The sequence below is a fragment of the Schistocerca gregaria genome, chromosome 7, assembly GCF_023897955.1.
Source record: "Schistocerca gregaria isolate iqSchGreg1 chromosome 7, iqSchGreg1.2, whole genome shotgun sequence".
Lineage (NCBI taxonomy): Eukaryota > Metazoa > Arthropoda > Insecta > Orthoptera > Acrididae > Schistocerca > Schistocerca gregaria.
In genome coordinates, this window is record NC_064926.1 from 505,964,500 (window position 1) to 506,036,588 (window position 72,089).

The window sequence follows — 72,089 nt, forward strand, 5'->3', positions numbered from 1 at the left end:
TCGCTCGGTGATATGAATGTCAAAAGTTACTTTTTATGAGAAAGATTATTATTAACAGATTTTTTAAAACATTTACATGGGACTTGATGTAACAATACTACGTATGCGCGAGGGTGCTTTTACCTTATCCTACAACGCTCAGGTTCTGCCATCGCTGCACACGACCGGCTCAGCCAACACGATACACCAGACACGACTGCTCGCTAGCACCAACTTACTCCTACTAACGCACAGTTCTTACTGCAGTCAATACTACTCTTTGGTCTCAGATTCTCTTCTAGCATACATATCGCAGGCAGCGCGTGAGCAATGCATCGAAATTACATCAGCTCGAATGCGCTAGCAACAAATCCTTTAATTATGGACCTCTTACAAGTTACCTCTGAGGTTGGATATGGCAAGTTGATGTTAGTCAAGAGTGTCTTTAAGCTGAGAAAGACGTCGTTATCTGAGTTTGAACGAGGTCGTGTTATAGGACTGCGAGAAGCTAAATGTTCCTTCATTTATAGTGCAGAAGACTTGACAGTATGTAGCAGTGTACGTGACTGCTGGCGCTAGTGGTCACGGTAATGTACAGTCGCAAAAGACACGGCTCCGTACTGTCACTTGGCACTACCGAGAGGGCGTACGGCTCTGGCGCATCGCACTGCATCTGCAGCGCCAATGTGAGCAGCAGTTGGCACCACAGTGGCACAACGAATTATTACAAATCGATTACTTCAACTACAGGTCCGAGAGGGGCGCTCTGTGGCGTGCGTTAGTATACCAACCAAACCAGTGCCAATTGCGACTTCAGTGGTGTCAAGCAAGAGCTCACTGGAGGGCAGGGTGGTGGTCTGATGTGTTTTCTGATGAAAGCTGTTTCTGCCTCGGTGCCGGTGGCGTCCGTTTTCTGGCTAGAAGGAGGTCACTTGGGGGGCTGCAACCAATGCGTCTGCTTACCACGCACGTTGGACGTAAATAGGGAGTTATAGTTTGAGGTGCTATTTCATATGACAGCAGTAGCACTCTCGTTATTATTCGATGTCCCTGACTGCAAAACTGTACCTCAATTGCTGATTCGAACTATCGTGCTGCCGATCATAAACAGCATTCAAAAAAAAGTGTGTGAAACCCTATGAGAATTAACTGCTAAGGTCATCAGTCCCTAAGCGTGAAACATCCCCTTAGAAAAACTTATACACGACTGTGCTTAAACTGACACACAATATTTTTAGCGCAACGCAGTCTGACTTACAAAAATCCCTACGAAAGAATGGCCCTGACTAACATTAACCTATACGTTTCACAAATCACTTACCTCACAAAAATCTTCGTTACTCAAGCTACTGCAATACAGCGAGCGCCACTACTACCAGCTAAATAAAAAATTCAAACTACAGAAGACACTAACTACTGATAGGCATAGATAGCAAATGAAAGATTTTAATACAGAACAAACAATGTATTTACCCTAATAGTCAAAATATATATAGCAGTTCATGACATCCAGTCTTACAAATTTCAAAACTCCGCTATCTCTCTCCCCACGTCCACCACTGCTGGCGGCTCACCTCCAACTGCACAACGCTACGCGCTGTTAGCATCCAGCTGCCGCTGCCCAACACTATAATGGCAGACAACAATGCAAACCAGCCACAGACAGCACACGGCACAACCAGTGATTTTCATACAGAGCGCTACGTGGCGTTACCAATAAAAAAACCTAAACAGCCTACTTACAAGTGTACACACTACTTACCCTAAATTATCCTATGGACAAACACACACACACACATGCCCGAGGGAGGACTCGAACCTTAACCGGGAGTAGTTGCACAGTCCATGACTGTAGCGCCTTAGATCGCTCAGCTAATCCCGCGCGGCATACAGCATTCCAGGAGTTGTTTCCAAGAGGATAACGGCCGCCCACATACTGCTGTTGCAATCCAATGTGCTCTACTAAGTGTCTACACGTTGTCTTGGCCTGCTCTATTACCATCTCTGTCGCCGTTGGAGCACATGTGGGACATCATTGGTTGACAACTCCAGCGTCATCCACAAACAGCATTAATCGCTCCTGTGTTGACCGATCGACTGCAACAGCCGTGGAACTTCACGCCACAAACTGACATCCTGCATCTGTACAACACAATGCAAGCACGTTTCCACTCTCTTATTCAACAGTCTGGCGGTTACACCTGTTTTTATTGCAACACCGTACCACATTCTCAGTGCTTTATCTTCTGCTTACCTTAACGTGCGATCTTGTTATGTTAAACACGAAAATACCTCACTTAGACAAATGTGTTCGAGAAATTTGACTACTTTAGGTTAATTATATATATCCATATCAAAAAAGTTTTGCATCGCCGTGATTCCTAGAACTGCTGAAGATAGACGTTGACTGTGGATACTGTATCACAGACACAGTCCCTTTGACTGTTCAGATACGTCACTAAAACCGGCCAAAGATGTAAACAACCATGCGTGAGCAGCGCCAACTAGACTGAGGGGGTCCGACAGCCGATCAGTTCCAGTCATTCCACTAGGAAGGTGGTACACGGCTCGTTTTCTCTGTATTTCAACCTGGCCTACACGTTCAATATTGCGGTTCGATCGAGTCCGCATTTTTACTTTGTGCCAGGAAGGGATCTCAACAAGGGAAGTGTCCAGGCGTCTCGGAGTGAACCAAAGTGATGTTGTTTCGACATGGAGGAGATACAGGGAGACAGGAACTGTCAATGACATGCCTCGCTTAGGTCGCCAAAGGCTACTACTGCAATGAGTGACTGCTACCTACTGATTATGGCTCAGAGAAAAGCTGACACCAACGCCACCGTGTTGAATAATGCTTTTCGTGCAGCCCCAGGACGTCGTGTTACGACTGAAACTGTGCGCAACAAGCTGCATGATACCCAACTTCACTCTCGACGTCCATGGCGAGGTCCATCTTTGCAACCACGAAACCATGCAGCGCGTTACAGATGGACCCAATAACATGTCGAAAGGACCGCTCATCATGTTCTCTTCAGCGATGAGTGTCGCATATTCCTTCAACCAGAGAATCGTCGGAGACGTGTTTGGTGGTAACCCGGACAGACTGAACGCCTTACACACACTCTCCAGTGAATGTAGCAATGTGGAGGTTCCCTGTTGTTTTGGGTTGGCATTATGTGGGGCCGACGTACGCCGCTGGTGGTAACGGCTGTACGATACGTGAGTGCCATCCTCCGACCGATAGTGCAACCATATCGGCAGCATATTGGCGAGGCATTCGTTATTATGGACGACAATTCGCGCCCCCATCGTGCACATCTTGTGAACGACTTCCTTCAGGACAGCGACATCGATCGACTAGAGTGCCCAGCATGTTCTGGAGTCATGAACCCTATCAAACATGCCTGGGATGGATTATAAAGGGCTGTTAATGGAGGACGTGACCCACCAACCACTCTGAGGGATCCATGCCGAATCGCCGTTGAGGAGTGGGATAATCTGGACCAACAGTGCATTGATGAACTTGTAGATAGTATGCCACGACGAATACAGGCGTGCACCAGTGAAAGAGGACGTACTACTGGGTATTAGAGGTGTGTAGAGAAATCTGGACCACTACCTCTGAAGATCTCGCTGTATGGTGGTACAACATGCAATGTGTGGTTTTCATGAGCAATAAAGAGGGCAGAAACAGGGAAAATATAGAACATAAATGTGGCAGCCCACAGCGAAATCATAAACAGACGTTATTGTACAATAATTACACATAAATACTCGTACTAAGTTTTTTATAATAGTTTCTTGGGCAGCACCTGATAAAGCCTACCTGGATAACACTAACGCAGCTCTTATGAGTTCTACTGGACAGCTGTCTCTGGCGACTAATCAATCGTTCCTTAATCAGAATTTATTTTTGTCAGAAAGACAGCTTTCACCATCCGTGATACTCCTTCAATAAAGACTGCTAGTATGATAGTGATTATTTATGTTAGTTTCGTTATATAGTATGTTTTGTCTTAAACTGTCAAGCAAGATATTAAAATTCTGAGATTTACTGCACATGTATTTCTACAAAAAGATACGGCCAAACTCTCAGGTAACATTCCTCACACACAAAGAAAGAAAATATGTTATTTGGACATGTGTCCGGAAACGCTTACTTTCCATGTTAGAGCTCATTTTATTACTTCTCTTCAAATCACATTAATCATGGAATGGAAACACACAGCAACAGAACGTATCAGCGTGACTTCAAACACTTTGCTACAGGAAATGTTCAAAATATCCTCCGTTAGCGAGGATACATTGCATCCACCCTCCGTCGCATGGAACCTTGATGCGCTGATGCAGCCCTGGAGAATGGCGTATTGTATCACAGCCGTCCACAATACGAGCATGAAGAGTCTCTACATTTGGTATCGGAGTTGCGTAGACAAGAGCTTTCAGATGCTCCCATAAATGAAAGTCAAGTGGGTTGAGGTCAGGAGAGCGTGGAGGCCATGGAATTGGTCCGCCTCTACAAATCCATCGACCACCGAATCTGTTGTTGAGAAGCGTACGAACACTTCGACTGAAATGTGCAGGAGCTCCATCGTGCATGAACCACATGCTGTGTCGTACTTGTAAAGGCACACGTTCTAGCAGCACTGGTAGAGTATCCCGTATGAAATCATGATAACGTGCTCCATTGAGCGTAGGTGTTAGAACATGGGGCCCTATCAAGACATCACCAACAATCCCTGTCCAAACGTTCACAGAAAATCTGTGTTGATGACGTGACTGCACAATTGCCTGCGAATCCTCGTCAGCCCACACATGTTGATTGAGAAAATTTACAAATTGATCACGTTGGAATGAAGCCTCATCCGTAAAGAGAACATTTGCACTGAAATGATGATTGACACATTGTTGGATGAACCATTCGCAGAAGTGTACCCGTGGAGGCCAATCAGCTGCTGATAGTGCCTGCACACGCTGTACATGGTACGGAAACAACTGGTTCTCCCGTAGCACTCTCCATACAGTGACGCGGTCAACGTTACGTTGTACAGCAGCAACTTCTCTGACGCTGACATTAGCGTTATCGTCAACTGTACGAAGAATTACCTCGTCCATTTCAAGTGTCCTCGTCGTTCTAGGTCTTCCCCAGTCGCGAGTCATAGGCTGGAATGTTCCATGCTGCCTCAGACGCCGATCAATTGCTTCCAACGTCTTCCTGTCGGGACACCTTCGTTCTGGAAATCTGTCTCGATACAAACGTACCGCACCACGGCTATTGCCGCGTGCTAAACCATACATCAAATGGGCATCTGCCAACTCCGCATTTGTAAACATTGCACTGACTGCAAAACCACGTTCGTGATGAACACTAACCTGTTGATGCTACGTACTGATGTGCTTGATGCTAGTACGGTAGAGCAATGAGTCGGATGTCAACACAACCACCGAAATCAGCATTACGTTCCTTCAATTGAGCCAACTTGGGGTGAATCGAGGAAGTGCAGTGCACACTGACGAAACTAAAATGAGCTCTAACATGGAAATTAAGCGTTTCCGGACACATGTCCACATAACATCTTTTCTTTATTTGTGTGTGAGGAATGTTTCCTGAAAGTTTGGCCCTACCTTTTTGTAACACCCTCTTTAAAGGCTCATTCTTACTGTTCAGCATAATATTTTATATATATAGCTGTCGTTAAAATGGAGTGAATTATTTGCGATGTAGCGTCACAGTGTGGACAGAGCAATTGAGTGTAAAGGGAACTGGTTATACGTGGACCTAGACGACTAACAACTTGTGTGTATCTAAATGAACGTTATAAGAGTAATTAAAAAGAATGTGTTCTCCGTATTATTGTGTGGTTCCTCAAGTGAAGATACCATTGCACCAGTACATACGAGGGAACGCGAAGTGGCTGGTATGAGTGTGCTTGTGTATTTTCTGGTTGTTTAGATAGGTACTAGCTTGAACCTCGTCGCCCATGGCACGAGACCTATCACGCAATGAGCATGCGAAACGAAAAGAAAAATTGTACCCCCACGCAGTTGAAACGTCATTAACGAACTTGCGGTACAGATGAATCTTATCACAACTTCATAGGCATCAGTTTTATGCGCAACCAGGATATGATGTTACGTGGCGTCTTCAGTTTTAACGCAGCATGGTTCAGAATACTCTATGCTCATCCCCTTGATTAATGTAGCCGTACTCTTATGGCTCCTGGTAACTGCAGACCGTGTTCAGTCCGTCAGTGCCTGTCCTGTTTATTGCCTTCTTTTCGCTTGTCTTTTATTACCGTAAGGGGCTGCAGAAGTGAGATCATACGAGCGGGCTGCAAAATATGAGAGTTTTCTTAAAAGAAACGAGTAGGGTCGTAAACTTGTCATGCCAGGACTGAGTTTCAGCCTCAGGTATTGCTCCTAAGTGATATTGAAAGCTTTCCCGTGGGGAAAAACAAAGACAAAAATTTGGTGTGTTTTTTACAATATTTCTGAATTAGTAGGAAATAAGCATCCCAGTTTTCTTGTAATCACAGAAGGTATTTTTACTCGAAATGAAGCTTCTGAAACTCTGTTAAATGCCTATTTTATATCTCGGATGAGAAATGCAAAGACTAATCTTCATTTTGCGGAGTTCTACATTCGTATGTTTCGCCGATGTGATTTCTTCCTGACAAAACATAAGTATGTAACCTCTTTCTTGCGGGCCAATAATAATGTCATTAATTGCACGTAGTCATGTTAATCATTTTTAATTTTTTTTACATTTCTTATCTCCACATTACGAAAATAACTTTATTTATGTTTGAAAATTTTCCAGAAACCGACTGAGAAGAGTTGGAAGCAGATTATTCGATGGTGAAATGACCGAATACTCTTCGTATTGTTGCGTTAAAGCTTCTCTAAGTGAAGCCAGGAACCCCCTGACATTTATATGCCGATCATTCCTTTTATAATGCATAATTTCTTCCTGAAGAATTTTCCTAGATTGATCAGTCATCCTTCATCAGTGATGTCAGCCGACATACTTACTGGCTTGATACAGCTCCCGAAACGATTATTTTAGACAATAGTGAATGCAACGTGATTAAAAATCAAAATATGAGAATTATCGACTTAGGTTTGCACCTCTGTGTCCTCTGAAAGGAATCTTACACCAAGGTCATTCGAACGCTATTCCTCATCATGATTTTTAAATTATATAAACTTCTTTGAAAAGCTATGTAACGTCGCTCATTGAGAAACTTTCATCGGAATATCTCAACACACGAGAACGGCGGAGATGTTTAAGTAACCAACATAGCATTTGTTCAGCCTTTTTTCTCATAACAAACGTACTTTACTATAATTATAAAAATTATTATTCCTACCGTTTACTTGCTTTATGCGCCGAGGATTATAAGTTCACTTACATAGATGTTGGAGCATAGGGAAAATATAATGATTCTTCTATTTTTATGCAATCAAGTTTGCACGAAGTGAATATTTACGAATATCGAAGCAAAGCCTCATATCAAACAAGGGAGTTCCGATGTCGTGTGCCATTGTCAGAGATGAGGTATTTGGTGTATCTGGCAATTTAGTGTGTCCTTATGGAGGAAGAAGTTTAACAAACAATAAATGAACCTTTAATAACCGGCTGTCCTGGACTAGGCTGTTTATAGAATAATGTTTTTTATTCCAGTCTTTGATCACAACATGAATTCTTTAGACGAGGACAAGTTTCAGTCCGTAATGACCATCCTCAGATCTATAATATACAAATATATACACCTAGACAGCAGCAATACATATCACAATATACTATCATACAACCAGGGAGATGTACAGAAAATACGGTAAAACGTACCTTTTTTACATCATGTCCTAAAGTGATAAGGCCATAATGACATGGTCAAAACATACAAAAATAATCAGCATAGCAGCATCATATAGATCTAAAATAATGTGTAGAATAGGCCGCATCGTCCACACAGTCATTATTAAAACTGGCTACTGAAGTACAGTAGCTACCAGAAATGTGTTTGCCTACATCATCCCTAGATGTCGCTACTGTCGGCTTAGATGTAGTCATCATTCACGCAAAAAACATAATGTGATAAAAACACATTACGTAAAACACATGTAGCAAACTTTTAAAATTGATAACTATCATCCATATAAAATTATTAAAAGGAAATATATGAACAGGATAGAACCGATCCTTTTTATGGTGAATTTACGGTCAACAATTAATACACGTATTACGTTCCTGTAGGAACCTATAAATTGCCTATGAAAGATAAAATGTCTATATGACAGCTGAAAAAAGGACAGATCAATTATCAGCGCCCTCTGTTGGGTCGGCCGCCAGAATGTTATTTAGGCGTGCACCGATCTTAAGAACTTACAACATGATGTATCTCCCACAGGAAACTTTTAAACAACATATTAACAATCAATAAATAAAATTATATAGTCTGGTTGTACATTCAATGAATACGTAGGACATAATCAGTTACCGGATGGCTTCAAATGGTTCAAATGGCTCTGAGCACTATGGGGCTTAACATCTATGGTCATCATTCCCCTAGAACTTAGAACTACTTTAACCTAACTAACCTAAGGGCAGCACATAACACCTAGTCATCACGAGGCAGAGAAAAGCCCTGACCCCGCCGGGAATCGAACACGGGAACCCGGGCGTGGGAAGTGAGAACGCTACCGCACGACCACGAGATGCGGACAGTTACCGGATTAGCGTGAAACAATTCATATTGTGATCAAAGACTAGAATAAAAAACATTTGACAGTATTGGGTCACTGTTTATATGCACGACCATGTCGCAGTTGGTGTTTATAGAATACACTCTGGCAAATAAATGGAGAACGGAGAATTTTTCATCTCGTAATGGATGTTCGAAATGAATTTGTAACTGCCGTCGTAAGTGCATGATGTGGTTTACAAAATAAGGTTATAGAAAGAGATGACTGTAACTTATTCTACGTCCCTCCAGAACTGGAAATTCTCCTAAGTCCTACAGGCAGTCTAAAGTTATCATGAAACTCGTTTCAGGATACAAGGAAGGTGTGAGTGCTTCGACAAGTGCACGGACACTGAAGCAAAGCAGCCACCTAAGTTTATCACGAGACACCCCGGTGACAACTAGCAGTGCGGAGTAGAGCCAGCTGGCTGTCGCAGCGGGCTGCAATGCACATTATCCTACTGACCGCCGCGGACTGCGTGCTTGCCTGCTTACGGCCTTATTTCACCAGCGACTCGGCCCCCTTCATTTGCCTCTTGCACCTGCCAATGCGTCTCCCATCCCCACTGCTAACACGGCACAAGAAGTCTACGTAAGCAGCCAACAGTGAGACCACAGCCAACAAAAACTGTCATTCTTCAACACCTTTCTCAGATTGCTAACACCGTCGGAAAGTAGGATTACACGGTTCGTGGCTGCAGTACTACAAAAAGTGTAAACCAAACAAGGACGATTAACATCACCAGACTTTTAATCTGAGGTCCCACGTTTATAGAATGGTGCTGGACGTCCAGAGCCTTCTAAAGTGTTGTAGGGTTAACACTGAGTGAACTTGCTGTTAGAATATGGATCGGGTACTGCGAATGGCTAAAAGCAAGGGAAAACTACAGCCGTAATTTTTCCCGAGGGCATGCAGCTTTACTGTATGGTTAAATGAGTCGAATTAAGTCGCGTGGTGATGAGGGAATTTGATTAGGAAATGAGACACTTAAGTAGTAAAAGAGCTTTTCTATTTGACGAGCAAAATAACTGATGTTGGTCGGAGTAGAGAGGATATAAAATGTAGACTGGCAATGGCAAGGAAAGCGTTTCTGAAGAAGAAAAATTTGTTAACATTGAGTATAGATTTAAGTGTCAGGAAGTCATTTCTGAAAGTATTTGTATGGAGTATAGCCGTGTATGGAAGTGAAACATGGACGATAAATAGTTTGGACAAGAAGAGAATAAAAGCTTTGGAAATGTGGTGCTACAGCAGAATGCTGAAGATTAGGTGGTTAGATCACATAACTAATAAGGAGGTATTGAATAGAATTGGAGAGTAGAGAAATTTGTGGCACAACTTGACTAGAAGAAGGGATGGGTTGGTAGGGCATAATCTGAGGCATCAAGGGATTTAGTATTGGAGGGCGGCGTGGAGGGAGACCAAGAAATGAATACACTAAACAGATTCGGAAGGATACAGGATGCAATAGGTACTGGGAGGTAAAGAAGCCTGCACAGGATAGAGTAGCATGGAGAGCTACATCAGACCAGTCCCTGAACTGAAGACCACAATAAACAACAACAACTAGTTTTGTAGTAAATCTCATTAGAGAAAAGACAATAGAAGAGATGGTGAAAAATATTTTCCAAACAATTATAAAGTGGATCTTAGAAAATGGACTTCCCTAAATTTGGAAAAGAACACACTATATTTAGAGACTGTCCATAGTGATAGGTAATCTCCGAAGAGAGTCGGCATCGTAAGAAGAAGGAGACGTCGTTAATCTTAACCTTATTCGAGTGGTTGCGCTGGAATGCACAGTTTAGAATGTAGTACACATTAATTTGGCGTTTGTTGCATGTCACCTTCATGGTTTTCCTATTTTAACGGTAAGCTGCATTCTTTATACATGCAACACCACAGCAATCAGACAATAAATTATAATTTAATTGTACATGAATAAGTAAATCCAGTAAAGGATCCAGGTGCTGTGCACTTCCTCGAACGACATAATAGGTCCACAGAGCACTGCGAGAATAGGACGTAACATTCGAAAAAAAGGCCTGATGAGGTGCGAAAGAGCAGACGTGCTGTCACGTGAATATTCCCCCACCACAGCGGTTCGTTACCTCTGCCGGTGCCGGCCTATTAATTTTTTAGTCCCTACCTGCGCTCGCTCCGACCGCGCCGGTGAGCTGGCGCTCGGAGGCCCACAAGCTTTGTTCGTGCTGGCGGCCTTCCGCGACAAGCCAGCCGCAATAATTAACCACATTGTGCTGTGAATCCGACGCGATTGTTGTGTCGCTTTAGCGTCGGCAGCGCGCCGATACACCGTGCGCGCCCCCAGTGGCTTGTTCTGCAATTAATGCCGCCTATTGAGACCCCTCCTTCCTAGTATTAACAATCAGGCTATAAGTCACAAGAGCTGCCGCTCCATCGAGTCCTTCGTCCACCTCTCTTCTTTGTTTTTTTCTCTTCCACCTCACCGAACATTGTCCTTTCGGCCGAAGTAACAAGTAATTACCGCAAGTTTGCCTGCTCGGCCGGCGCTGTACCCACGTTCTAGACTGTTTCCTTGCGGAACTAAAGCGGTCTCTCGCTCTTCTGAACAAAAGCGCCGGTGACGAAAGAAACCCGCGCCCGCAATTACGCAGTGCCGCGTTGCAGCGGCGACGGAAGCCATTCGCCGTCGCTCTGTTCGGCTAATAGCGCACCCTGGGAAAAACCTGCGTTAATTAACTGTTGCGGCGAGCATTAGGCACTCGCGGATTCTACGAACGTCGGCCGGCGACCTCTTACTGAGCGAATGGCCGCCCCCGCCGCGGTCACCACAAAGCCGGCGTCCCGGTATAATGTCCACTGATTAAGGACTCTGCCTGTAATACCCGGCGAGCCGAGATCCCGGCAGCACGACCGTGGCTAACGCTGTGTCGTGCACTTCACGGCGCGGACCTCGGCTGTCGACAAAGAGACGTGGTCGGCCGGCTGTCTGCCCCTTATTCACTTAACACGGGGCGGGGAGCGGCTGCGACAAAGACCGCAGCGCCAAAAGGAGTGCCACATCGCCGGAGGTAATCCTCTTCACGCACGGAGGAGTGCGGTATCGTACTTTGAGCAGCTCATGCAATGCAAATCGTTCCCTCTCCCAAATAAAAAAAGAAAAAAATCCTTATTCAGGCGGCATTATCGCGTATTTCGCACTGCAACGCACACCAACTGCTTTTGCTTGCTGTGTTCGACATGACGTTGCGACGCACCTGTTTTCGAGTCATTGACGGGAAAAGAAAATAATTAAGAAAGGGACAGTATGCCAGATTTCCTGGGTGCAACTGATGAGTAGTATAGTTTCAGGTGGCAAGGCAAAGGTTTGAAAATGACTGGGGTCATGTAAATTGGAAAGTGCTGTCCCGGGTATCTTACTTTTCTACTTCTTCTTCTTTCTTGGCTCTACAGATCCTGATGAGCCATGGCCTCTTCTACAATTTCCTTCCATCTCTCTCGGTCCTTTGCCAATACTCTCCAGTTTCTATAGCCTATCTTCCTAAGATCTTCGATTACTCCATGTTCCCATTTGGCTCTTGGTCGACCACGTCCTCACTCCCCTCTTGGCTTTCTTTGTAATCTATCCCCTTTGTCCTTTTGCATGCCAGGTCCATCTTGCTTCACCCGTCTGACTTTACTTTGTAGAAGTTTCGCTACAGTTGTTTTTTACAGAGCGGGCTGTCAACCCTGCGTCCAACCCCTACCAGGGGACGGGTGATTTTTAATCTGGGTTTTCTTCCCTTAACCTTTCGAGACCCAACTCCCAACTGCAAGGCAGCACTTATTGTTTTGTTACTTTTGGTCTGCCCCGGGTATTTTATTTCCCCAGTTTCCACTATATCTGGTGAACATTCCCCAATCCGCCACCTGGGGAGGCGCCCGATGGGAGACTAGCAACTACACGTATGTCAATAATCCGCCACTTAAATGAAATGACCGTATGGCATTATTGACCGGGAAACCTGGCCTGGGGTTGTTCAAATACTAAAATGCTATACACCACAACACTACACAAGAATAAAAAACTAATTTGAGGATTCTTGAGAAGACGTTAAGACTCAAAATATCTTAGAATTGTAACATGGAAAGGGTACCGAAATTTGTAAAGCTTTTTAAGAAGGCGTAAAACAATGTAGGTACTAGACATATGTTAGACATATGTTTTACTTATAAACTTTTTGTAAGAACCATTGTAAAAACTCCAGCAAGGATGAGATGCAACAACCCACAAGTTGCAACGCGAGAAGTATCAAGAAAGAAAAGAACGTAATTAGCAAGACATGATTCCTACAAGGCAGAAGCGTTGAGAGAATGAAAAGGACAGTGAGACCAACAGAAGGCCCATCTTGTAGCTGAAGTGTGCTGTATATCTGCCAAGCGGAACCACAGAGTGCCCTGGAGCCCTGCAGAGACGCGAAGGGTCCAGAACGCCAGAAGGGTCTCCAAGCGCCCCGAGTGGACGCCCGACGAGAAGACCGCTTGAGCAAGCCACCACTGGCAAAAAAAAAAAAAAAAAAAAAAAAAAAAAAAAAAAAAAAAAAAAGTGAAAGTCACACTACTGCTATTAAACAGCACACTGATGCACGAAACTGAAGCAAACTTCCACAAAGTAAAAATGACATGTCCAAACAATTTATCAAACTTTTACTAAGAGGAGAACTTCAAAGAGACTAGTTATCAATAAATATTTCCATATCCTGCCCAGAGAAGAACCAAGAAGCAAGTAAGAAGCAGAGAAAAAGCAAGAAGAAGAGAAGTTGAAGATTCGCAATACTGAGACCAAGAAAGAAGATGGGTGAAGAATAGATGACATACCTTCCCAAATCCCTATCCTATTGTAAACTAGTCGTCTGTGTTTCAGATTTTTACTTCAAGTGGCAAATGTGGACACCATGAGTTTTAATTGACGATCGATGCTAGTATTACGCAAAAAGGGGGTGTAACAGATGAGACTTCTGCAGTTCTGAGTGAAGCTTTATGCGCTGTTATGCGGCATCGCATGCTGTCATTACCAAGTTGGTGTTCATCAGGGGGCGGCGGGCAGCACAGCTCCGCTCACCTTGCCATCTCCGAAGCAACTCTCCTCTGACTTCTCCTTACCACAATTTACCGAAGTTGGTTTAAAAAAACTATCTGGCTGTGCTTTCATCTGACCAATCAGAGTCTCAATGTAAACCTTAAGCTCCGCCTACAAAAATTCTGTCTATCCAATGAGAAACGTTATACTTTTCGTGGTGGGGCAATGTTTTTAAAGTTTGCAACATAACAGAGACACGAAAAAGTCTCACGCTAAAACTTGCAACTGGTGTGGTCCATTTAGCGTTATCGTAAGATCTATACTGTTCTTCTGGAGGGCTGTATCTTTTAACATGGGCTGGGGGGTGGTCCTGACGTAACAGAGACGCGAAAAAGTCTCACGCTAAAACTTGCTGGTGGTGGGGCCCTTTTTGTGTTATTGTAAGATCTATACTGTTCTTCTGGAGGGCTCTAGCTTTTAACATGGGCTGGGGGGTGGACCTAGCGGTTTGCTCGCGACGTGGGTGTCCGTCCCTTGTCGTAGGGCCTTCGGCTCTTGGCTTCTGTTCTCGTTTCTCCCCTTGGAACTGCGTCTGTCTCATGGTGGGGAGGTATGACATGCATTTAGGCATTCTTGTGTTAGTCTGTGGTATTCCATTTCCTCACTCTTTACTCGTGTTACTTTGGTTAATTTAATGTCAAGATTTATTCGGAGCTATGTGACATACTACTGGATTTGCTTATCATGTCAGGATTTTCATGGAAGTTGTTGGATTTGCCTGACACCTTACAGACAGCTTGGTCTGTGGGTCCTTCAGAAGCCGTCGGTAGGGGGCGGAACGCTGTGGGTTCCAAGACCCTAGTGTGGAAGGCCGGTGTTGTCCCGATGGCGACCATCGCGTGGTCATTCAAGGGCTGAGAAGTGATTTCTTGGTTCTGGCCCTGGATTCCGACGAGGAATTACGGCAAGTATGGTGTATGAGGTGAACATAAGAATTCTAAAATGCTGCACATTGGTGAAGTTTATATGAGACTTGTGGGTGGTGTAAGCTTTGCTTCAGTACTGCAGTCTGCAGATAGAGCGCTGCTAGGGAGGAAAGCGTTGATATCGATATTGTCATCTATTTAGCTACTTCAAAGTAAATGTTTGTTTTGCCTCGAAGGTGGATCCAAGCGAATCATTGCTTGTGTTATTAAGAAACCAAAGTCGGTCCCAGCATGTTAAACTCTGTTATCTGCAGTTATAACGAGTAATTGACACGCTGGGGGTTTCCACGAGTGAACTTTGACTGTAGAGCTTTTCAGACGAACGATTATGAATAGTGTTAATTGCAGATCGCTTCTTATGGTATTTTACGGTTCTACTTGACGTGGCGAAATCGCCGATAGTATTTTCATAATTTACCTTAGGACGTCATTCTGTGGTTTGGTGTGGCCCTCCCAAGAATTTAAAGTCCCAAATATTTTCTTACTGCCTTCCTGAGGTTGCATTGCAACGGTTGTTGGTTCGTCTTTTGTCTGCCCCACCGTACTGCTGTTTGGAGCGGTGAGGTATAGTTGAACTGTTCAGTAGTACCGCATCTACTCCCTCGCCCGTTTTAAGATTTGACAGCCACATCCATATCGATGTATAATCCCAGTATATAGTTTGTGTGAGTTGGTTGCACCATGTTAACGTTTTGTACATCGCAGGGATCTTTCTCGTGCCTCATGTGGATTCTGAAGGAGCGCAAAAGCGCATGACCACGACGAAATCAATAGACACGTATATTTTTTTAAGGGATGTAGTCACTGAGATTCAGTGTTCATTTGTGTGTTTTTTATTTATTTTGAAAGGAAAAGATTACATATCTGGCTAATTATAACATCTGTGCTTAATTAATTGTAATAATACGTTGTGTGTTGTGTTCATCACATGTAGGGAGCCTTATGGTGTAAAGTGTTTAAAAGGAATGAAAATATTTCGGAATATGGAGCGCATCGCAGAGGCTATGGAGTTTGAGTCTACGTTGATAGCAATCAGATTTTATTGCATTTAAGATTTTTAATTAAAAATTTTGTGGTCGATGTTTTATTGTCTTTAGGGATGACAGATGATATCTACGAAAATTTTGGCATTGCGATGTGGCGTTACAATTTAACCTTGCATTATGCAATTTGTAATTTTTTCCTTTGCTTGGTAAGGGATTTTGAGTTTCAAGCGTTGTAAATTAATTCAGAGTGCTGCTCTTTGATCTGTTAAACTAATACTTAAGGGACTTTCATTGACAAGCTATATTGAGGGTCTTGTTGCTCATGATAACGGATGTTCACTTACTGTTTTAAAATAAAGTTAATAAAGCTGTAAAATTTTAAAGGTAAAGAAAGGCTGTTATTAGAGAAACGGTGCCTGCCCGTACACCCCACAACTTCCACATATTCCAAGTATTGGCCTTCGGGTGTTGTTTGGTGTTTCCTCCGGTATATATCCCAGCTAACCGCCCTAGGGGCCAACTATAATAACAATAACAACAACAATAATAATAATAATAATACTGTGTGTGGTGTCACCGCCAGACACCTCACTTGCTAGGTGGCAGCCTTTAAGTCGGTCGCAGTCCGGTAGAATACGTCGGACCCGTGTGTCGCCACTATCAGAGATTGCAGACCGAGCGCCGCCACACGGCAGGTCTAGAGAGACTTCCTAGCACTCGCCCCAGTTGTACAGCCGACTTTGCTAGCGATGGTTCACTGCCTACTTACGTTCTCAATTGCTGAGAAGATAGTTTAGCATAGCCTTCAGCTACGTCATTTGCTACGACCTAACAAGGCGCCATTATCAGTTACTACTGACATTGTGAACTATGTACCGTCAAGAGCGACGTTCATCCTTAATGGATTAAAATTAAGTATTCCACCAGCCACGTCAGTTGTTTCTAAATTCTAATTTCCTTGTCCTGTTCCAGACCTCACGACAGCCTGCGTGAGCTAACTCGCGTGGCTTTCGGCCTCCTCTAGTAACACGGTGTTGGCTCTCCTGCCAACCACAACATTGGCGACGAGGCAAAACCGCGTTCTTATCGATATTTCCCAGATTTCCTTGCCACAATCTCCAGATGACCTGTCCGAATTTTATCGCTTACAGTATTAGCAGACGCAGGCATTACTGGATGCCCTTGGACAGCTCGTCCAGGGTCAACGTGCAATGCAAAACGATGCGGCAGCCGCCGCTCCAACTCTAACGCAGCCACAACACGCTTTTGCACCCACTTTTCGACCTTTTGATGCTGCACTGGAAAGCTGGACGGAGTGGTCACGCCAATTTGGATTCCATCTCGCCGCCTACAGAATTCAATGTAACGAGCGGCAGCCATTTTTGTTGTCTTCGGTCGGTGTACAAACGTACCGTGTGATAGTCAAATTATTTCCCCGACACGACGTAGCAACTCTGTCCTATGAAGAAGTTTTGTCTGCATTAGATGCATATTTCAAAGACTCAGTCAATGTAGTCGCCAAACGGTATACCTTCTTTCGTACAAAACGTACAGCAGGTCAGACTAATCGGGAGTGGGTTGCAACCTTGCAAGGCCTTACTAGGAATTGTGCTTTTGAGTGTCAACGTGGACTCCCTTAGTCAGATACTTTGGTACGTGATGCAATTGCACAGAACGTTTCTGATGTTCGTATAAGGGAACAGATTTTGAAACTAGTAAATCCCTCCCTTCAACAAGTGAAGGACATATTGGATCGGCAGGACGCACTTGACTTTGCTCAGGAATCATTTGGAACTCGCCAGCAGTGTGTCAGGTTAACCGGCCCGCCGGGCGAGCTGCACGGAGCAGTAAACAGCTCTTACGCCCGGCCGCGCCGCTGCCGCCAGGCTCTCAGCCACGTGTGCAGCGCCGGCAAGCAAATGCAGTGATCAAATCATGCCCGCGGTGTGCTACTAAACATTCGGGTAAGAATTACCCGTCACGCCAAGCTATTTGCTTTTATTGTAATAAAAAAGGACATGTTCAGAGTGTTTGGCAGAAAAAGCTCAGATCAGAAGCTCAAAACCGTTCCAGGCCCTTAGCTTAGCGCCGGATTCGGAATCGAACCAAGGATACTCAGGCTCGCAAAAATTCGCCCATGGACGTTCATGTAGTTCATTCCACTCCGCCCAGTGCCACTCTCTCTAACAGTGACTGTGTTCGTTCCAAAAATAGTGTGCGTCGACATCGCCGGAACTCCCGTCAAGTCGCAAGTGATTCTGTACCAGTGTCAGTTCACGTTGCACGAGACAGCCGCTCTTGTCGTCAGCAGGACAATAAACTTTTTGTAGACTGGGACATTAACGGCAAAGTGATACCATTCCAGCTTGATACCGGAGCTGCAACTTCACTGATCAATCAAGACACTTACAAACTGCTGATCACACCTCCGTTCGATGCCGCAAATGTTCAGTTAACTAGTTATTCAGGTCAAGATATCCCTGCGTTAGGACAGTGCAGCCTTCTTGCAACATACAAAGGACAAACAAAATTTGTGACATTTTACGTCCTTCGTTCTTCTTCTGCAGTGAACTTGTTTGGTTTCGATTTATTTCAGTTGTTTAACTTGTCTATAGTAAATCAGGTCCTATGAGTGAACCAGGCGGTGCCTTCAGACAGTGTTTCTCGTCTATGTGAAGAATTTGCAGACATTTTTGCACCCGGCCTCGGTTGCGCTAAGAACTATAAAGCACATTTGGACCTGAAAGTACACGTGCAACCGAAATTTTTCAAAGCGCGCAATGTTCCCCACGCATTGCGTCATGAGGTAGCAAAAACATTACACGATTTGGAATCACAAGGTGTGATTGAACGTGTGCAGGCTTCTGTCTGTGCATCACCCTTAGTAATTTTGCCAAAACCTTCCGGAAAGTTGAGACTTTGTGTGGACTTCAAGGTAACAGTGAATCCACAACTAGTGATTGCAACTTTTCCTTTACCCCGCCCGGAAGATCTTTTTGACAAACTGTGCCCGGGTAAATATTTTTCGAAGTTGGACCTAGCAGATGCTACCTGCAAATTCCGGTGGACGAAGAATCCCAGCGCGTTTTGGTGGTTAACACGCATCTTGGTTTGTATCGATTCAAACGACTGCCATTAGGGTGTGCATCCGCCCCTGCATTGTTTCAGCAATATCTACAAACTGTTTGTGCGTCGGTCCCTACTGCAGCAAATTATCTGGACGATATTGTGATCTCTGGAAAGACGGAAGAAGAACATTTGGCCAATCTCAGAACATTATTTCAGGTCTTGCGACAAAATGGTCTTCGCTTGCGGAAGGACAAATGTGTGTTTTCTGCTCGTGACTTGCCATATTTGGGACATGTACTCAATGCCCAAGGCATACATCCCAGTCCAACGCACCTCCATGCCATACAAGACTTGCCGTCGCCGCACAATTTGAAGCAGCTACAGAGTGTTCTGGGAAAAATTACGTATTATAACCGCTTGTTCCGCATGCCTCTTCCATTTCAGCTCCGCTTCATCGCTTACGCCGTAAGGGTGTTCCGTTCGTCTGGGCGACGGAATGCGAACGCGCCTTTCGCCAGTTGAAATCGGCGTTGCTTTCAAATATTTACCTTACGCCATTCGATCCCCAGAAGCCCCTTTTGTTGATGGTCGATGCCTCGGATTTCGGGATCGGTGCTGTGCTTGCGCACAAAGATGGATCGCACGATCGCCCTATTGCCTTTGCGTCCAAATTGCTCTCGTCTGCCCAAATAAATTATTCACAGATCGAGAAAGAAGCATTGGCTCTCGTATTTGGTGTTGCAAAGTTTCATGATTTCTTGTATGGTCACCACTTTGCCATAATCACAGATCATAAACCTTTCACATCGCTTTTTCATCCGACCAAGCCTGTACCTCCACGTACAGCGCAGAAATTCATTCGCTGGTCTCTTTTCTCTCGCAGTACCGCTACGACATCTTGTATGGTTCCACTGATAAGCACGGAAACGACGATGCGTTGTCCCGCTTGCCTGTTGCTGAGGATAAGGCATTCGATTCCCTCGAACTTGCTTGCATGTTCATTGATGCAGAAACCGATGATGTGTTCGTATCGTTTCCGATTGATTTTCGTCGTGTAGCTACAGCCACAGCTGCCGACCCTGTGCTTGCTCCCGTTCTGCGCTTTGTTGCTACGCAATGGCCCTTGTCAAAGTTACGGATCGGGGAGCCGTTGGTTCGCCGATTTTGTTGCTCACAAGGAGAGACTTTTTGTACGACGTGGTGTTTTGCCGTTGCGTTCTGATAATGATCAGTCCAGGGTCATGGTACCACGTTCGTTACAGTCCTCTGTCTTACAGCTTCTGCACCAAGGACATTGGGGTATAGTGAGAACGGAACAACTTGCTCGTCAGCACTGTACTTGGTTCGGAATCAATGCCGCGATTACGAATATGCGCTCTTCTTGCATGGTGTGTGCCGAACAACATTCAGTACCACCGCGGAAATTCCTTGCATGGCCAAAAGCCACTTCCCCTTGGCAACGCTTACACTTCGATTTTGCTGGTCTATTCTGGAATGCTCGATGGTTGGTTGTGGTAGATTCATTCAGTAATTTTCCTTTTGTTGTCCGGATGTCTTCCACGACTTCATCTGCCACCATCCAAGTGTTATCCGCTATCTTTTTCATTGAAGGTCTTCCACAGACCATTGTTTCCGACAATGGCCCACAATTCATGTCCGCAGAATTTGTCATTCTGCAAGACCAATGGTATTCAACATCTGACATCCGCGCCGTTTTCGCCACAGTCAAACGGTGCCGCTGAACGATTGGTCAGGACTTTCAGGCCACAGATGTTAAAGTTGAAACAGTCGCATTCTCGGGAGGACGCGTTATTGCTCTTTTTGTTCTCGTATCGCTCTCAGCCCCGAGATGGTCGCTCGCCGGCTGAGTTGCTCCACGGTCGCCGTCATCGAACCTTGATGTCTTTGCTACATCCGCCGCATCAGGTTCCTGTGCAGCGGCGGACACCTGCTTTTGCCCCAGGCGACGTTGTCTACTATCGCCACTATCGAGGTTCACGGCGTTGGCTTGAAGGGCGCGTTCTTCACTGCCTCGGCCACGCTGTGTATCTGGTTTTGGGGGCCTCTGGCGAGGTGCGTCGGCATCTCAATCAGCTGCGTCTCTGTCGTCCTACGGGCTCTGCCGCTCGCCGTCTGCTATCAGCGACGGTGTCGTCACTATCAGTGATTGCAGACCGAGCGCCGCCACACGGCAGGTCTACACAGGCTTCCTAGCACTCGCCCCAGTTGTACAGCTCACTTTGCTAGCGATGGTTCACTGCCTACTTACGTTCTCAATTGCCGAGAAGATAGTTTAGCACAGCCTTCAGCTACGTCATTTGCTGCGACCTAACAAGGCGCCATTATCAGTTACTACTGACATTGTGAACTATGTACCGTCAAGAGCGACGTTCATCCTTAATGGATTAAAGTAAAATATTCCACCAGCTACGTCCGTTGTTTCTAAATTCTAATTTCCATGTCCTGTTTCAGACCTCACGCCAGCCTGCGTGAGCTAAATCGCGTGCCTTTCGGCCTCCTCTAGTAACACGGTGTTGGCTCTCCTGCCAACCACAACACTGTGAACAGCACATTAGTAGCTGTTACGCAGATACTGCCGTGTCGTGCTCGTACACTTTAAATGGTTTATTTACCGAGACATCAAGAAGTTGCAGTTGTGAATTAGGTCCTCCTTGAATTATAGCAACCTGTGTATTTCCCTATCTCACTTTCGCTTTCACAGAATTTTTCAAATGACGACAAACTGGTCTTGCAGAAGAAGAGAACTCTTCTTCAGTAAAGCACATTTCCTTCTCTCCCACACTACGTTAAGCCATAATTTCATACCAGCCTCGTCCATCCAACCGCTGTCATGTATGTGAAGAACAACACCTGGCGGTATTTCAGAAAGTTTTGGCATTGATTTGCGCTTCAAAGTGATCATTGAATTAAGTTTAGTGCTGTCAGCACCACAAGAAAGGACAATACTGTAATGCATTTTTTCATGTCCACTTGTTTTTACAATTATAGTTTTAGCACGTTTCACGGCAACAGTTCCGTCACTCGGCACATCAAATGTCAGAGGAGTTTCTTCTGTATTCACTATTTGGCTTAGTTCCACACTGATTTTGTTTCGATGTTGAATAATAAAGCGATGGATGGATAATACGGTCACGTCATACTTTTGTGGCATTTTTTGAGGTATTTTGGTTTTGGTTCGCATGCTAAGTCATGATGCTTCATGAACCTGTAGCAGCAACCAACTCCACCCTTAAAGTCTGTCAAGTTCCACTGTAGCGCTAGCTTACGAGAGTGAATTTGAATCATTTTTGTATTAATTCCAATGCCACTTTAACGGTGTCCTTATATCCATTTCAATACATCTTCCAGTTTTGGCCATTTTGAATTCATTCCTCTACTTGCACATTTAGTCTTCCTTACTTTTTCAGTTGTTATCTACTAGCCCGTCGCCGAGCTGTTCTAGGCGCTTCAGTCTGGAACCGCGCGACCGCTACGGTCGCAGGTTCGAATCCTGCCTCGGGCATGGATGTGTGTGATGTCTTTAGGTTGGTTAGGTTTAAGCAGTTCTAAGTTCTAGGGGACTGATGACCTCAGAGGTTAAGTCCCATAGTGCTCAGAGCCATTTTTTTACTAGCCCGTCAATTGCGATTGGTTCCTCCTGTTGGTGGAGGGCCGAAATGCCTCTCAGTTGCTCTGTTTCCATATTCTTCGACACGTTCAACTTATAGCCCGCAGCATATTATTTTTTCCATTACGGAACTAGCTACTAAAAAAAATATTGCAATGTTACCGGTTGCACAAATCACTTTAAGTTAAAGTTCGCTGGTCCCGTACTCTACAATGACGCGTCATAGGCTAGAGAATGTTCTGGGTTTGTGATGGCGGGGTGCTAGAGAGACAAAATTAGGAAGCTTCTGAATCCCCGCGACTCTTGTTCATCGCGTCGGTGCACAGCTGCTACCAGTTGAATCTAATGTTGCGAGATAGAGATAGGTTTCCCGCGGCATCGAATATATGGCCATTTTAAAAACTGGCGGGAATTTTAAATCAAAAAATGGACATTTTTATATCAACGTCGAGTATAAGATGCAACTGAATTTTAGAGGCAAGAAAAAAGTGCGTCTTATAGTCCGTAAAATACGGTAGCCAGTAGGGTAGTCAGTAGCATCGGCACGTGGCTTTCGGAGATCAGATTAATGCTCAGCTGCAGCAACGCGCAGTTTATACAGTTTGTGACATGGAATGCCATTGTTCAAAGGATGATCAAATCGTCAGCGATGTCGAACATCTCTAATTATTAGGACTGAGGGTAGATGGCAGGTTGGAAGTATTCGATGAAGATGGTGCGGAGAAACTGGATGCTGTTGTCTGCAAGTTCTCTGACACCGAAATGTGAAGGTTTGTTTGCTTTAAATACTTTCACTCGGTTATCTTGTATGCTACTATTGGGCAGTTCTGCTCATTCACCAGGAATATTCTTGGGTTAGAAAACGGCAGTCAGACACATCCTAGGTGTCGTTTTGCGAGCTTCGAATAGACCATCGGTGTACGTGTATCCCATCATTACATCTACATCTACATGACTACTCTGCAATTCACATTTAAGTGCTTGGCAGAGGGTTCATCGAACCACAATCATACTATCTCTCTACTATTCCACTCCCGAACAGCGAGCGGGAAAAACGAACACCTAAACCTTTCTGTTCGAGCTCTGATTTCTCTTATTTTATTTTGATGATCATTCCTACCTATGTAGGTTGGGCTCAACAAAATATTTTCGCATTCGGAAGAGAAAGTTGGTGACTGAAATTTCGTAAAAAGGTCTCGCCGCGACAAAAAACGTCTATACTGTAATGACTTCCATCCCAACTCGTGTATCATATCTGCCACACTCTCTCCCCTATAACGCGATAATACAAAACGAGCTGCCCTTTTTTGCACCCTTTCGATGTCCTCCGTCAATCCCACCTGGTAAGGATCCCACACCGCGAAGCAATATTCTAACAGAGGACGAACGAGTGTAGTGTAAGCTGTCTCTTTAGTGGACTTGTTGCATCTTCTAAGTGTCCTGCCAATGAAACGCAACCTTTGGCTCGCCTTCCCGACAATATTATCTATGTGGTCCTTCCAACTGAAGTTGTTCGTAATTTTAACACCCAGGTGCTTAGGTGAATTGACAGCCTTGAGAATTGTACTATTTATCGAGTAATCGAATTCCAACGGATTTCTTTTGGAACTCATGTGGATCATCTCACACTTTTCGTTATTTAGCGTCAACTGCCACCTGACACACCATACAGCAATCTTTTCTAAATCGCTTTGCAGCTGATACTGGTCTTCGGATGACCTTACTAGACGGTAAATTACAGCATCATCTGCGAACAGTCTAAGAGAACTGCTCAGATTGTCACCCAGGTCATTTATATACATCAGGAACAGTAGAGGTCCCAGGACGGTTCCCTGGGGAACACCTGATATCACTTCAGTTTTACTCGATGATTTGCCGTCTATTACTACGAACTGCGACCTTCCTGACAGGAAATCACGAATCCAGTCACACAACTGAGACGATACCCCATAGCTCCGCAGCTTGATTAGAAGTCGCTTGTGAGGAACGGTGTCAAAAGCTTTCCGGAAATCTAGAAATACGGAATCAACTTGAGATCCCCTGTCGATAGAGGCCATTACTTCGTGCGAATAAAGAGCTAGCTGCGTTGCACAAGAGCGATGTTTTCTGAAGCCATGCAGATTACGTGTCAATAGATCGTTCCTTCGACGTGATTCATAATGTTTGAATACAATATATGCTCCAAAACCCTACTGCAAACCGACGTCAATGATATAGGTCTGTAGTTAAATGGATTACTCCTACTACCCTTCTTGAACAGTGGTGCGACCTGCGCAATTTTCCAATCTGTAGGTACAGATCTATCGGTGAGCGAGCGGTTGTATATGAGTGCTAAGTAGGGAGCTATAGTATCAGCGTAATCTGAAAGGAACCTAATCGGTATACAATCTGGACCTGAAGACTTGCCCGTATCAAGCGATTTGAGTTGCTTCGCAACCCCTAAGGTATCTACTTCTAAGAAACTCATGCTAGCAGATGTTCGTGTTTCAAATTCTGGAATATTCCATTCGTCTTCCCTGGTGAAGGAAGACACGCTGCTGATAACATAGACTCATTCAGGGAACAGTAAATGGAAAATAGATGGTTCAAATGGCTCTGAGCACTATGCGGCTTAACATCTGAGGTCATTAGTCCCCTAGAACGTAGAACTGCTTAAGCCTAACTAACATAAGGACATCACACACAGCTTTGCTCGAGGCAGGATTAGAATCTGCGATCGTAGCGGTCGAGCGGTTCCAGACTGAAGCGCCGAGAACCGCTCGGTCACACCGGCCAGTGGAAAATAGATATATTCTTCGATAATAGTTCGTTAACAGCTGAACACAAAGGTGTGCAAACTTCAGTAAGTTCCATAGGTTTCCAGGAGAATTTAGAAAATTGAGTGACAATCTGCGGAGTGTACAAATGCAGCTGAAAGGCTGCCTTGCGCCATACTTCTGTTCTGTGCAGGAATATCTCTCAGTAGCTGAGAACCATAATGCATTATGTATAGGTACGCTCCTCAAAATATTTTGCATTTTACTAATTCTTTAATTCTTTTGTCGTCTTCGATTCCATGCGAATGATGTGCCCCACGACCGTGATGTAACCCAGGACAAAAAGGTCAGCATCGGTCGTAACGTCATGTGTATTTTTTATTGTATTGCAGATATATATTTCAGCTGCGAGTGCAGCTATCATCAGTGAGTTATAAGTAATCATGTAAACAAACTAATTACACCGACGTGACAAAAGTCATCGGGTACCTCCCAGTATCGTGTCGTACCTCATTTTGCCAAGAGTGGTGTAGCAACCCCACATGGCAAGGACTCAACAATCGTTGGAAGTCACCTGCAGAAGTACTGAGCCATGCTGCCTCTACAGCCATCCATAATTTCTAATGTGTTGCCGTTGCAGGATTTTATGCAAGTACACACCTCTCGACTAAGTCCCTCAAATGTTACATGGGATTCATCTTGGGCGACGTGGTTGGCCTTATCATTCGCTCGAATTGTCCAGAAAGTTCTTCTGGACAATCGAGAAGAATTGTAGCCCTTTGATATGGCGAATTATCCAAAAAAAAGATCCATCGTTATTTGGGAACGAGTACCAGAACATAGCCATTTCCAGTCAATGATCGGTTCAGTTCGACCAGACGATTCAGCCCGTTCCATGTAAACAGAGCCCACACCATTATGGAGCCACCACAAGCTTTCACAGTGCCTTGTTAACAAATTAGGTTCATGGCTTCGTGGGGTCTGCGCCACAGTCGAACCCTACCATCAGCTCTTACCAACTGAAATTGGGACTCATTCCGGTCAGACCACCGTTTTCCAGGCCTCTAGGGTTCAACCGATATGGTCACGAGCCCAGGAGAGGCGCTGCAGGCTATGTCGTGCTTTTAGGAAAGGCATTCACGTCGGTCTTCTGCAGCTACTGCCCATTAACGCCAAATTTCATCGGATACGTTCGTTGTACGCCCCACATTGATTTCAGCGGTTATTCCATGCAGTGTGGCTTGTCTGTCAGCACTGCCAACTCTAGGTAAACGCATTGCTCTTGGTCGTTAAGTGAAGGCCGTCGGCCACTACGTTCCTCGTGCTGAGAGGTGATGTCTCAAATTCGGTATCTTCGGATCACTGTTGGCACTGCGGATCACGAAATACTGAATTCCTTAAAGATTTCCGAAAAGGTATGTTCCATGCTTCTAGCTCCAACTAGAACATAATCATTTCCAGTCAATGATCGTTTCAGTTTGACCAGACGACTCAGACCATTCCATGTAAACAGAGCCCACACCATTATGGAGCCACCACAAGTTCAGTCTGTTAATTCCCGTCGTGCGGCCGTAATCACATCGGAAGCTTTCATATGCGCTACCCCTTTATATCCCGAGTACGCGATTCTCCCACCATCTGCATATATGCATATTGCTATCCCATGAACTCCAGCTACTGTACATACTCGTATGTGCATATCGCTATCCCAAGACTTCGCCTGAGTGGATAACGACACATATTCCAATTTAACTCAAGCAAGTAGAAGCATTAGTCCAACATTTACGTTACATTTTCTGCTTCTCACTTCTTTTCAGATTAAAATGACGGAAAATAAAAAAACGGCCAGAGAAAAATGGAATGAAGAGCGCATGAAAACGGCTGTGAGCAAGATTGTGTCCAACATAACATCCGCGAGGGAGGCAAAGAAGCGTTTTCAACTATTGGAAAAGAAAAGTATCACCGTCGAGGAAAAGAGATCAAAATCAGGGGACATAAAGTCTGAAAGATAGTTGAAGAAAGCTGAAATTCGACTGAGCGTTCCAAAGTAAAACGAGCACGAGAAGAGTGACCGCGGAAATCCGATTATAAAGGCAGCGGTGCTACCGGATGGGGACTCTGGTTTTCGCTCGCTGTCTGTACGCAGTGCTGAAGTGGAGACATCCCTCTATACAACAGCGAGACTCATCACTAGTCCAGTAACAAATTGTTACATCATCGTCTCCCAGTGGTGGGTCATTACCTTCCCGTCGTATAGTAGCTCAAGTGTTTACTATTGTTTCTGTTAGAACAGGAATCTCGCCGGCCATTACAAGCAGACACTGTGAGTTCCATTCCACTAAAAATTTAGTATTAAGGTTATAAAAACTTTCACTGTGGATTTCGTTAGTAATAAACAGTAGCGTTGTGGGCTGAGTACGAAGCCAGGAGCCTTCTGCTACTCCATGATCGATTCTGAAGCTGACAAATAAGAGATCTTCTACACAGTCGCATGAAACGGTGCGCTGTCTGAAGAAAACAGCGCTGCAAACCAATAGAAACGCTTGTTCTAGAAATTTAAGCAGAACGTTTTTTTCGTTGCATGGCCTCTGAGGCAACGGTGGTGCTTACACTGGCTAAGTTTATCTTTCTAAAAAGGATTCTCCAAACAAAGCTGTTTTTTACTTTGCCAGATAGCCGTCCCCGTGAACTCATTGTACCTGGCATGAGGGGACAGTAATGCTGTGTTCGCTTCCTTAGTCTAGACTAAGAAGCTTACGACCCAGCTCGTTGCTTCTAAGAAAACTCTTATCTTCCGGGAGCCAACTCTTGGGCTCTCTTACAGTAACAAAGGGGAAGTGAAATGAAGGCGATAAACAGAACAGTCAATGGTTGTACGGAATGTTGTCTTTAGTTACGAAGTAGCAGTATTCGAGGATGACTACAATGATCAATGGGATGAGCATCTAATATTCTGAAATTATTATTAGAATAGATGCACCAAACAGCTGCTATTAATAAGTAACCTTTATTCACGACAGATTGTTTCGACCTTATAACTGTCACTGTTTTAACAAAATATGAAATGATGTAAATATGTTAAAAATAAAATGTTAATGCTGTGTGACAGTAGTTTGACATTTCCACTCTTACGACGCTATATGTTTATTTGTAAACATATAGCGTTCAAGGTAAACATATAGCGTCGTGAGAGTGGAAATGCCAAACTGCTGTCACCCCGTAATTAACAATTTATTTTCAACATATTGACATCATTCACCATCTTATTAAAACCGTGACAGTTATAAGACAATTCAATAAGGATCTAATATGGACGTCATATTAATCTAGGTGTAATTGACAACTCTGAAATAAGCTGTATGACATAGCATGTAAGCACTGTCGTGCTGAGTAGTGAGGATTATCATAGAAAGATCAGTGACCTCTTGGATCCTACCACCTATAAAAAACTGAAAAAGGACCCTACAACGAAAGTGTTAAGTGCTACCCAGCGATTAATAAAAAGCTCTTCCATTCCTACAGAAGATAAAAGATACCGTTGCAAAACTGAAGCTAACCCTCCTAGACTGTATGGGTTACCTAAGATACACAAGCCCAATGTCCCACTGAGAGCGATAGTAAGTGCCATTGGGGCTCCTACTCAAGAGCTGGCTAGATAACTTGCTTCTTTGTTGCAACCGTATATAGGTAAAACTGACACTCATTTTAAAAAATCCATGCATTTTATCGAAAAACTGAGAGAGATGACAGTTAGTCCAAGTGACATCCTTGTCAGTTTCGATGTAGTATCCCTGTTCACCATGGTCCCTGTTGACGAAGCTCTTTCTTACATAGCTGATATGTTTCCTACTGATATAATAGCTTTATTTCGACATTGTCTATCCTCGACGTATTTTCAATATAACAACGAGTTTTATAAACAAATTGATGTGGTGGCCATGAGTAGCCCTCTAAGCCCTGCTATTGCTAATCTATTTATGGAATTTTTCGAATAACAGGTGCTGCAGTCGGACAAAAAAAAAGCCTTTTAAAATGGTATCGATACGTGGATGACACCTTTGTGATATAGAATCATACTGAAGAGGAACCAACGTTTTGGAAAGCGACATGTGGCTAAGATTTTTATCTTACTAAAAGCACTCTTCAAACAAAGCTGTATTTCACTTTGGGATATAGCTGTCCCCGTGAACCGCCCGTAGTGTGTGGGACGCGGGGATACGAAAGCTGTATCGGCTACCTCAAGCTGAATGTTAGCCCTGGACCAACAAGTATAACATCGTGCTCGTTCCTTATAAGAAAACTCTATCTTTCTCCAAGCACCTTACAGTATCTCAGTTTTGCAGTCCCTTAGTGTAATAAGGGACATAAGAGAAACAGCAGTTACAAAGCAGCAGTGTAAGAGAATGACTACGTTGATCAAGGATATGAGCAACAATATTCTGAAATACTGTGTGACAGGTTAAGAGGATACCTGCAACATAACTCAGCTGTTTAACGTATAATGTGTAGAGGGCGTTGTTCGGATCCGATGTAGTTCTGTGACGTTTGTGGATCTTATTCGCACATTTAATTGATACCCAGTCATTCAGGTTGACATATATATTCCATCATTTTCGGCGACCACTGTTGACCTCCCTTCTGCATTTTCATAAAGGGTATGCTGTGGACACTCTTGTCTTTAAAAAGAACAACAGCTGTGTTCACAGGACTGTACGCTTACAATTCTGGTTTGGTGACGAGTCAGTTAGATTGTAGCATCTCGAGTGGTCCACTAAATCACCCAATGTTAGCCCGTAGTAGATGTGTGGGACTACTTGAAACAGCTGTTGAAACGTAGCAGTCAGCATCCACGCAGCTTGGTAAGTGCTTGGGATATGAACACCTATGTGTGGGTTCAGCTCTACGCGGCTTACCTGCAGGACCGTGTGGACTTTCTTTGACGCCGAACTGTGGCCATTATCGAGGCCAGAGGCCGTCTTATATGGTGCTAACGTGATGGCTCTTGAGGGAGACTAGTGTTTCGTTTTGAGTCTCAGATTCTCCTTGAAACCTTCCCTTAGAAAAATTTATGAACGATTGTGCTGATAAACCCCTTCGTAATTTGATTTTCAAACAGCTGAGTAAAACTGAATGTACTCATACATTTCTCTCTTTACTTATTCTGATCATCACTAAATTGACAAACAATATTTTTAGCGCAACGCAATCTGACTCTCAATAATCCCTATCAAATAATGACCCTGATAAACAATAACCTATACCTTTAATGAATCACTTACATCCCAAAAATCTTCGTTAATCGAACTACTGCAATATAGCGAGCGCCAATCCTATCAGCTAAATAAAAGATTCTAACTACTGAAGTCACTAACTGCTGATAGGCATAGTTAGCAAATGAAAGATTTTGATAGAGAACAAACAATGTATTTACCTTAATACTGTTCAAAAGTCATTATATATATATATATATATATATAGACACACGTCCAGATCATTAGTTCTCAACTCTGCCATCTCTCTCCCCACATGCACCACTGCTGCGGGCGGCCCATCTCCAACTGCGCAACGCTACATGCTGTCCACATCCAACTGCCCAACACTACAATAGCGAATATTCCAACAATGCCAACCAGCCACAGACTGCACACAGCACAGCCACTGATTTTCATACAGAGCACTATGTGACGTTACCAACATAAAAACCTAAACAGCCTACATACACCTAAACAGCCTACATACATCCTGTACATCAAAGCATCTCCCTACTACACTTACCAGCAAACACCCACATTCCTATCACGGGAGCACTCAATTACCAAAAGCTATAGCGCAGACACTGATACAACAATAATAAAATCTACTGAACGGTTTCACAAATGGAACTTTTATTGGCACATTCTTTTTTTATGTTTCACACCTGTTTGACCTCTACATAAGGACACCATTTGTCGATCTAATTAGTAATAATGCAGTTCAATTTTCATATGCAGTGTTTTTGGTTCAGCTCAAACCATAATTTTTAAAGAAGTACATTATTCCTCACAGTTATTTCTTTTCCCGAATGGAATCTCCGTTTATTCTCATCTGATAGTACATTCATTTATAACGCTACTTTCTCACGTCACTTTTTGCTTCATCGTTTTCATGTTTCGTTAGCTAACTGTTTTTCGCATTTGTTTATGTAAGTGTAGCCAACCTAATCACCGTTTCCTTATCTCTCTCTCTCTCTCTCTCTCTCTCTCTCTGTGTGTGTGTGTGTGTGTGTGTGTGTGTGTGTGTGTGTGAGCGCATGCGCGGACGTACGCATGCGTGTGTTTATCATTTTTTAATGACCTTGTACACATGACAAGGAATTCTCCATTCACATTAATAGGTAAATAGTAGACAGATGATAATCAGAATAATGTCATATAACTATCAACTTTACCCTCACTCCCTGATCCATCCAAATACCCTCTAAACAAAAACTCCAGTTGTCAGAACACCTAGAACTCTTCATACACTCTCTCAAAAATAATATTTTAAAAAAAATGTGAAAAAAGACACCAAGTGGACAAGCCGATAAGACAGAAATCGCTCACAGCTGGCGAAAAAATCTGTGTCTTGTGGCACAGCAGAAGTGGTCTTCAACAGTAGTTAACTTTCCAAATATGCAAACTATAGAGCAAAATGGTTATGACGTAAAAATCTGTCGAGGTGTTATTTATAACAGAAGTGACGGCGCCCATCTAGCTGTGTGACCAGATGAGAAGAAACGCTAACTACTGACGGGAAGACGAGTAAAAGAAGCTAATAATTTTTAATGTAAAGTTTATGTTATTGTTTTGTAATCTGTAAGCATTACATATTAAAACAAAACTGTATTCTTCCATACTAATTCCGCTTAAGAGGTCTTTACGTAATAGGTGAAATTCTTATGGAACATTAATGTATATACACTACTGGCCATTAAAATTGCTACACCAAGAAGAAATGAAGATGGTAAACGGATATTCATTGGACAAATATATTATACTAGAACTGACATGTGATTACATTTTCACGCAATTTGGGTGCATAGATCCTGAGATATCAGTACCCAGAACAACCACCTCTGGCCATACTAACGGCCTTGATACGCCTGGGCATTGATTCAAACAGAGCTTGGATGGCCTGTACAGGCTGCCCATGCAGCTTCAACACGATACCACAGTTCATCAAGAGTAGTGACTGGAGTATTGTGGCGAGCCAGTTTCTCGGCCACCATTGACCAGAACTTTTCGGTTGGTGAGAGATCTGGAGAATGTGCTGCCCAGGGGAGCAGTCTAACATTTTTTGTATTCAGAAAGGCCCGTATAGGACAAGCAACTTCCGGTCGTGCGCTATCCTGCTGAAATGTAGGGTTTCGCGAGGATCGAATGAAGGGTAGAGCCACGGGTCGTAACACATCTGAAATATAACGTCCACTCTTCAAAGTGCCGTCAATGCGTGCAAGAGATGACCGAGGCGTGTGACCGATGGCACCCCACACCATCACGCCGGGTGATACGCCAGTATGGCGATGACGAATACACGCTTTCAATGTGCGTTCACGGCGATGTCGCCAAACTCGGATGCGACCTTCATGATGCTATAAACAGAACCTGGATTCATCCGAAAAATGACGTTTTGCCATTCGTGCACCCAGGATCGTCGTTGACTACGCCATCTCAGGCGCTCCTGTCTGTGATGCAGCGTCAAGGATAACCGCAGCCATGGTCTCCAAGGAGATAGTCCATGTTGCTGCAAACGTCGTCGAACTGTTCGTGTAGATGGTTCATGTCTTGCAAACATCCCCATCCGTTGACACAGTGATCGATACTTGGCTGCACAATCCGTTACCGCCATGCGGATAAGATACCTGTCATCTCGACTCCTAGTGATACGAGGTTGTTGGAATCCAGTACGGCGTTCTGTATTACCCTCCTGAACCCACCGATTCCATATTCTGCTAACAGTCATTCGATCTCGACTAACGCGAGCAGTAATGTCGCGATACGATAAACCGCAATCGCGATAGGCTACAATCCGACCTTCATCAAAGTCGGAAACGTGATGGTACGCAGTAGTAAAGGAGTTTTGCTATTTAGGGAGCAAAATAACTGATGATTGTAGAATTAGAGAGAATATAAAATGTAGACTGGCAATGGCGAGGAAAGCGTTTCTGAAGAAGAGAAATTTGTTAACATCGAGTATAGATTTAAGTGTCAGGAAGTCGTTTCTGAAAGTATTTGTATGGAGTGTAGCCTCTATGGAAGTGAAACACAGGCGATAAATAGCTTGGACAAGAAGAGAATAGAAGGTTTCGAAATGTGGTGCTACAGAAGAATGCTGAAGATTAGATGGGTAGATCAAATAAGTAATGAGGAGGTACTGAATAGAATTGGGGAGAAGAGGAGTTTGTGGCACAACTTGACAAGAAGAAAGGACCGGTTGGTAGGACATGTTCTGAGGCATCAAGGGATCACAGATTTAGCATTGAAAGGCAGCGTGGAGGGTAAAAATCGTAGAGGGAGACCAAAAGATGAATACACTAAACAGATTCAGAAGGATGTAGGTTGCAGTGAGTACTGGGAGATGAAGAAGCTTGCACAGGATAGAGTAGCATGGAGAGGTGCATCAAACCAGTCTCAGGACTGAAGGCCATAACAACAACAACCACCTCGCAAGATATGTAAAGCGAAGAGCTTGCAATACAAGAGACTCGTTTCACAGTATCGAAGAAATGCTCATAGCTCTTAAGATATGCATTTTAGAATTCATGTTTACTAGACCTTTTTGCTTCGAATGATCGTCCCTGTGTATCGCTGAATATTGACCCATTCCTCCTGCGACACACTGTTCACTAGCTGTGGGAAACTTGAACACCACGAAACTTGGCAAATCAAAACAATACACCACGATCGGTCTTTATTTACACGGTCGCTAGGCACAGTGAAGTTAGGTTATGAGAACAGCGGTGCCTGGACGTGAGAAGTGCGAAAGTATTTGTATGGAGTGTAGCCATCTATGGAAGTGAAACACGGGCGATAAATAGCTTGGACAAGAAGAGAATAGAAGGTTTCGAAATGTGGTGCTACAGAAGAATGCTGAAGATTAGATGGGTAGATCAAATAAGTAATGAGGAGGTATTGAATAGAATTGGGGAGAAGAGGAGTTTGTGGTACAACTTGACAAGAAGAAAGGACTGGTTGGTAGGACATGTTCTGAGGCATCAAGGGATCACAGATTTAGCATTGAAAGGCAGCGTGGAGGGTAAAAATCGTAGAGGGAGACCAAAAGATGAATACACTAAACAGATTCAGAAGGATGTATGTTGCAGTGAGTACTGGGAGATGAAGAAGCTTGCACAGGATAGAGTAGCATGGAGAGGTGCATCAAACCAGTCTCAGGACTGAAGACCATAACAACAACAACCACCTCGCAAGATATGTAAAGCGAAGGGCTTGCAATACAAGAGACTCGTTTCACAGTATCGAAGAAATGCTCATAGCTCTTAAGATATGCATTTTAGAATCCATGTTTACTAGACCTTTTTGCTTCGAATGATCGTCCCTGTGTATTGCTGAATATTGACCCATTCCTCCTGCGACACGCTGTGGGAAACTTCAACACCACGAAACTTGGCAAATCAAAACAATACACCACGATCGGTCTTTATTTACATGGTCGCTAGGCACAGTGAAGTTAGGTTATGAGAACAGCGGTGCCTGGACGTGAGAAGTGCTTGCTCATTGTGGTGTCCAGACACTTGGCAGGGGGTGTTCCCCTCAGGACTTGGCCAGTCCCGGGACGCCGCCCCCGCACACAGGCATTAATGTTGCAGGAGGCTGGGCTGCGACACTGCCTCCCCTCCGCTACCCTCCCCCGTTCCCCTGGGAGAGACTCCGCCGGTCGTTTGTGGTAGCCTCGAGTCCCTCGGCGCGACGCCGTTTCCTGGAAGAATCGCTCGTTGTCGTGAGAGGCCATTCACTAGCCTCTGCTCCGTTGCACACCAACAAGACGCCGCTTCTCTAACGCATTCGTAACAGCTGATGGGCTTAACTGTCACTTTCCAATAACAGTTATCGCGGTTAGTGTTTCTTTCCTGATATTTCTGGATATCATTTATGACAGTTTTAAGGGTAGATTGTATATCAAATTTGCAAGCGCTGAGGATATGACGTCGACAGCTCGTGGTCGTGCGCTACCGTTCTCACTTCCCGCGCCCGGGTTCCCGGGTTCGATTCCCGGCGGGGTCAGGGATTTTCTCTGCCTCGTGATGAATGGGTGTTGTGTGATGTCCTTAGTTTAGTTAGGGTAGTTCTAAGTTCTAGGGGACTGATGACCATAGATGTGAAGTCCCATAGTGCTCAGAGCCATTTTTGAAGCTATGACGAAGTCAAAGGAAGTCATCACAAACTATGACGAAGTCAAAGGAAGTCATCACAAACTATAAAGTTTGGCAGAACGAAAAGTTCATGTGCTTGGACTGCTTTTACATTATTCAGTCATGTAAAGTAAAGCATACAACCTATTAATTAAATCAAATATGTTGTTACATCTGCCGTGAATTTGTAAATCAACCTGCTGAGCTAATAAGTATTCCTCGTTTGTATTAGTTTTGCTCTATTCTTTTAAAAAATAAATGTCATTCGTCTGAAATGGTTGAAGGATTCTTGATATGTCATTAAAGATCGTGCATAATTCCTATGTACGTGGCCGAACAGGTATGATAACGAGGAAATTAACTTCACAGGCCAGGTGTCTAACAATTACATACTCCTGGAAAAAGCCTCGCATTGTCACATAACCTTGACAAATTCAGGTCCGTCCTGCAGCCAAAGTGTTAAAATGTTCAGAATGTAAAACTTTGCTTGTTACAAAATGAAAGAGCGTGATATTCTACCATTACGATATCAGTCATCGCGGTTGGAATCAGTAAACTCATTTATGGGGGGCTATAAATGAAACCACCACATAGACTCAATCGTAGCAATAGTAGACTGAAGGTTTCGTTTCATCGATTTGTATATTAGGGAAATGAAGCCATTCTACAAGAAGACTACTTAAAAAACAGTGCTGTGAACTATGCTAGAATACTGCTAAAGTGTGCGAGACTCACTTAAAATACGGCTAACAGAGGAAACTGAACGTATAATGGGGCAGTCAGATGGAAACGAGATGGATAAAATAAGTAAAACGTTTATTATTTCGAAACTAATCTTCCCACGTGATAATATCTTTATCCCAAAGTGAGACCAGACGATAAATCTACCTATGGAACCATGATTGCACCCAGGCGTGCACCTCCGTGCGAAGAAAATCGACGACCACTGATGCCTTTCTTCGGCAACAAAAGTATGAGAATCGCAAGGGAAGATATCAGCACTGTATGAAAGCTGTGTGAGGGGTTCCCAGTGAGCATAGTCGAAACAACAGGCACGCCGGCTCCGGGAAAGACATGCTGACCTTTTCCTTTGACGGTACGTCTAGCTGCTTATTGACTTTCTGAAACACTGCGCCACTAACGCTCAGTGGTACGTGGACACTTTGCGAAAACTGAAGAGCGCCATCAAGTCCAGACGCCCAGAACTGCTGACGGATGCTTAGTGTATTCATCTCTTGGTCTCCCTCTACGATTTTTACCCCCCACGCTGCTCTCCAATGCTAAATTTGTGATCCCTTGATGCCTCAGAACATGTCCTAGTAACCGATCCCTTCTTTTTGTCAAGTTGTGCCACATACTCCTCTTCTCCCCAATTCTATTCAATACTTCATCATAAGTTATGTAATATACCCATCTAATCTTCAATATTCTCCTGTAGCACCACATTTCAAAAGCTTCTATTCTCTCCTTGTCCAAACTATTTATCGTCCATGTTTCACTTGCATACATGGCTACACTCCATACAAATACTTTCAGAAACGACTTCGTGACACTTAAATCTATACTCGATGTTAACAAATTTCTCTTCTTCAGAAACGCTTTCCTCGCCATTGCCAGTCTACATTTTACATCTTCCTTACTTCGACCATCATCAGCTATTTTGCTCCCCAAATAGCAAATTACTACTGTAAGTGTCTCATTTCCTAATCTAATTCCCTCAGCATCACCTGACTTAATTCGACTACATTCCATTATCCTCATTTTGCTTTTGTTGATGTTCATCTTATATCCTCCTTTCAAGACACTGTCCATTCCGTTCAACTGCTCTTCCAAGTCCTTTGCTGTCTTTGATAGAATTACAATGTCATCGGCGAACCTCAAAGTTTTTATTTCTTCTCCATGGACTTAAATACCTACTTCTAATTTTTCTTTTGTTTCCTTTACTGGTTGCTCAATATACAGATTCAATAACGTCGGGTAGAGGCTACAACCCTGTCTCACTCCCTTCCCAACCACTGCTTCCCTTTCATACCCCTCGACCCTTATAACTGCCGTCTGGTTTCTGTACAAATTGTAAATAGCATTTCGCTCCCTGTATTTTACCCCTGCCAACTTTAGAATTTGAAAGAGAATATTCCAGTCAACATTTTCAAAAGCTTTCTCTACGTCTACAAATGCAAGAAACGTAGGTTTGCCTTACCTTAATCTTTCTTCTAAGATACGTCAGTATTGCCACACGTGTTCCAACATTTCTACGGAATCCAAACTGATCTTCCCCGTGGTCGGCTTCTACTAGGTTTCCCATTCGTCTGTAAAGAATTCACGTTAGTATTTTGCAGCCGTGACTTATTAAACTGATAGTTCGGTAATTTTCACATCTGTCAACAAGTGCTTTCTTTGGGATTGGAATTATTATATTCTTCTTGAAGTCTGAGGGTGTTTCGCCTGTTTCATACATCTTGCTCACCAGATGGTACAGTTTTGTCAGGACTGGCTCTCCCAAGGCCGTCAGTAGTTCCAATGGAATGTTGTCTACTCCCGGGGCCTTGTTTCGACTCAGGTATTTCAGTGCTTTGTCAAACTCTTCATGCAGTATCGTATCTCCCATTTCGTCGTCATCTACATTCTCTTCCATTTCCATAATATTGTCCTCAAGTACATCGCCCTTGTATAGACCCCTCTATATACTCCTTCCACCTTTCTGCTTTCCCTTCTTTGCTTAGAACTGGGTTTCCATCTGAGCTCTTGATATTCATACAAGTGGTTCTCTTTTCTCCAAAGGTCTCTTTAATTTCCTGTAGGCAGTATCTATCTTACCCCTAGTGAGATAAACCTCTACATCCTTACATTTGTGCTCTAGCCATCCCTGCTTAGCCATTTTGCACTTCCTGTCGATCTCATTTTTGAGACGTCTGTATTCCTTTTTGCCTGCTTCATTTATGCATTTTTATATTTTCTCCTTTCATCAGTTAAATTCAATATTTCTCTTGTTACCCAAGGATTTCTACTAGCCCTCGTCTTTTTACCTATTTTATCCTCTGCTGCCTTCACTACTTCACCCCTCAAAGCTACCCATTCTTCTTCTACTGTATTTCTTTCCCCCATTTCTGTCAATTGTTCCCTTATGCTCTCCCTGAAATTCTGTACAACGTCTGGTTCTTTCAGTTTATCCAGATCCCATCTCCTTAAATTCCCACCTTTTTGCAGTTTCTTCAATGGTAATCTACAGTTCATAACCAATAGATTGTGGTCAGAGTCCACATGTGCCCCTGGAAATGTCTTACAATTTAAAACCTGGTTCCTAAATCTCTGTCTTACCATTATGTAATCTATCTGATACCTTTTAGTATCTCCAGGGTTCTTCCATGTATACAACGTCCTTCCATGATTCTGAAACCAAGTGTTAGCTATGATTAAGTTATGCTCTGTGCAAAACTCTACCAGGCGGCTTCCTCTTTCATTTCTTAGCCCCAATCCAGATTTACCTACTATGTTTCTTTCTCTCCCTTTTTCTACTCTCGAATTCCAGTCACCCATGACTATTAAATTTTCGTCTCCCTTCACTATCTGAATAATTTCTTTTATCTCATCATACATTTCACCAATTTCTTCATCATCTGCAGAGCTAGTTGGCATATAAATTTGTACTACTGTAGTAGGCGTGGGCTTCGTTTTATCTTGGCCACAATAACGCGTTCACTATGCTGTTTGTAGTAGCTTATCCACATTCCTATTTTTTTATTAATTATTAAAGCTACTCCTGCATTACCCCTATTTGATTTTGTATTTATAACCCTGTAGTCACCTGATCAGAAGTCTTGTTCTTCCTGCCGCCGAACTTCACTAATTCCCACGATATCTAACTTTAACCTATCCATTTCCCTTTTTAAATTTTCTAATCTACCTGGCCGGTTAAGGGATCTCACATTCCACGCTCCGATCCGTAGAACGCCAGTTTTCTTTCTCCTGATAACGACATCCTCTTGAGTAGTCCCCGCCCGGAGATCCGAATGGGGGACTATTTTACCTCCGGAATATTTTCCCCAAGAGGACGCCATCATCATTTAATAATACAGTAAAGCTGCATGCCCTCGGGAAAAATTACGGCCGTAGTTTCCCCTTGATTTCAGCCGTTCGCAGTACCAGCACAGCAAGGTTGTTTTGCTTAATGTTGCAAGGCCAGGTCAGTCAATCATCCAGGCCGTTGCCCCTGCAATTACTGAAAAGGCTGTTGCCCCTCTTCAGCAACCACACGTTTATCTGGCCTCTCAACAGATACCCCTCCGTTGTGGTTGCACCTACGGTACGGTCATCTGTTTCGCTGAGGGACGCAAGCTGCCCCACCAAAGGCAAGGTCCATGGTTCATGGGGAAGTATTTATTCATATATACTCCAAACTATATGATGCGTGGCGTATTATAATTCTATGGGTATTAAGTGAGGTTTGACTTAATTTAAGTGATATGAATCATACAATGCTTCAGATTATGGTATCAAAAACTAAACGTGTATTCAAAATTCATATCGTACACAAATTTATGTAGCCGCTAACGCTCATAGGTAAATAAATGCGATTTTTAATACTGCTTTACCTAATGTCAGTCGATGGTGGCATAAAACCACACTGTCCAAATTGTTGCAGATCAGGAGCAATGCACGTTGAAAATATGGCATAACAATTTTGTCTATTCATGTGCAGCTCCCCCTATGTTTAAACAAACGAGGTACACCTGTAATAAGGTATTGTCTCACCGAGTGCCGCATGGTCAAGTTTTCAGGTATTACCGCTAAACACATCGAAGATTAGGCTCTACCAACCTGTGTGTCACGAAATTTTGTTCAGTACAGGTGGACGAAACTCTATAAGTTTCTTATACGACTAACTTATCTTTTTAGTGTGACCTGCAAAACTTTATAATCGCCTTCGAGCGCACTGCTCGTGTGAGCTGCTTCAACGGCGGAGAGACGTCAGTTCTGGTTGCCGGGAATTCGAACGGTGGCAGTAACCTGCAACCCTGGTCACCTCACACTTCTCACTTGCTGAAAACAGGATAAACACTATCCGGGTCACCTGATCAGTTTCCGGTACACACTGCAAAAACAGGCAGTGATCCATTTTTTTTCAGGTTTACCATAGACAGACTCGTATTCGTAAACGGTTATTGTTTTGCTTGCTATGTAAATGGAGCTATTAAGACCCGAATGTGACATTCAACAATGTTTTTATGTTGCTCGGATAATTAGTTCATTTGTAAATTACTGAAATAAAATTTGAATAGACATTCCTTTACGTATTATACAGGAGTACTACAACATATTTAAAAGAAAGTGAATACGTTTTCAATTTTTGTAGTCCTGTCTTCCTCAGACGCGTGTAATAATATTACGGTATACTGATAATTTTTAATTTTTGGACCGTCTGACTATAACTGAACGAAACAATTTTCGTGCCATACGCGTTTCGCCTTTCTTTTCTGCAAGACATTTTTGGTGGCAGGTTGCGTGGATAATTTTCTACATATTATATTTCTGATTCATTTTTGGAGCCGTTCCTCTTCTTATAATTGCCACTTGGGGTTTTTCCCAATTTTTTTCCACATTTCACATCACTAGGAACTGAACACTTGTTTTAATCCAATGTTTGATGCGAACATCGCATCAAACTAGCGTTCAGTTCCTACTGCTGTGAAATGTGGAAAAAATTTGGGAAAAACCCCAAGTGGCAATTATAAGAAGAGGAACGGCCACAAAAATGAAACAGAAACACAATATGTAGAAAATCGCCTACGCCACAGCCTGCCACTGAAGATGCCTTTCAGAGAATAAAGGAGAACCGCGTATGTCACGAAAATTGTTTCGTTCAGTTGTAGTTAGACGGTCCAAAAAGTAAAAATTATCAATATACCGTAAAGTGACTGCATATTACTGAACAGGGGCCCCGCAATTCATCACTGCTACAGGACGGCTATAGCTGAAATCAGTTCCGTAACTAACCAAATGCGTTCGTTCTCATAAATTTTAATAACGACAATACGTGAACTGGTTCCAGCTGACTGAAAAACCGTCCTCAGTTCTACGGAAACAAACAGGAAAACTGCCCTTACCGTTGGCGTGAAATATTCCAAAATTTTAAATTTTTATCATAGTATTAAAACATAAAAGTATCTGCTGTACTAGTTAGAGTTCAAGTATGGTCGTTTTTTAAATGGTTGTTTTTGATATATTTTCATGTTTCATGATTAAAATATATAATATTTTACATATTTTTTGAATCAATGATATTCTGATTGGTTCGATGCAGCCGACCACTAATTCCTCTCTTGTGCCAATCTCCTCATCTCAGAGCAGCAGGTTTGGAACACAGGACTCTCATCCCGGAGGACGACGATCCAAACCCGCGTCAGGCCACCCAGATTTACGTTTTCCGTGAAATATCATCAGGCAAATGCCGTGATGGTTCCTTTCAACTGCCACGACCGATAGCCTACTTCATCCGTGGAACATTCCCACAGTGTGCTCCGTCTCCAATGACCTCAATGTCGACGTTAACCACTAATCTTCCTTCATTCCTTCAGAGTAACATTTGCACCTTAAGTTCTCAATGTATTTTTGGATGTATTTTAGTCTCTCTCTTTCTCTACAGTTCATGTCCTGCACACTCCCTTCAGTATGAGGAAGTACCATTGTCAGTGTTTTCCGTAAGTTCCTTCCTTCGCCAATTGTGCGAAGAGCCTCCTCATTCCTTACGTTATCAGTCCACCTGATTTTCAACATCCTTCTATAGCACCACATCTCAAACACTTCGATCCTCTTCTTTCCCTTTTTTCCCATAGTCCATGATTTACTACCATACAATACTACGCCCGAAAGAGGACTCAGAAATTTCTTCCTTAGACTTAGGTCTATGGATCACACCGACAAACTTCTTTTGGCCAGGAATGCTCTCTTTGCCTGTGTTGCAGTTCTCTTTATATAGTCATTGCATTTGTTACTTTGTTTCAGATCTATCAGAACTCTTAACTTCGTCTGTTTTGTGGTCCTCACTCTTGATAGTAAGTTTATTGCTAATCGAAATTTTGTAACTCCTCATTAGTTTCAATTTCCTTCGGTTTACTCTCAGTCCATATTCTGTTCACATTACACTGTACATTCCATTCAACAGGCAGTGGAATTCTTCTGCACTTTACTGCGGATGGTAATGTCATACACGACACTTGTCATAGACATCCTTTCATCGTAAATTTCCATCCCATCCCTGGACCTTTCTTTTATTTTCGTCAATTCATCTCCGCTCTATAGGCTGAGTACGTGTGAAACACTACATCCCTTGTACCTAAGGGGCCAATGATACTGCAATCTAACAGTTTTGTAATATTCTTATAAAAAATATTTTGAACAGTGTTTTCCACAGTAACTAAAAGGTTATTTTTGTGCTTTCTGCAGGTGTAGGGGTGGTTGCTAGTCAACCGAAACTGTTCATCAACTAGCTGTTGTTGTTGTTTGTTTGTGTGTGTGTGTGTGTGTGTGTGTGTGAGTGTTTATTTTACCTGCTGCAAAGGTTTGGGTCCCTTGTCTCACCCTCCTCCTCCTCACCCACTGTAAAGGTACTTACTGAGCCTTTCCGCTGGTTTTCTTAACATAGGACCAGAATCTCTATGGATTTTCTGCCACATTTCTAGAGAGAGTTTCTTAGGGGAAACTATTAAATGCATATCGAATTGAAATCCGAACCAAATTTCGAGCCTCAGTAAAACTTGCATACGTCTAAATTATACTGCCTTTTTCGGTGCTCCTGCAGCAGTGCTGTTGATACTATTTCTTTGAGCTTAAGCCACATATGGTCTTAAAATACACTATTGGAAATGGAAAAAGAACACATTGACACCGGTGTGTCAGACCCACCATACTTGCTCCGGACACTGCGAGAGGGCTGTACAAGCAACGATCACACGCACGTCACAGCGGACACACCAGGAACCGCGGTGTTGGCCGTCGAATGGCGCTAGCTGCGCAGCATTTGTGCACCGCCGCCATCAGTGTCAGCCAGTTTGCCATGGCATACGGAGCTCCATCGCAGTCTTTAACACTGGTAGCATGCCGCGACAGCGTGGACGTGAACCGTATGTGCAGTTGACGGACTTTGAGCGAGGGCGTATAGTGGGCATGCGGGAGGCCGGGCGGACGTACCGCCGAATTGCTCAACATGTGGGGCGTGAGGTCTCCACAGCACATCGATGTTGTCGCCAGTGGTCGGCGGAAGGTGCACGTGCCCGTCGACCTGGGACCGGACCGCAGCGACGCACGGATGCACGCCAAGACCGTAGGATCCTACGCAGTGCCGTAGGGGACCGCACCGCCACTTCCCAGCAAATTAGGGACACTGTTGCTCCTGCGGTATCGGCGAGGACCATTCGCAACCGTCTCCATGAAGCTGGGCTACGGTCCCACACACCGTTAGGCCGTCTTCCGCTCACGCCCCAACATCGTGCAGCCCGCCTCCAGTGGTGTCGCGACAGGCGTGAATGGAGGGACGAATGGAGACGTGTCGTCTTCAGCGATGAGAGTCGCTTCTGCCTTGGTGCCAATGATGGTCGTATGCGTGTTTGGCGCCGTGCAGGTGAGCGCCACAATCAGGACTGCATACGATCGAGGCACACAGGGCCAACACCCGGCATCATGGTGTGGGGAGCGATCTCCTACACTGGCTGTACACCTCTGGTGATCGTCGAGGGGACACTGAATAGTGCACGGTACATCCAAACCGTCATCGAACCCATCCTTCTACCATTCCTAGACCGGCAAGGGAACTTGTTGTTCCAACAGGACAATGCACGTCCGCATGTATCCCGTGCCACCAAACGTGCTCTAGAAGGTGTAAGTCAACTACCCTTGCCAGCAAGATCTCCGGATCTGTCCCCCATTGAGCATGTTTGGGACTGGATGAAGCGTCGTCTCACGCGGTCTGCACGTCCAGCACGAACGCTGGTCCAACTGAGGCGCCAGGTGGAAATGGCATGACAAGCCGTTCCACAGGACTACATCCAGCATCTCTACGATCGTCTCCATGGGAGAATAGCAGCCGGCATTGCTGCGAAAGGTGGATATACACTGTACTAGTGCCGACATTGTGCATGCTCTGTTGCCTGTCTATGTGCCTGTGGTTCTGTCAGTGTGATCATGTGATGTATCTGACCCCAGGAATGTGTCAATAAAGTTTCCACTTCCTGGGACAATGAATTCACGGTGTTCTTATTTCAATTTCCAGGAGTGTACATAGTTTGGAAGGATTGGAGACTGTCTCTTAGAAAGGCTTTAACCGAATTTTTAGTTGCTTTTATAAATAGATATATTTCGTGTTTAGTTTTAGTGAATTTGTTTGTTACGGAATTGGGCCTCGCTACGATTGTGTGTTCACCAATTCCCTGTTTCCGTCGTGATGCTCAGGATTCTTTGTGGCTAAGAATTCAAGTGTGTTTTCGTAACCATTTACAATTTGAATGGCCTCGTGAACTAATTGTTCAAAAAGTTTTTAAATATGCATTTAGAATAATTATGGAAGTTGTTTTCTATGTACAGTAGGGTATCTTTGAAATGTTTCATCTGAGACTGGGGGTCGGTAAAAGTAGCCAGTTATTAATTTATTCCGGTTGTCGAATGTAAACACTGCCCATACTAATTCACAGAAAGTAACTGCATCATTGTCGCTTGTGAGCTGAAAACACATTACATTATTTTTCCGTAAGTTGTGCTTCTTGTTTCTGTTTTAGTGCATATCGTTACAATTACGGCTTTTCGCCCAATTTAGGATGCTTTCTCTGTGACCCTGTAAATACCAGAGCTAAACAATGTAGAACAACAACGTACGTTACAAGCATAGCATTCTGTATTACTTCATTTCCTTATTTCTAACATTTTACAATTATACGTTGACTTTAGATGACATGTCAGTCATAGATGCTCTTATCTCTGTTTATGAACGTAATTTCAGTCATGTTTTGAACATTGTCCCGCTACACTTTATTAACTAATGTTTCACCGCAAGGGATATCGGATTTTAGAGAGTAAATTAATATGGAGTATGTCGTTCTTCTTTTCAAACATTCTCATAGCCATTTTTTCTTTCCTTATTCCTTTTTGGGCATGCAGTTGTAGTAATTAAAGTAGGCACCAATGCTGTGATCAAAAAGAAATGATTAGCATACATTCGCATTATCTTTACATCGTTCCTTTCTTGTTGCTCTCATGGCGATGGACTGTTTCTGTCACAATCAGTAAGCGTCAAAGGAAGTTACCGTACAGACAAAGAGATCTATACTTGGCAGAACTAGTTACATACTGACATTACCGTCGGAATTGCTTTCGTTTCCCAAAAGTTATAAATATTTCGATTTCGGAAAAGAAGCTCTGTATATCGCCAAGATGTCGAAGAAGACGGTCACTTACCTACACGTTGTATCGAGTAAAATGTTGAGACGGCGGTTTGAAAACAGACAGAAGAAGTACAAGGAAGAGCGTCCCTTATCTGAGGGATCGCTTCTCAAGTTACCTGGCGAAGGGGCAAGTGTGGCTAATGTCCGGCGTGGCAAATGTCCGGCGTGGCAAATGTCCAGCATTCGGTTCACAACAGCATTCGGTTCACAACCCCACAACAGGCCACAGCAGTTCACCCACTCCTCCGCCGACCCACAGTGAACCCAGGTTAGTGTGCGGTTCGGCCCCCAGTGGATGCCTCCCTCCCCTCCCCCATACTCCCCCACCACAGAACGAACTAAGGTGTACGCGTACGTGGAGAAAGTGTTTGCACAGCAATCACCGACATAGTGTAACTGAGGCGGAATAAGGAGAACCAGCCCGCATTCGCCTGGGTATATGGAAAACCACCTTAAAAACCATCCACAGGCTGGCCGGCATACAGGACCTAGACACAAATCCGCCGGGCGGATTCGTACCGGGGACCGGCACGCCTTCCCGCTCGGGAAGCACCGAGGTAGACCGCGCGGCTAGCCTGGCGAGTCAACTTATTGACACTGCATTAAATTTACGATCAAGATCATTACAATTTATAATAAATGGTGGAGAATACTGTGTCTCCCTAAACTGACGATGTCAGGTCTTACAAGTAACCGTGTTACGATTAATAGTTAAAACCCGAACAGTGAAGAAACGTAAAATTTACGGTGTCGTGTATGCCTCCTTGATACGCACTTCTATTGCGGGCTGCAGAGAGTTTAGCCTTTCCGAGGACCCACTCTTCCCTCGTCGCGTTGCTTCGTCAGACACGCGCTGACGTCACGCCGGCACTGGGTTCGGCTCGCCTTTACCACCGGCCACCAAATTGCGGTTATTTACTCCCGGCGGGAGGCGACGTTTGCATCGCCGTATCAAAGCTTCGGTAATTTGATTGTCCTTCCTTACCTTTTTCGGTTCTCGTGTTTATGCTCTCCCTTCTTTTTTCTCTGTTCCTTTTTCTTCGCTCCTGCGGCGGTGGCGGCCCTCGCCGTGGCCGATTGTCAGCAACAAGAAGACAAGGGGCTAGACGTGTCGGCTGAGCAGGGCCGCCGGTGTATTGTGTTGATACGGGATTCCCTGTTCCCCGTTCTCGGGAAGATGAGACACGTCCCACGGCCCCGCTCTTTCGGCAATCCTTTTTACTCCTGTCGCTACTACTACGTGCTGATGACGCGCTCGGGAGAGAGACGGGTACTATTACACTATCGATCACTTCGCAGCATCTCGATCTCTCGAGCTCGGACATGCGTTTACTGGTAAGGCCATTTCAATCGCCACTCTTAAGCCGGAATTCCACGCGGCAACAGAAGTGAAGTCGCAGCAGCTTGCACGGCAGCGCAGCAGTGGGGTGCTGTTTCACATGCTAGTGTCAGAATTCCAGTGCTAACGTTTACATTGTGGCGACAACTGAAATGGTCGTGGCTAGTTACGGCAGTAAAGGTGCACTGCAAACTAAGTAAGCGAAATAAAAAGCACAAATTCTATGCTGTAGCACAAGAACTCCTTGTGAACCTTACACGAACTTGGGAGCACGCTAAAGAGCATGCATTGTCTATTAAGAAGCATGTAAAACTTTTGTAATGTCCAAGACATAAATGAATTTATGAGACTTCCCTTTGAATAAAAGTGCCTCGCGGGATTAGCCGAGCGGTCAGGGGTGCTGCAGTCATGGACGGTGCGGCTGGTCACGGCGGAAGTTCAAAGTCCTCCCCGGGCATGGGTGTGAGTGTTTGTCCTTAGGATAATTTAGGTTAAGTAGTGTGTAAGCTTAGGGACTGATGGCCTTAGCAGTTAAGTCCCATAAGATTTCACGCACATTTGAACATTTTTTTGAATAAAAGTCATTTCCACTAGTTCATTGCGTATTTATTTCAGTTAGACTCTGTAATATACTGTAGCAGTTAATTCTGTATATGGTCCAAGTTTCGTCAAACTATGTTTCTTGGCAGAGACTGGACGCGAAAGTTATTTTCGACCTTAACCTTCGCACAACGGTGAATATACACAGTCCACCAGAAAAAATGTATTCACTGTTTGTCAGGTTTTGATTAGATTATATTTACTTTCATTCCAATTGATCCGTAGTGAGGAGGTCCTCCAAGATGTGGAACATGTCAGAAAAACAACAATACATGACAAATATTCACAACTAAAACAAATAAGCTAATGTACCATTCCCCAGGTCCGAAGTGGAATGATCGTCATTTTTTAATCAACACTATATGAAAGTCATTTTACAAATACTAATGCACTAAATTTAAAATAAAAAAGTTTTTCATTTATTTATAAGGCAATAAACATGTAATACAACTACTATAATACTTATTTACAATGAACACATTACTGCACTGAAATTGCGCAGAAGTTATGTACTTATATATCGGCATATTGATACTGTCGTTCGATTTGAGTTACGAGTATGTTGCAGTATGGTCTTTGGCTCAACAGTTGTTAGTACTTTTGTCTCCTTATTGAGAAAACAAGATGGCTGGACCACGCTTGACGTTCGAGCAACGAAAATGTACTTTGAAGTGGTTTTTCAAGTTTGATAATGCTGCTGAAGGTCAACGTCAGTAAAGGCCAACCCGCCAAACAATTAAACGCATCATTGACAAATGTGAATTCCATGGAACGATTTGTGATATTCACAAAGGAAAATCAACAAGAGAGCGTACAGCTACAAGTCCTGCTTCGTCGGCTCTCGTGTTGGAAATGTTTGTTAGTTCTTCACAGAACAGTGCTATGCAATGTGCACGTGATGTGGGAGTTAGCAGTACAAGTATACGAACTATTCAGAAAGCTGCAAAGTGGAAAGTTTACATTCCACGATTACTGCACACGATTAATCATGAGGATCCTGATAGCCGAATGCAATTTTGCGAATGGTATCAGCAAATGGTAACTGATGACGAACGATTTGTGACGAAGGTAGTGTGGAATGGCGAGACACAATTTAAAAGGAATCGGCATACCAGTGTGTATTAGGCACCGGGAAATATGCATGTTTATGTGGATAAAGCGGTCAGTCTACCAAGGGTTCATATGTGGTGTGGACTATCATGTTGGGTCTTAGTACAACCCTTTTTCTTTGATGCTACTGTCACTGGAGAAGTGTACCTGGAAATGTTAATCACATCAATTCTGCCAGGTATACGTGCGCTTTCTGGAAGTGATGAAGAGGTCTTCTACCAAAAGGACGGGGCACCACCACACTACCACCTAGCCCTACGAGATTTCCTGGATGACCATTTTTCGGGACATTGGACTGGACGCTGAGGGCTCATTCAATTCCATAAATGGTCTCTAAATCTAACACCTATGGACTTTTACTTGTGGGAAACTGTGAAAGATAACGCCTATCGACGTAAACCACTCGCTCTGGAGGAACTTCGGCAGGAGATTACAGCGACATGTGCAGCGATCTCCACTGTAACATTAACTGATGTAGTTGCGGCGACCACTCGTCTTTCTGTTATACGTATAGGTGCCAACGGTGAAGATTTTGAACATATAAAGTAACCATGTGCTAAACTTAAGGTGTTACAACATGTGTGATCAATTATTAAATGTAAAGTAAACAAATAAGTTATAGTTCTCGTTCCTTAAAATGTATAGACATTTGTATACAATGTTTCAAGAATCATGAACGTGTACACGAAAGAATTATAACAGCAATCACGAAAACAGAGAGAGATCTTCTCACTCTGATACTACTTTCTGCACTGTATGAGGGCAGGATTGAGGAATCAGTTACCTTATATGACACCTTTCAAAAAATTATGGACCATTATGAAACGTCCCCTTAGAAAAATTAATGAATTACTGTGCTGATAAGCCTCTACGTTATCTGATTTTCAAACAGCTGAGCAAAACTGAACGTACTCAGACATTTCTCTCTTTACTTGTTCTGATCATCACTAAACTGACACAATATTTTTAGCGCAACGCAGTCTGAATTTCAATAATCCCTACAGAATAATGGTCCTGACTAACAATAACCTATACCTTTCATGAATCAGTTACCTCCCAAAAATCTTCGTTAATCGAACTAGTGCAATACAGCGAGCGCCAATACTGCCAGCTAAATAAAAGATTCTAAATACTGGAGGAAGTAACTACTGATAGCCATAGTTAGCAAATAAAAGATTTTGAGAAAGAACGAACAATGTATTTACCTTAATAGTCTTCAGAAGTCATTATATATATATACGTGACATTACCAGCATAAAAACATAAACAGCCTAATTACGATTACGACCAAAAATATCAAGATGTTCTGTTTGATGACCTCAATTCAGTGATAAGAAAATTTCAGCATGTCAAGTTTTCAGAATGTATGGGGAAACAATTTGTGATCAGAATGGGAAATTAATAAGAGATTTTTCCACTTTTCATGATTTAAGAAACTGATAACACCAAGTTTAGAAAAAGTATATATATTCACAAATATACCTGACCCAGTAGAGGACACAGATCAATTATAGATTGTGTAACAGTGGAGAGAAGAGTATAATGTCAAGTAAAAGATACAAGAGTATACAGAAATTTTGATGTCATGACTGATCACTATCTTCCAGTATGTCAAATCAAGACGTGTGTTAAAAGTAAGCAGAAGAAATCTTTCATTAAACACGAGTAAGAAGAGGTTTAATGAAGTATATTCACTCTAGGATGAAAGTAGTAACAGCCTATATAAGAACAGATTAAAAAAAGAACTAGAACCGTTACCTCTTAGGGGCAGAATTGCTGAAGGATTGACAAATTTTGAAAAAGAAATAAAAAAAGCTACAAATGAGGCATTAGAAAAGAACAAGAAATATTCCCAAAGTAATACAGGAAAAACAAGCACCATGTAAAAACTCCGAAAGACCTCGAAGCAAATGAATAAATTTGTAAGCAGAAAGAAGTTACACAAAAGGCTTAGTGAAGAAAGCTGACAGGCCAGTCTGGGAGAGATGCATCAGTAATACAGAATATGGTTGTCATGATCATTAGGATATAATATTTAAAGTTTTGATAATGTTAAATAAAACAGGAAATGAAACAATTAGCTTAAATAATATTTTGTAAAAAAGTTGATTAAACACTATAATAGACTATTGTTTGACGCTAACATGGAAGAAAAGACACATCCAGAAATATGAAAAAGAAGCCCAGATGATATAACAATAAAAGAACTCACAGCAACATTGAAAATCACAAAAAATCTAAACGCGAACGGTTTAGAAGAAATCTATTCGAATTTAATTAAATGTGAAACATCATCTAATTTTATCTACACTTGTTCAACATGTGCTGGAAGTAAAAATATGTACTTCAAAATTGGAAGACTTAAAAAGTAATATCAGTGTATAAGCAGGAGCAAAATATGTGGGAAGCGCAGAGGGATAAGCAAACTAGATATAGCACAGAAATTTTATGCAAGAATTTTAAACATAAGACTGAAAACAGCATGATGTTTACTTAGTGGAAGTGCTGGCTGAACTTAGAAGGGGACGATCAAGGATTTATGCAGTTGGTATAATACAATAAATTAACGAGAAGTATAGCGAATTTAACGAAAAAACACATATTGCTTTCATACATTTTGGGTAGGCTTTCAATAATGTGTGGAGACAGAAGTTACAGAGAATAACGGAAAACAGAGGTCCCCCTTACAACTTGTGTTAGCCATCAAAATTCTGTATAAGGGAACATGAACAATCTTATATGTAGCTGGCATAATAACAGAACTGATATAAACAAATAATGGCGTTAGACAATACTGTAGTTTATGACCTACATTGTTCAATGTTTACATTGGTCTTACACTTCGCAGATAATTCTAGGATAAACAATTCGGGAAAGCTAAAATGATGTATGCGGACGATCTCACGTGGTCTTTGTCAAAAGAAGATAATTTACAAAAACGAATTTATAAACAACATCAAATATGTAAAGAATATAATATGAAAAAACCTTCTAGTAAATCTAAGTCGATACCATTTTGTGGAAAACAAATTTAACCGGTGGAATATTATAACTATCTTGGATGTAAAATGTACATGTACAGAGAGGATATGCAGATTACTTTGAACACATTTGTAACTATCTGTGTGATAGTTAATAGAAATTTAGAGCATGAAAGATAGAAACAACCACCACAGAAATTTCATAAAACAGTCACATTGTCAACACTGTTATACTGAATAGAAACGCAAATATTGAATAAAGGATATCAGAAACAAATACAAGGTATAGCAATGCGATTTCTTAGAATGGTAAAGGGATGTAAAAAAAACAGATAAAATACAAATTGTTTCTTACGAGGGTGAAGGCATGTAAAAGAATAGATAAAATATGAAATGAAGATGTTCTATAAGAATTGAATATTTTGAATGTGAAAGAAAAGCTTGAAACGTCCCCTCTGAATTTTCCAGTCTTGTGAAATATTTTGAAGACATGTTACATAAGAATCAGTATCTTTCAAACCCATACAGCCCCACAGAACTCATCTGCATTTGCTTAATCAAATTACCTGAACATTTACCACAGATTATTTTAGCAGGACGATGCAAAGACGACATTGAAGCTTTTCAGGGACTGTTACAAGAACTGGAAATTGACACTGACAATTGCGGAACGCGAAAACAGGAGCACAACAATTACAGGTCACACCTGTTACAATTCCGCGATGACAGAAATAATACACGACAAGACTATTCGTACAACGTAAATCGTGACCAAACCAGACAGCACCCGTATGACAACCGTTGGCAGAGTAGTAATAATTACAGGGAAAGATCACCACTCCGCAGTAATGACTATCACAGAGACAATCAGAGAAACAGACAGTATGTAAACCAAAATAATTATTATCAAGGGAGACAGAATAACTTAAGACGCAACGGTCCAGCGCGCAGTTACGATTCAGGGAGAGATTCTCCACCACGTGACCGACAAGAAAGAAACTATGGAATCTACCGACATGACGACACACGATATGATCGTAACGACAGACCTGAATTGCAGCAGAACTGGCGGGATTCAAACAGAGCTGGGCCTTCTCGGCAAGGTGAATTTGTAGAAGTTAGGTCTCCTAATCCCAATAACGATGCATGCCAACAAAGAGAGCAGACAATGACTCGCACCGCAGGCAGCCACGTGCGCCGGCTGGCTCCGAGAAAACTAACATACACGCTAACCTTGAGAAAAGTTCCAGTATTCTTTACCGACGTATACCGCATGATAAGTGCGTTCAAGTTGAAACTGAGTACTCTAAAAGGTAAAGGATTGCCCTACATTTCACATGCAAAACCGTTTATTGAAAGATAATCTGCTTTATAACTTAGTCTCTGCCATAAAATTTTTCACTTCACGTTACTAGTATGCTTTGTCAGACTTAAGAAACTGTTACTATGCAACAATGTTTGAAGTTAAATGTCCAGTCTAGAACCTAGGGAACATTTTTAAACAAAAATTACGAATGCATTGTTATAGTGAACAGACGACACAGTGTTGTATTTGTACATTCTTGCTTGTTAGTTGCACGATCACGTAACGAATATCAGGTTTACATACTTAGAACATATAACAGTACTGCTAATGAGATTTTAATGCAACATTTTGGTTTACTTGAAAATACATTACGGATTTACAGTGCTTTCTGAGAGATACCAGATGACACAGTGGTTAGTTTATTTGACAGCTACACGATTATATCATGACGCTACTAATATGTGACAATTTACAATGTTGCTTTTACGGTGTTTCTGTTTATATCTGCACAGTTTTTCTGAATTCTTCTGGAAAGGAAAACATGTTTTAGAACTAGCTTTGTGGTATAGCTACAATGATACAGCCTTTTCCGTAGCACAACAATACGCTACAGCACAGTACTTTCTTCATCACGGCAATAAGCGTAATAACTAAGATATCTATACGGAAAGCATTTCACTTTCGTTTATGATGAGGTAAGTACATTGACTTCAGTAGAACTTTGCTTACAGAGGACTATAACTCCGACAGTTCCACAGAATTATCTTACAGCAAAACGCACATTTAGCACTACAGTGCACGCATTTGAGTGATTAATTTGGTACTTAAACCATTTATTTATCAAGATTGTTGAATTACAAAGAAAGTTTTTCGTGGTACATTTCTTTCCATTGCTGTAATCTGTAACACCTGAGGGTATAATTACATTAATCCTCAGGGGGTACACGCCAACTTTGTGTACCATGTGTCTGGCAAGCACAAGGAGCCCTAGCTAATATGGTATTTGCTTATACAACTTTACACATCGGTACCATATTTCTCTAACCCATAAATCACACAGCTGTCTGATCATTTAACTGAGAGACAAACATTTTTTATTACGTCGGTGACACAATTACACAGCTGGATAATTTCACACTTATGAAATTCTATTTTGTCTGTACTTTGTGAAATGTTCATATTTTTTCGGAACCATTGTGATACTATGAGAGGTTTGAATGATGTATTTGGTATGGGATCATGATTTTTAAAGTACGTTTGAGGCAGATGACACTTGAAATGAGCAGAGAATATTTTTTAGGTTTTGAAGTTATTGCAGAAAGCTACGATGATTTTGAGATTTAGCTGAGTTTTTATGATGTTATTATGACAATGACAATGTGTATTATGCTGTTGCGGTATGTTTATGATCAATAAGCTGATGCTATATGACTTATTTGATTATGCTACGTATCTGTTGTGATGAAATATTGAAGAAGTGTCGACGAATAAGGTAAGGAATAATGAGTAATGGTTAGGGACTCTGGTTTGTGAAAAAGGTGGTTGGAAACCAAGAATCGTACTTTAAGAGTTATGAAATGTATGTAAACGCGTGAATGTACTACAATAGGATTTTTTCTACAGATGTGTAACGCTAATTCTTGACCTGTGAAATTTTTTATACGAGACTGTAGCGGAAACTGCTGTCATAAATATTTCAGTAAGAAAGGTAAGTGACCGTGACGTAATGCGTTTTGGGCGCCCGGCTGAGAGGTAGTCGTCTGACAACAGAAAGCCATTAGGTGAAAAAAAAGGGCATTATCCTCGCTATTAACATTCCTTTGTAGAAAGCATCGCAAATACGACACCCCCATTACTTGGAAAGATACTTACATCTGGCACCTGATTATAACAAATGTCTTTCTACGAGGGTTGAAACAATTCTACTAACTTATGAAATGTAGCATGACTATTGAATGATATTTTTATGCTTTGTACATAGTTGCTTATTTCATTTGATATCTGTTTTCCAGCTGTGTTGCAGCATTGGTTTTATAAAATAAAATTAAATGCATTTGCGAATGTGAACACTTTCTGTCAACAGATCTATTAAATAGTTATTTTATGACCCACATTCTTAGAAAAAGGAGCTCTTGGAATGGAAAGAGCAATAAGAAGCGACTAATAACAGTAACTGTACATATAATTTTCTTTTCAAGTACTTGGTAATTTGTTGTAGCATTAGTTTTTGTGGCGCACCACTTTAATTACATAGACATTAAGATGTGATTATAACTTTCCCTTATCTGCATTGTTGTCTTTAGTATATTATTTTTTCTGCTTGTGGGTTTGTCATGTTTAGATATAAGTTATTACATTTACTGCTGCTTGCTTTGCAAATCTGCATTTTTTTGGGTCATTGCTGTTTGTGTTAATTTGTTTTGTGCTGCTGCATTGCGTCGTCCCTTAGTTTAGCATCTGAGCTCAGTAGCTTTAAGTTAGCTTAAGAGGGGGTAGACTACACTCCTGGAAATTGAAATAAGAACACCGTAAATTCATTGTCCCAGGAGGGGGAAACTTTATTGACACATTCCTGGGGTCAGATACATCACATGATCACACTGACAGAACCACAGGCACATAGACACAGGCAACAGAGCATGCACAATGTCGGCACTAGTACAGTGTATATCCACCTTTCGCAGCAATGCAGGCTGCTGTTCTCCCATGGAGACGATCGTAGAGATCCTGGTTGTAGTCCTGTAGAACGGCTTGCCATGCCATTTCCACCTGGCGCCTCAGCTGGACCAGCGTTCGTGCTGGACGTGCAGACCGCGTGAGACGACGCTTCATCCAGTCCCAAACATGCTCAATGGGGGACAGATCCGGAGATCTTGCTGGCCAGGGTAGTTGACTTACACCTTCTAGAGCACCTTGGGTAGCACGGGATACATGCGGACGTGCATTGTCCTGTTGGAACAGCAAGTTCCCTTGCCGGTCTAGGTATGGTAGAACGATGGGTTCGATGACGGTTTGGATGTACCGTGCACTATTCAGTGTCCCCTCGACGATCACCAGAGGTGTACGGCCAGTGTAGGAGATCGCTCCCCACACCATGATGCCGGGTGTTGGTCCTGTGTGCCTCGGTCGTATGCAGTCCTGATTGTGGCGCTCACCTGCACGGCGCCAAACACGCATACGACCATCATTGGCACCAAGGCAGAAGCGACTCTCATCGCTGAAGACGACACGTCTCCATTCGTCCCTCCATTCACGCCTGTCGCGACACCACTGGAGGCGGGCTGCACGATGTTGGGGCGTGAGCGGAAGACGGCCTAACGGTGTGCGGGACCGTAGCCCAGCTTGATGGAGACGGTTGCGAATGTTCCTCGCCGATACCCCAGGAGCAACAGTGTCCCTAATTTGCTGGGAAGTGGCGGTGCGGTCCCCTACGGCACTGCGTAGGATCCTATGGTCTTGGCGTGCATCTGTGTGTCGCTGCGGTCCGGTCCCAGGTCGACGGGCACGTGCACCTTCCGCCGACCACTGGCGACAACATCGATGTATTGTGGAGACCTCACACCCCACGTCTTGAGCAATTCGGCGGTACGTCCACCCGGCCTCCCGCATGCCCACTATACGCCCTCGCTCAAAGTCTGTCAACTGCACATACGGTTCACGTCCACGCTGTCGCGGCATGCTACCAGTGTTAAAGACTGCGATGGAGCTCCGTATGCCACGGCCAACTGGCTGACACTGACGGCGGCGGTGCACAAATGCTGCGCAGCTAGCGCCATTCGACGGCCAACACCGCGGTTCCTGGTGTGTCCGCTGTGCCGTGCGTGTGATCATTGCTTGTACAGCCCTCTCGCAGTGTCCGGAGCAAGTATGGTGGGTCTGACACACCGGTGTCAATGTGTTCTTTTTTCCATTTCCAGGAGTGTATATTAGCAAGTATACGAAAGTAAAAGTTGATCAACTTAATTGTTTGACCAGGTCAGCAGTATGCTTCGCCCAGCTCAAGTTCTCATCAAAATGTACGCTCAAAAAATCTGGTGCACTCTGTTCTATTCACATGGTACATGAACAGTTGGTATGACTCTGCTTTCAAACAGAACTGAATATAAAGTGTTTTCTCAAAGTTGATAGAGAGTCAGTTTTAAGGGAATCACTGAACAGCTCTTCGGAAAACGTCATATACAATACAGTCTGTTGCTTTCTCTCTAATAAGATTTACTATAATACTAGTATCGTGAGCAGTTGGTGCTAATCCTGCTCGATGAATATTAAGCGTAACGTCATTCACATGTACAGGGTGAGTCACTAGCTATTACCACCTAGAATAACTCTGAAAGTATGAAGGTAGCTGAAAAGTTTCTAGGCCAGATGTTGCATGGGACAACAGGGGCCCTAATATGACGCTGGTTTTTTGTTGCTAGGATGGATCGCTTCAGAGATATCAAGGTCAACTTTGTTTTATCAAATGGTACGCTATAGTTTGGTACTTATTTTCTGATAGCGGCTATAGAGACAAATCCAATTATATGTAACAGCAAGGTCTTTAGAGATCAACGAAGGTCACAAAGGTGGCATGAACGTCCATTTACAGAAGGTGTTCGAAGTAATGACCATTGATATCAATCTTCTTATCATGGATTGAGTGGTATTCCTTATGACTGTGGTTGTTATCGAAGCACATGCTCTGATAATTCTCTCTAATATATCGTGCTAATAGTAAATATTCGCCAAATACGGCGTATCCACCCAACGTGCCATTGACATTGGAACGTGCGCGTGGGGCACACAATACTCCTTACAGCCTGTACTATGGTAAGGAACGGGCTTCACCTTATGAGAAAGGATTTTCGTATAGATATCGACCGCGTGTACTTGAATGGTGGCAAATCAGACTTACACCCACTCTGTAAATACAATGATCCGTCAAGTAAGTTCAAAATGCAACTACACGTCAGGATGGACAAAGAGCAACACAGAAGATTCTGCCAATTTGTTGATAATACGGTCGCCAGCCTAATTAGGCATTAACTAAGTTTCTTCCCTGTACAAGTTGGCAGATATTCGTGCAAAGTAACAAGTAGTAACACTGCATAATATAGTAGAATTTTAGAACCAGAAAATCTATTGAAATGATAGTTTCACGTTCTGTAGTGATATGGAAAAACCATGAATACATAACACTACACTATAATGTATACTATAAAACTTCGTACTGTCTATTCATCTGATTAAAATCGAGCATAGATTACGCTAGGAATAGCACTTTCGAGCCACACACAAAATGTCAATTTTGATAAAGATAAAACACTGATAAATTTTGACTTATATATTGACTTTAACTTTTGCTGGTCACACCAATGTGGAACACTTCAGAATTCAAATGAATAAAAGGGGGGGGGGGGGGGGGGAAGACCCTGAAACTGTTATGATCACTATATTGAAAAAATTGATTACTGAAATTATCATGTGTTCAAGATTTCCAGTGTACGAGTTACTACTCTTCTTATCTTATTTACTTATCATTTAAATACCTTTATATCTGTCTCGAAATAATTAAACTTCATTACTGTATCAATATTAAAGTTATCTTTCAACTTCGTTAGACCTTGGTTATTCATTTACTACTTCATTAAAAAAAACAGTTCTTTAAACACTATTCTAACACAACTAGGTGTACAAGTAATTATTATTAACACAAAATTTAATTTTTCATTTCGGGACACTCGGATTGCACAACATTTGGAAAGGACCCTGTCTAGGTTAGTTGTGAGAATAATTAAATGAGGGAAAAGTTCTGATAAAATTTAGGTTATTATTGAACAGTTCACTTTCTGGTCCATGCAAATACAGTACTAAAAGTTTCAACCTGCTTGTATCTATGCGGCGATTGGCGGGCGGCGAGATGGCGAGACACAGAGCGCACCTGCAATCACTATGATTCTTGACGTATCGGCACTGTAATTCTTCTTAGCGTCGCAAAACTTTTCTATTTAGTGCCTGTGGATTTTTGCCATGCTGTGTGGGCGTTGGAACGGCATACCCGAGACTCAGTGAAGCTACGTCTTCCAGAAGAGCCTCCTCGCTCCAGAAGGTGTTGCTCAGACCAATGCCAGACTCCAACTACTGCTGCTGAGCCCGTTGTGCCGTGCAGTGCCCGAGCGCATTTTCCCGCGCTCGCCTGCCGTCCACCTTTTACCGCTCCCTTGCAGACAGGGTATTCACCCGAGGTGTTGCATTCTACGTATCCTAACACATTGCCTACGTATGGACCAGACGCACAGTTACAATTTTAAACATCTTACAACAGTCTCAAAATTTGTTACATTTCAATTCTATCACAATATTACTCGATATTTGACATAAACATTAATCTTCACATTGAAACTTGTTTACAGTTTTCTTAACACAATGGCATGAAACAAAAAACAAATGAAACCAGAAGATCAATTACACTAGTTTATCGAAAAATCAGATGGAAAAAATTAACTTATATGTACAGTAGTACAGCATCGTTGTTGTTACAACATGTAAACACCATTCGACGGTTTCGCAGTACAACACTTATAGGAACGGCAAGACTAGAATTTGAATGATGTGTTCCTTCGAAGAACAAGTCGATATGCTTCTCATTTACAGAGAATGTCAACGAAATTCATTGAAAGCTAGAGACTTAGACACTGACAAATATCCCCCTCGCACTCACCCTACACGTCGTACATTTAAGTATGTCTGATAAATTGAGAACAACTGGATCTTTAACGCATCGAAAACATATCCAGCAAAGGAAAGTTACTAACGAAGAAATGGAAATTGGTAGTTTTGCACACTGTGGCTCGAGATCCTTGCGTTAGTTCGCGTCAAGTTGCGAAGGAATGTGTCATGAGGCAGAATTGTGATCTTCGTGTTCTGCATCGCCATGAATATTATCCTTATCATATGTCTCCACCAAGAATTAACTGGTACGGATAGAATGCTTCGCATTGGATTCTGCCGATGGGCTCAACTTCAGATTTAGAGGGATGACACATTTATTAATTTGATTTTATTTTATGACGAGGCTACATTTACGAACCATGGAAATGTTAATTTGCATAACATGCATTACTGGGCAAGTGAAAATCCATGTTGGCTGCGGCAAGTTGCACACCAAAAATCGTGGTCGGTGAATGTATGGTGTGGGATTCTGGAGGACCGAATAATAGACTCCTATTTCATCGAAGGAACTTTTAATGGTAGGAGGTACACCACATTCCTGCAAGAAAATGAAAAAATACCTTAAGGAACAAGGAACAGAATTTGGTATCAACACGATGGGTGTCTGACACATTTTTTCATTGATGGCTAAAAAGGAGTAGCAGAGACAATTCCCAAGTTATTGGATTGGACAGGGAATAGATGTGCTGTGGCCTGCTCGTTGGCCAGACTTGATGTCTCTGGATTCTTTCTTTGTTGTGGGGATTCGTAAAAGACATTGTTTATAAGGACGTTCCAACAACACCTGAAGATATGCGAGAGAGAATTGTCAGAGCATGTGCTTCGATAAGTGCCGATGTGATAAGGAATACCACTCAATCCATGATAAGAAGATTGCAGCACAAATGGTCATCACTTGGAACACCTTCTGTAAATGGACGTTCATGCCATCTTTGTGACCTTCATCGACTTTCAAAGACCTTACTGTTATACATCATTGGATTCGTCTTGATTGCCACTATCAGAAAGTACGTATCAAACTATAGTTTCACATATTTTTAAAAAACAAAGGTTACCATATCTCTGTTGTGTACATAATTCCGTGTAGTCAGCGCGTACACAACTTTGCCTCTAGAGCGCACCCCACTAAGCACAACAGCGCAGGCGCAGCGCTCGTCCGTCTCCGAACTACGAGATGGCGCTACCACAGAGATGGAGCAAAGTCTATAGTCAAGTTTCAGTCTGTGCCTAATAAGATTACCATATTCATGTACATAGCCATGAAGATAAAGGTATAGACACTTTTGTCAAGTATCAGAGATGTATGTGAGAATAAGATTAACGTACCAATACCAAAGGAACCTCAGATTGTCAATTGTAAATAGCATCCAGAACCAAGTTAAGTAATTTTTATGCTTGTTATTTTAATAAATGTGTGTGAAAATTAATCAAGTTGTGCTTAAAGTTGTTCACCGTCAATCTGCTACTCTAAGTGTGCAAGTGGCATTTCTATCATCTGACCTAAAGGCAGAAGATAAACACGTCACGATAAGACCACGAGACATATTGCTGACACTCGCCTACTTCGTTAGAGCGACAAGTCAAATAATCTGATAGTATGTGCACCGAAGGTCTTAACAGTACATACACCACAAACTCTGAAGCGACCCCAGTTGCAACAAAAAATCCACGTCATATTACAGCCCCAGTTGTCAAATGCAACATTTGTCACACAAACTTCTCACCTACTATCATACTCTTGGGGCTATTCTTACTGGCAATAGTTAGTGACTCACCCTGTATAAGGAATAATACTGGAGCAAAACTGAACCCTGTGGACTCCCCTCACTGCTTCTCCCGATTCACAACTTTCTCGAATGTGTTAAGTGCGATCCAGATCAGCAATTTTTCTAGAAGATTACCATTACCTACGAAATACCCGCTGGAAGGAATAAGTAATCTGACTGTGGGATTTAGTTCTCTTTGCGTATTTGAACATCCGGACATACATCAAGTAAATTTTTAGTGCGGTACTACTACTGAAGAAACGACGAGAACAGATGTATAACTGGGCGACGCAGACGGAAGCCCCGTTTTCCAAGAGGTAACGGTGCCATGCCGGAGCTGCGCGCGAAGCGGCGGCTGCCTTATTCTGGCTCTTCGCGCGGTGCAGCACACACGGTTGTCGGGTACACGTCCGGCACACAAACACTTGAGCTGGCGCCGCACGGCTGGGAACAAGGCGTTCGTGTCTACGTGGCGGCTCGAGGCACTCCCCACAAGAGCGTCCGAGCGGCAGCGGCTCCTAAGCGCTCCCTAGCGCAACACTCGTGTACCACATAAGCAAACATTGGCGACAAGCCGCGGCGCAGACAAGTGGCGAGGTGCTGCCTTCCCAACGACGCGTTCAAGTCTCCTACTCGTAACAGTACCGTCACCTCCAGGAGGCAAAGCAAAGCTAACTGTACGCCAGTTCAGTGAGACAGTCGAACGTGCAGCGCGGAGAGTCTGGTTTCGTAATGCCTCGCCCGGTGGCGAACATTTGGAGGAGCTCCTCAAAATCATTTTCTTTACTCTAAGCTGGAAGCAGTCTTGATCGCATGACTTTTTTGATGTTGTGACCGGTTTCGATCTTTTTATAGGATCTTCAGACCTACAATAAACAGGAATTGATATAAACATGCCGGGTGATCAAAAAGTAAGCATAAATTTGAAAACTGAATAAATCACGGAATAATGCAGATAGAGAGGTACAAATTGACTCACATGCTTCCAATGACATAGGATTTTATTAGAACCAAAAGAATAGAAAAGTACAAAAAATGTCCGACAGATGACGCTTCACCTGATCAGAATAGCAATAATTAGCGTAAGAAAGTAATACAAAGCAAAGATGATGGGTCTTTACAGGAAATGCTCAATATGTCCACCATCATTCCTCAACAATAGCTGTAGTCGAGGAATAATGTTGTGAACAGCACTATAAACCTGTCCGGAGTTATGGTGAGGCATTGGCGTCGGATGTTGTCTTTCAATATCCCTAGAGATATAGGTCGATCACGATACACTTGCGACTTCAGGCAACCCAGAAGCCAATAATCGCACGGACTGAGGTCTGGGGGCCCGGGAGGCCAAGTATGACGATTGTCATGCGCCATCTGTCGAACATTTTATGAACTTTGTTTTTTTTTTGTTCTAATGAAACCCTATGTCATTCCAAGCATGTGCGTCAATTTTTACCTCTCTATCTACATTACTCCGTGATTTATTCAATTTTGAAATTTATACTGATCACCCGCTATAAAGGACGAAATCATATATTCTTAAAACGGTAAATATCGCTGATGTACTATGAATGTCTACTGAAGGTGGTGGCGCATGGCAACCCTCTTGCTTGTGGTTGGTGGTGTACTGTAGCGTGGAGAACACCAGCAGCTAATTAAATACATGAAGCGCCGCCCACCGTCTCCGGCATAATGTCATGGATAGCCAATCACATATGGTGCATTTCTGCCTCTTAAGAAAGTAACATGGTAGTTACTGTAAGTCATTATTACCATTTATAGGACTTATAGAACACGTTAAAATCATATAGCTTATAAAGTATGGTGTATAAAGGTAATTACTGCGCCCTAAGCAACGTGGCTCTCTATCATGTACTGTGATCGACCAAAGCAAAGATGATGGCAAGGACGCCACTGTAGTAACCATGGCTCCCTACTCGTCTTACTAGGGCCAAAGATGATAGCAAGAACGCCATTCTAGTAACTATGGCTATCTACTCCTCTAAATAGATCAAAGAGGCCAACTGTGAAGAAAGTGTCCTGGTCGCTCTAAGGTTGCGACGGAGACCCAACGAAGGTCTATCAGTACATGATATGAGTAAGTGATATGCACATGAGTTTCTGTTACCATTAAAATTTTAATTAAAAGCTATCTCGTCAAAATAACTTCAAAAATGTTACGTCTAATATGCGATATCAGTAGTGGAATGTTACAGAAATTTTATAAAGTAGGAGTTAAATTACCGTTATGGTCGTTGGTCTGCATAGGATGCAACGTGATGTGTATCATGAGCATAAATTTAATGACATTGTGCCAATAAAGAACAGATAAAACCACTGCCTCGACAGTCAAGTCATGGGCGGACGAAATAATGTCTACGATAACCAAATGTTATATTGCAATATAGTGTTAATAAATATAACAATAGCCGCCGGCATAGCAGGGTAGGTTGAAAAGCATCCCTTGTCAAACAGTAAAACACATAAAAGTGATACATAGCGTGTATATAAGGCATCCCTTGTTAAACAGTAAAACACAGATAAGTGACACAAGGTAAAAAAATGGATTGGGGCACACAAGCACTTAAAGCAGCGTAATATATTGTATAACAACAATCACATAACGTCATGGCTATTCGTGACGTTATGCCGGAGACGGTGGGCAGCTCTTCATGTATTTAATTAGCAGCTGGTGTTCTTCCTGTTGCAGTACACCACGAGCCAAAAGCAAGAGCGTTTCCATGCGCCACCGCCTCCGGCAGAATTTCATGGTATATCAGCGTTATGTACTGTTTTATGAATATATGATTTCGTCCGTTATATGTTTGTATCAATTCCTGTTTACTGTAGGTCTGAAGATGACCTTATAAAAAGATCGAGACTGGTCACCACATTAAAAAAGTTATGCGCTCAAGACTGCTTCCATTTTATTTATAATAATTACAGATCGCTGTTTCCCTATATAAGAACTTTGTTCTTTAAAATTTTTTACTCTGTCGAAAAACAGCAGCCATCGCTCATCGGTTGACACATGTTTGGCGCTATTGAAGTGACACCTACTGCTATTGTAACCAACCATTTGAAGCCTGACACTTTCAGCTGTTACGCCGTGAAAATTTTGACTGACCCTGACTGACTCATTCGCACTGGACGTTTAGTTAACTGCGAAGTGCAGATGTTTAACTAGTTCATGTTTTGGCACTAGTTCACTGGTGACTCATCCTTTTTGGGACCTGTAATTTTTGTTCATTCGCTGTTGCATTTTCTATCATACTGTTTAACGCTGTATCGATTTTAGAAGAATCAAAATGAAAATATGGAAGTATTGCAATCAGTGACGAAAGAGTACCGACAACATTAGGTGGATGGGGGAGGTGATGATTCACATTAGTCTCGCGGTAATTCAGGAATAGTTTTCAGGTTTTGTCTCACACGGTTCTCGGTACGCCTACTCGCATTACGTATTTCAACCACACTCCAAACTGAAATGAACTGAGTCCCCGTCCGTGTGTCACGTGACGAGTCTAGATTCGCGTTAGTGAGACCCGTTTTTACTACGGGGATAAGTGTGTGGTTGGCTGGGTACGCCTATTCCCTTGAACAACCACGTTTTAGAGTAGTGGACAAAAGTAATAGCTACAACTTTTTTGTTAAAATGGAAATTCGTAAAATGTTTCTGACGTAAACTCTTACTCTCGTGACATGTCCTCAGTTCCAGTACGAACATACACTGGACGCAGATAATAAAAATGGTCCTTTTTAAAATTTAGATATTTGTATAAATATTTTATATTGGTCAAACTCGAGTGGAAAATTCGAACTAAAAGCGTTATCGACTTGAGAAAACGCAGTTGATATTAGAAAGGACTCCAAATAGTCTGACTGCTCTTTAATGAATTCAAACGGTTACTAGGATTGCATGGCTGACACTGCTGCAAATGCTACTTGTGTAAGGCGAAATGGCCATGACCTAGTTGCCGCCACTGTTCAACAGTTGGACAAAGCGCAAGGCGTGTCTGTTATGGACCCTATGAATAAAGGTATGTGGTGTGAAGTTGTTTTCCGACCATCTTCATCTACATCAACACCCACCAACTAAGATTAAGGAACATGTGGTCTGCAAAGCATGCTTGGTTTTGCCTAAGGTGGATGCCTACCGTGTCCGTTGAAGTTGTGACATGTTATACAATGGTTAGACTGTAAGGACCGTGGGTGTCTGGTGTGTTTACTATAAGCATCACACATACTTACAACAATAGAGGAAATCTTCTGTTGTTAAACATTGCCTTGGCGCCAGTCATTGAGTGGAATATAGCTTGCAGATCCATTTATTGGAATAGTGTCAGTAAGGAAGCAGTCGAGATTAAATTAGTCAGTGAAGTTATAAACAGAAATGGAGGTTTGTGCTTAAATTTTGCTTCGAATCAAATTCCCCCCGGCCCCAAATTGTGAAACAGCAACAGGGAGAGTTAATACTGCTTACTCATCTGTTCGCAATTAATACTATCAGTATATCTACATCAACGTCTACATCAGACTCCGCAAGTCACCTAATGGTGTGTGCGAAAGATACTTTCGGTAACACTATCTGATCCCTTCAACCCTGTTCAAGTTGCGAATAGTGCGTGGGAAGCCTCTGAAGCCTCTGTATTGACTCTAATTTCTCAAATTTTCTCATCGTAGTCAATACGCGAGATTTATGTGGGGAGAAGTAATATACATTTAGTGGACGAAAACCCTCTAACTATGTGCAAAAATTACTCACAATAGTCCTATTGTTTTGGCGGCTACCTCATCAACAATTGCTGTATCCAGATGATCTTTACCGAGTCCAGACCCTCCATAGAAGATTGGAGTTTTAGCAGTGGCTCTTGCAAACGTGTGATGTAGACCACAGCTAAGACACTATTTACTGATAAGCCATGGTCTACGTTTTTATAATCATAGAGTCGACGAAAATCCTCATGCAATTTCAGAAACAAGATATGAGCACCATTTCTCAATCAACTAGTGACTGATCGATAGAACCGTACTTGCTACCTCATTATTAGTTTTTTTCCTGTCTACCGTAATGGAAGATATGTCATGTCAGCGAAGACTATAGATGTCATTCATGCATGAGGGTGCCGTAGAATGTTTTTCCCAGCAACAAGTGTGAGCACTCATTGTTCCGCTGACCTTACCCCTTAGAAATTTTGGTTTTAGGAACACCTGAAGGAACTGGATTACACCACTCGTGGGAACCATGAGTAGAGACTACAGGATGCCGCCTTCAGTACATGCCAGCAGCCAGCACTGATGACAGTAACCAGGTCTACGCCAAAGAGTGCATATTTCTTCACGTCGAAGAGCGGAAGGATACTTAGCTGTGCGTGGACATCACACTGACAACCTTCTACCAAAAAGTGTTTAGGTATCAGAAAGAAGCCGTTTCCATATCTCTGTATTTAGATACGCCTTTCTTGTTACCTCCGAAAATATTCGACACTTCTTTTTACACCCTGAATAGAAGAATCGACCACAATGTTATCTGTGGTGTGGACTTAAGACTTATTTCTCCCAGTACTACAGAATTATTCCCATAACCAACAGATGCAGAAATTATTTACTAAAATTAATTAACGATACTTACCTATAGTAAATACATACAACGACTTACGATAGGATTTTGATTTCCAATTTTTAGGGTGAGAACTAGATCTTTCCCATGTTTAAGTTAATTAGGCTCGTATTACAACGTTCTTGAGTCATTTTTCGATAAAACTATTACGACACCACTCAAACTATTATTTTGACTCACATAAGTTGTATGTTGTTACATCTGCAGATAACAAGAACTTACGCTTGGTGTCCTGCATTTGAACGTTTGCTACAGAATTGCTGAAAAGATTAGATCACTTGATATCGTAACTAACGAAGAGGCACTGAATCGAACTAAATGATCACAGCTTCACCAAAGGTGATCGACTGGTTGGGTACATAACGAGGAATCAAAGAATAGTCAGTTTGGTAATGGAGGGTAGTGTGTGTGTGTGTGTGTGTGTGTGTGTGTGTGTGTGTGTGTGTGTGTGTGTGCGACGGAGGGGGAGAGGAGGAGGGGTGCGAATTGGAGAGGGAGATAAAGGCATAAAAACAGTAAGCAGATATAAATCGGGGTAGATTGCAGTAAGTATGCACAGATCAAAGGCTTGCACACAGCCTTGATCAAAACAGGGGAAAGGAAACTTTAATTCCTTTCTGGAAGAGTACGTTCGACACACAGGATAAACTAATTGTACTGTATGTGAGTGTGTATTTGCATATGTGTGTACAGAGTAAAATTTATGCCTTGTTCGACATGTGCAGTGTGTGCACAGAGAGGAATCTGATAAGTTTCTATAACGATGGGCAGCCGTGTAACGTTCGATTAATTATTTTTCACGTTTGCCGCTGATAAAGGATATATTGATACTCATCATACAGCGGAGATGCTGATTGGTACACAGGCACTACAAAACGACTACGAAACACGTAAGCTTTCGGCTAGAAGGGCTTCTTCTGAAATGGACAACACACACACACATACACACACACGTGACCGAACTCGCTCACACGTCTCACCTGCACTTGACCACTGTCCATGTTTTCAACCCAGATAATGGAAGGAAAAAAAAGAATTCAAGAAGAAACAAATAGAACAAAAACCAAGTGTGTTGCTGGGAAGGGATGGGCCCTTCTCAGCCATAATTTTGCTTGTTATGTTTCGGCATCATTTATTTGCTGAGTGGAGAGAGGGAGGTATTATGTTTCCTTCTTTCGTTTTCTTTTCAGTTCTGTTTTATTTCTTTCATTATCTGATCGGTTTTAATTCTGTTTGCTTCTTCTTGATTTCTTTTTATTTCTTCCATTATCAGGTTTCTCTATGACCAGTAGCCTCCGAAACCAGAGACAGTGGTTGTTTATATATATGTAGAAAGTAACATTTATCTTTCTCACCAGAAACTTGTTTCTGATACGTTAAATGAAAAATTGTTTGAACCACTGTTTTATAACATCATTAAGTACTTCTTTCTGGACTAAATATGTGAAGAAGCTAACTGCCATTGACCGAGACTTCTCGAAGAAGAGAAATCACTGCTGGAACCCTTCAGAGAAGCAAGAATAAGAAGAAATCTTTAAAAGAAAACGAAGGGAGAACAATGCCAGAAACAAGATGAATATGGACATGCAGGGCAGGTAGAGCAATAATCTTTAACTCGAATTTTCCGGACAGGTCACTTTTTTATTTTCTGGTATGCACTGGCTAAAAATATTAGAGATGGTGCGCTGAAATTTTTCATACTGCGTTAAATCAATGTGATTAATAAGAGTCTTGAAAATTAAAGAAGTTTTAAAGAAAAACTGTGAGATAATTGCAGAAATTATTGATAATCATTACTAAATACATTTTGAATCGCAGTTTATGACAACATCTTCTCAAAGCTTTAAACATAGTAGTGTGAAGAGTTTACAGAAAAAAAATCAAGCTTCTACTTAGTTTCTATTTCAAAATACCTGTGCTGTACATAAATAATTGATATGCTTTATTTCACTTTGAAAACAATGTACAATACAGAAAAAAAGATGTGGTTCATATATCAAACTATTCCCAAAAGATGTGTTAAAAGAGGGTAAGAATTACATCGTCTGACTAGTCTTATTCTTTGAGCAGCACTGCTTAGAATCCTACGATTTTTTCAACTTTTGCCCTTCTATTCACGAAGTAATCCCCATAAAACTTGACAGTGTGTCTGCTGGCGCCCCATTACCGCGGTGTCTTGTACAATGTTCTACAAGGGTAAAAAACCACTAAAATGCTAACACTTGTTGCGTCAACTTCTCAATACATTTATGGGTACCTCTGTGGAAGCCTCTCCGGTTTTTTTTCTTTCAAACTAGTCTTGTGAATACCAATTTGTAAAGTGTGATGTATCAACACTTGCTGCAAATGTTCGTTTCTAATGAAATCTCCTTTGGTGTCGATATTTCACTAGTATCATGTAACGACGTGACCTTATCAGTTCACATGATAAACTTTCCTTTAGTTGCAGCAGTGCGATGCTACGGCTTCGCTTCTGAAATTCCAGCAACAGGAGTCCCGTCGCACGTCGCATGTACTTACACACGCAGACGCGTTTATGAAAGATTTTCATGTAACTTAAGCGTTTCCATGCTCCTGTTGGTTTAGGGATGGTTGCTGCTACTGAAAATCGTGTTACTGATACAGTACGCACGCATCCTTTTACATAAATGTCGCCAGCCGAAGTGGCCATGCGGTTGTAGGAGCTGCAGTCTGGAACCGCGAGACCGCTATGGTCGCAGGTTCGAATCCTGCCTCTGGCATGGATGGTGTGATGTCCTTAGGTTAGTTAGGTTTAAATAGTTCTAAGTTCTAGGGGACTAATGACTTCAGAAGTTCAGTCCCATAGTGCTCAAAGCCATTTGAACCATTTTGAACATAAATGTCTTTGTTATTAATCTGTGATACAGCATCACTGTTTTAACTCGAAATATTCATTTTTCTTGGTACAGTATTTGTTCTAATTAAAACTGTGTTATGTAAGTTTCAAAATATGGTTTAGGCTATGACGCTATAATGACCACTTTCCTTTCGCATCATCTGACGCATGTTCAACACCTCACTGGTCGAGGTTCACGTCTACTATCGCCGTTTCCCCTTCATGATCCTTTTTGTATGAAGACGATAGTTTCCATTCATCATAATCAAGAAAACTTGGATTTAGCTCCGGAAACATTGGTAATGAAGACAGGTAAACAATGGATGGATCATCGAATCACACATCTTTGGAGCAGAAGACGACAAACTAGGACACATTTATGTATGACAAAAATCGGTAATCTCTACTGTCGTGTACCAAACTAGAGCCAGTTAGTAAAAATAAACTGCTGTAACAAAAATTAAACTTAAGTTACAAAGTGAGTATGGCAAATGGATAAATATCACAGTTGGTTACAGCTATTCAGAGTTAATATTTTGAAGTCAGCATTACTTTGATTACGTAATGTTAATGAATATGTCATGCGTTGTTGATAGGTGTGTTGTAAGTCGTATTAAATAATTCACTTAAGTGAGTCATGCTTTAGAGGGCATCCCATATGCTAAGGCAACTACCGAGCTTCAAATTCACTGTCTAAAATTGTGTTAATCAAACCAGATAATGGAAAAGAAAAAGAAATCAAGAAGAAAAAAGCCAAATAGATAAAGAAAGAATTGAAACAGAATTGGAAACAAAAAAAACTGATAACGAGAGAAAACAGAATTGGAAAAATAGGAAAGAAGCAAACATAATACCTCCCACTCTACAACCAACAAAGAAATGGCAGCAGAAGCAAACCTTTGACTGAAAAGAGCCAATGCTCTCCCACCAATACACTCTCTGCCTTCTGGAGTGTATACACCGAGTTTCCCATTTATCTTGCTCACCCAAAGTAACTTTTTCTGATGTGTTACATGAAAAACTGTTTCAACCAATTTAACATAACTGGCTAATCCTTACTGAGGGTATATGTTTCATGTAAAAGACAGATGTAGGAGGACGGGGTTAAGGTTAAATTTTCTCCAAGAATACACTTAACCTCTCCAAGAGCTATTCAAAAATGTATAACACTGTACCATTTTTGTCAGTAAAACGTAGACGTGCAAACAATAATAGTACACAGGTTGTGAAGCAACTGTGCTGTTTACTGCCTTGATTGTACACTTTACGTGCCCATTGTTCTGCTCTAGAAGAGGTGTGGGTTTTGTTTATGATTTCCAGCTCATGTAAACACTTGTACTCACCTCCTGCCTCAGCGCTTACAGCATTTGTTGTTCCTTTAGGTTAGAGTACACTGCATGTCAGTGTACTCGTGCTTCATAGCAACTTAGTAAATGGCGGTAGTACACGTTGTGAATGTAGGGTTTGTTGTGTAAAGGTGTGTGATGTATACGCATGGCGATAAGCTAGTAATGCTGCTGATCTACGGAGAAAGTAAGTTAACAGGAAATAATTTAGTAACTTGGATTTTTATAATTAGTTCTATTAGAGAACATTAATATGTTATTATGTCTATATTCTGCTCTACTGTACATACCTGTACTGTAATTTGCTGTAGGTGGTCGAAATTCTGCTCATGCGCAACTAATGGACAACAGACAATTCCCTAATAAGCTGTCGTCCTTTCATCAGATATCTGATCGTCTCATTTCTGATGTACGTGAAATGGGAAGTTTAAATCGGAGACCTCGAAATT